General features: G+C 46.0%; 2 protein-coding genes and 1 pseudogene across 14 annotated transcripts; 2 read left to right on the top strand and 1 right to left on the bottom strand.

Annotated features, from left to right (window-relative positions):
• Window positions 1-26,045: 26,045 nt before the first annotated feature.
• On the bottom strand, window positions 26,046-35,996 carry FTSJ1 (FtsJ RNA 2'-O-methyltransferase 1). Of its 8 annotated transcripts, none has more exons than XM_070784926.1 (13): window positions 35,732-35,996; window positions 33,768-33,939; window positions 33,450-33,519; window positions 33,260-33,350; window positions 32,845-32,923; window positions 31,404-31,456; window positions 31,265-31,318; window positions 31,076-31,178; window positions 30,890-30,973; window positions 30,109-30,212; window positions 29,811-30,008; window positions 29,566-29,607; window positions 26,046-27,941 (listed from the first exon to the last, which is right to left on the bottom strand). In XM_070784926.1, exons 2-12 carry the CDS (start codon window positions 33,844-33,846, stop codon window positions 29,575-29,577), a joined length of 948 nt encoding a protein of 315 aa, XP_070641027.1. In that variant the 5' UTR covers window positions 33,847-33,939; window positions 35,732-35,996; the 3' UTR covers window positions 26,046-27,941; window positions 29,566-29,574. The 8 variants fall into 8 exon arrangements, with proteins under 8 accessions (XP_070641027.1, XP_070641029.1, XP_070641026.1 ...); XM_070784928.1 differs by having other exon boundaries at window positions 29,811-29,942; window positions 30,109-30,206; window positions 33,781-33,925; XM_070784925.1 differs by having other exon boundaries at window positions 33,768-33,925; window positions 35,732-35,995.
• A 6,685-nt stretch (window positions 35,997-42,681) lies between these two features.
• Window positions 42,682-51,894, top strand: SLC38A5 (solute carrier family 38 member 5). 6 transcript variants are annotated; one of them, XM_070783506.1, is made up of 16 exons: window positions 42,682-42,783; window positions 44,214-44,267; window positions 44,355-44,424; window positions 44,781-44,896; window positions 44,989-45,062; window positions 45,686-45,778; window positions 45,905-45,983; window positions 47,782-47,864; window positions 48,160-48,218; window positions 48,320-48,457; window positions 48,668-48,747; window positions 49,403-49,503; window positions 49,754-49,869; window positions 50,668-50,812; window positions 50,906-51,009; window positions 51,482-51,894. In XM_070783506.1, the coding sequence occupies exons 2-16, from the start codon at window positions 44,215-44,217 to the stop codon at window positions 51,581-51,583; spliced, it is 1,413 nt and encodes a 470-aa protein (XP_070639607.1). In that variant the 5' UTR covers window positions 42,682-42,783; window position 44,214; the 3' UTR covers window positions 51,584-51,894. The 6 variants fall into 6 exon arrangements, with proteins under 6 accessions (XP_070639607.1, XP_070639610.1, XP_070639606.1 ...); XM_070783509.1 differs by having other exon boundaries at window positions 42,687-42,783; window positions 44,778-44,896; XM_070783505.1 differs by lacking the exon at window positions 42,682-42,783 and adding an exon at window positions 43,773-43,867.
• Window positions 51,895-62,222: 10,328 nt separating this feature from the next.
• On the top strand, window positions 62,223-63,919 carry LOC109556109 (transcription factor Spi-C pseudogene; annotated as a pseudogene).
• The last annotated feature ends 7,077 nt before the right edge of the window (window positions 63,920-70,996 follow it).

Below are 70,996 nucleotides of genomic sequence, written 5' to 3'. Positions count from 1 at the left end.
TTGTAAATCCATACACACATCTATCTTTCTCCTTATATATTCAAATCCTTGAAAACCTGACATCTACAATACCAATCCAACACACCAGAGTGTTCATCCGAGCCTTTCCCTTTTCTGTTTGTAACTCTCTTCTCTAATAGTAAGAACCCTGATTCTCATTAGCCACAAGAATTTTACTTATTTGCTCAGCCCTAAAATACACATTCAGTAGTTTCAGATTTACTAACCTGATTCACTGTGGAAGAGAAGTCTACCAACTAGAGGTCAGTATTTTCTTATAGTCCTTTTTTGTCTGTAGCCTGATGGATACCTGTTCAAGAGTTGCTTGAGTCTGGGACTTCCCTGGTGGTCCAGTGATTAGGACTCTGCACTGTCACTGCAGAGGGCATGGGAGATCCCCTGAAGAAGGAAATGGCAACTCACTCCAGTATTCTTGCCCAGACAATTCCATGGACAGAGGAGCCTGGTGGGCTACAGTCCACAGGGTCGCAAAGAGACAGACATGACTGAGTGACTAACATTTTTCACTTTCACTTTGGGGAACTAAGATGTTAAAAAAAATTACTTGGGTTTGTTCTTCCTGGTCCCCTTCAGTGAAGCTGTGTTTGAAATGTGATTAAGGTTCACTTGTTTCTGTCTGTTTTAGGATTTTCCCCTACCCTGGTTAACTTCATTTATTTTTTAAAGTATGTGAAATATTAACATGGTTTCAAAAGTCAGAACTATATCAACAAGTGTGTTGTGACAACAAGAAGTGTCATTTCTCTGTCCCATTCCTTCCAGCTGGCTCCCACCCACCCCTCTAGGCAACCAGTTTCAATGCTTGATGAAACACTCGCCTCTGTGTATTTCTTTTTGGTAAAGGTAAGCAAGTCTACATGTGTTTTCTTATATCATCTTCTTATTACACAAAGGGTTGCATACTATAGATCCTTTTGGGTACTTTGCTTTTTTCCCACTTAACGGTATGTCCTAGAAATCACTCCTCATCCATCCATAACTTTCTTCCTCTATCTTTTTGCAGCTACCTAGGACTGCGTTGTGTGACTATACCACAGTTTGTTCAACCAGTCTATGTATAGGAAATCATACTGTTGCCTGCTGCTGCTAAGTCGCTTCAGTCGTGTCCGACTCTGTGCGACCCCACAGATGGCAGCCCACCAGGCTCCCCTGTCCCTGGGATTCTCCAGGCAAGAACACTGGAGTGGGTTGCCATTTCCTTCTCTAATGCATGAAAGTGAAAAGTGAAAGTGAAGTCGCTCAGTCGTGCCCGACTCTTAGTGACCCCATGGACTACAGCCTACCAGGCTACTCTGTCCGTGGTATTTTCCAGGCAAGAGTACTGGAGTGGGGTGCCATTGCCTTCTCCGTACTATTGCCAGGATTTTGCAATTATCAATCATGCTGCTGTGAATAGCCTTGTGCATATATATTTTCACATTGTTGGAAGTGTATCTTTAGGGCCAAATGCTGGAAGTGGGATTGCTAGGGTGAAAGAGAAACATGTGTGCATTTTTGTTAGATGTCATGTTCCCCTGCACTGGGGTTGTAAAAAGGTTGTTTAAAAAGCATGAAGAAGAAAAGCTGCTATTCACAAGAGAAACCAAATCATCTTTATTGCAGCCATTCAATAGTTCATATTGGTTTTAAGATCTGAGGGATTTAATTACCCAAAGACTGATTTTAACAGTCATTGAATTTCGCTGATATTGTCAGGGCCTCTGCAGGTGGGTGCACCCTCCCCAACACAACCTGATGCTGCTATAGAAGCTTCTTTCACTGGTGGCTCAGATGGTAAAGAATCTGCCTGTAATGCAGGAGACCCGGGTTTGCTCCCTGGGTCAGGAAGATCCCCTGAAGAAGGGAATGGTTACCCACTCCAGTATTATCAGGAGAATTCCGTGGTGGGATGAACCTGGTTGGCTAAGGTTCATGGAGTCGCAAAGAGTCGGACATGACTAAGTGACTAACATTTTCACTTTGGGCTTACCTTATGGCTCAGCTGGTAAAGAATTTGCCTGCAATGTGTTCGATCCCTGGGTTGGGAAGATTCCCTGGAGAAGGGAAAAGGCTACCCACTCCAGTATTCTGGTCTGGAGAATTCCAAGGACTGTATAGTCGATGGAGCTGCAAAGTCGGACACGACTGAGCTACTTTCACTTTCACTTCAATTTCATTTTCCAGAGGCAGCAACTGAGGTCACACATGACAAGTCACAGGTGTGGCCATCTTGAAAGGTGATTTAAAACCTGTCTGGGCTCTAGGTGATTTAAAAAAATTATTTGTTTATTGGTTACACCATGCAGCATGTGGAATCTTAGTTCTTTGACTAGGGATCGAACCTGTGCCCCCATACTTTGGAAGGTGGAGTCTCAACCACTGGACCTCCAGGGAAGACCCCTAGGCGATTTTAGAGATTATTTATTTCTTTGTAAGATCCAAGATCTTCTAGAAAATCTAATTAAAGCCCTCTCCTTAGGAACACATTGAGAAAGAGAAAAGCAGCCCCCCACACCCAGGAGCTGGCCTCACACTCACAACCAGAACCTGGTGTCCTCCTATTGAATGTGAACAGTTTTGTAGCATATCTGCCTTAGACAAGGCCACTCTGCAGCTGCCCTAGATCAGGACACAAACAAGACCATGTCATAATCACATCTGAACACAGTCAGAGCATGTGCATTGTCCAAGTCATAAAAATTACCAAGTGATTCCCTAACCTGGTTAATATGCTGTTCTTTACCAAATACAACTCATTTTAGTCTTCCCTCTTTCAAGATAAGATTTAATGATACCCAATCATAGAATAACTCCACCTCCAATCCAGAGCAAAACTCTGCTTCCTTAAACCCTCCTCCAAGTCACCTAACAGCAGCCCAAATCCTAGAAGAAATCTTCTCTAGCACCCTCTTACTTAGACACCCCACAGTGTGAGCTGTCTTTTGTTGCAAGGAGCAATCAACTTGTTCAAGCACAGGTGTGGGGTCCTTTGAATGAAGGGCTTTGACTGTACTTAGAGATTTCACAGCAAATTCAAGGACTCTTTGGAACCTCTAGTCCACGGACTCTTAATTAAATGGCCTTGTGGCTAGAGTATTGGTCACGTCATTAAATAGTTGGAGAACGTGAGGTCTAGACAGATGAACGGACTTCCTCAAGCACTCCTCTGAGCTGGTAGCTGGGTGGCAACTGGAAACCATGGTGGCTGGGCCCAGGAAGAGATATATGTCCAGCAGATATGGGACCTGTCCCCAAGGCCCATTCCAGCCCAGCCAGACCCCAAGAGGAGGTCAACAGCGCCGCCTGCCCCCAGCACAGGCCACAGAACTCGCAGCAGCACTCTCACATGATTGTGTCTGAAGGATGGCTTCTTGCCCTCCCTTATCCAGCTTTCTCTCTGCATATTGGAACAGTAAGATCCCAGGTTGAGGTGAGGGATAAAGGAACTCCCACCCCTGGAATTCCCTCGAGGAATTTCAGGCAGTGAGGTATCAGCCCAAAGGGTTTCATCCTCCCTGGTCCAGCTGCTCTGAGTTGCAGAGCCTGGTCCCTCACAGTCACCGGAAGCATACCTTATTCCCATCTGTTTCCCTTCTCATACCTCCCTGCCTTTGCCCATGCCATGCCCTCTGCCTGGAATGCTGTTCCTCTACTTGTCATCCTTGAGCTCTCCTGATTTCCCTTCAAGATCCAGCTTGCTATCACCTGTGAGGTGTCGGGGTAATCGTTCCCACCTCCTGCCTTTGGCACTCCCACACCCTGGGCAGACACTCCCTTCATAAGCCTTATCACACAGGAGTGCCTGTCTCCCCACTAGGCAGGGCCTGCACATCTGTTCTCTCTGGGGCCCCCAGTGCCTGGGCTGGGCTGCGCTGCGGTTCCGGGGGGTGTCCAGCAAGGACTGACTACAGGACTCTATCGAGCAGCCAACTAGTGTGGGTGAAGGAGAGAGGTGCTGCGGGCCTCTGTCTGCCCAGAGTGTGCTTGGGATAGGGCTGCCAAGAGGACCTTCTGGATTTATGGGGGTACTGAGGCTCCCTTTCCAGTCATATTGCCCTCTGCTTCCTGCTCCACTCCACCTGCCGGCTGCTGCCTCTGTTCCTTCCAGAGTCCATGTAGGCTTCTCCATAGCTCCTGGCACCCCAGGGCCTCCTAGCACACTGTCCCCTACCCCAGGTCCCCCTGGTGCCCCAAGATCTGAAAGCGCTGATCTCATGTCGAGCTGTTCAAGCTGTGGGCTTATGCTAATTAGGGCTTCCCTTCTGGCTCAGCTGGTAAAGAATCCGCCTGCAATGCAGGAGACCCTGGTTCGATTCCTGGGTTGGGAAGATCTGCTGGAGAAGGGATAGGCTACCCACTCTGGTATTCTTGGGCTTCCTTAGTGGCTCAGCTGGTAAAGAATCCGCCTGCAACGAGGGAGACCTGGGTTTGATCCCTGGGTTGGGAAGATTCCCTGGAGAAGGGAATGGCTACCCACTCCAATATTCTGGCCTGGAGAATTCCATGGACTGTATAGTCCATGGGGTTGCAAAGAGTTGGACATGACTGAGTGACTTTCACTTTCACTTTGTGCTAACTGAGCCTGACACCTGGAAGGCTGCAGCATGGGTGTCTGTCAAGCCATTGAGCCCTATCCCCTGCCAGGGATATCATTTCTATGGCACATCCTCGACTGTTCTCCCTGTGAAAGACAATGCCATCCCACAGAGTCAACAGAGACCAGTGCTCCTGACAAGGGGCCTAGGATGGTTTCTTAGATAAAGATTCAGCTACACTCAGGAAGTTTCAGAAGCTTATTCTCGCCAGGAAATTTTTATTTAGAACCCCAGCTAGCAGTGGCCTCCACCTCCTGGTTAGAGACACCCAGTGCTCCCCTCCCTCCTCTTCCCTTGGTGATGTGGCCAGGCATCCTTCAAGACCCTCAGCCCTGCAGAGCTGGGTACACTGCGGTGCACATGCCCAATGCCCTCAACCACACTGGGTCCCTCACACGTCCCCAGAGCATGTGGCATGAGTCAGAATTCATGATGGCATCTGCATACCAACCAGCCATCTATGCATCCATCCATCCATCTGTCCATCCATCTCAGAGACAGTTCCCACAAAGGCATCCTTTCTGAAATTTAGAGTCTTTTTTCCCTTTGAATTGGAGGCTGGACTTGACATGTATGTCTCCTTGGGACCTGAAACAATAGCGGGCTGGTCACCCAAAGGTCTCTAGCCACATCCTCTGGGTTCTGGCTCTTGCTCAAATGTCACCCCTGGCTTCCTAGGGCCAGGAATGAAAGGTTTCTGCTCCTCTTTCCAGAGTCACCTTCTGCCTCGGCCCTTCATCCACCTGACTCTTCTACCACAGTCATCTCTCTTACATCTCCCAGAATTCACCCATGCTGTTCCCACTTCCAGGAATGCCCTTCCTTCTTCTCTCTCTTGAGGCCTCCACAGCACTGATCACAGAGTCATGCATTAAGATATGCCCATGACTGTCTCTCCAGCTAGACTGGGGGCTGCTTAAAAGCAAGGGGGTGGACATGATTCATCTCTGTGCTCCCAGTGCATATGGTATGGACTGGATCCATAATAGTCTCCAGTTATGTGGGTGGGTGGATGGATAAGTGGGTGAATGAATGAGTGGGTAGGTGGGTCACCGATGGGTGGATGAATGGGCGTAAGGCTAGGTGAGTGGTTGGGTGACGGGTGAGTATATGGATGGATGGAAGAGTGGGTGATGACTGTCCTAGTGTTTTGACCTGCCCTATATGCTTTCTGGAGCCTCCCCTCTGACCCTCCCACACAGAACTTATCTGTAATCATCTGGAAGAGCAGACCTCCATCTTTAGAAGGTTTTTTCCTCAGCATTCCCTGATAGCTCAGTTGGTAAAGAGTCCACCTGCAATGCAGGAGACCCCGGTTCGATTCCTGGGTTGTGAAGATCTGCTGGAGAAGGGATAGGCTACCTACTCTAGTATTCTTGGGCTTCCTTAGGGGCTCAGCTGGTAAAGAATTTGCCTGCAATGCAGGAGACATGGGTTCGATCCCTGGGTTGGGAAGATCCCCTGGAGAAGGGAACAGCTACCCACTCCAGTATTCTGGCCTGGAAAATTCCATGGACTGTATGGTCCATGGGGTCACAAAGAGTTGGACATGACTCAGAGACTTTCACTTCCTCAGCATTAGAAATTAGTGCTTGATGAATACACATCAACCTGATAGCTTTGGAACAGAACTGAAGTGACAGGTTGACAGCTGGGCAGACAGAGCCCTCAGAGGAAGGGAACAGAAGTGCCTGGGAGGGCCATCTGCCTTGCATGGAGACCTAAGATAGGAAAGAAATTTCTTTTTCCTCTTGCACTGCCTTGGGGCTTCTAGAGCCACTGTGTACTTGGAAGTCTCCCCAGAGATCTCCCCTTCCTATTTCCACACTGCCCTAAATTCCACCACTGGATCAAGTCATTTCCAGTGAAGCTTTGCCTCTGCCATAAACATTCTCGCTGCTTCTTGAAGACATTGACATTTTATTTTTAATTTTTTATTTTAATATTATTTTTTGGCCACACTTGTGTGGGTTGTGGGATCTTAGTTCCCCAACTGGGGATCAAACCCGCATCCTTTGTGGTGAAAGCATGGAGTCCTAAGCACTGGACTGCCAGGGAAGTCCGGACATTGACATTTTAGTATAAAATACCTTTTAATCGGAGAAAGAAAAGGCAACTCAGTCCAGTATTCTTACCTGGGAAATCCCATGGACAGAGGAGCCTGGTGGGCTATGGTCTATCGCATCACAAGAGTGTCAGACAAGACTGAACAGCTAAAACAACAACCTTTTATTCTGTCACAAGAGGCAGAATTTCTGATGGCTGAGAGGGACGAGGTAAGTTTACTGTGTAAGCCTGAGGCCCTCCAAACAGTGAGCAGAGAGGGGACTAAGTCTGCCAGTGATTTTATTTAAGAATTCAGTCATGGCCAATTGTAGTAGGCAGGCATTCCTTTTGTCAACTCAGCAGCCTTCCCCTCTTCTATTAAACACTACCCTCCATTTTCTTTTTGACAAAACACCTCACTCCACCACATGTTTAGTTCTAATGGGGCTAATAACCCCCAACCCTGCCCAGAGCTCCAAAAGTGGACCTGTGACTAGCTTGGCTGTTCAGAGAAATCTGTCATCCTGATGACAGGGTCAGGAATGAGCATGTGACCCAAGCTAGGCAACATGACCTAAAGCTGTGACTACAGGGGAAAAGACTTCTCTTTCCCCCTTGGGGCTCCTAGCTATTCAGGTGGAGGTGAGGTAGTGACTTCGGGAGTGGCCGGCTGAGAGTAAAGCTGTCAAAGAAGAAGCAGAGCCTGCTCCTGGTGAGAGGAGGAGTCCTTAGATGTGGGGTACAGGCCCCACACTAGCTCTGCCCAGGCCAGGTCTCTTCAGTTATCCAAGTAAGTCCCTTTTCCTTCAGCTGCTTTGACTTGGCTTTCTGTCACTTACAACCCACAGATCTCTGAAGAATACATCCACCTTCCTGCCCTCGCCTGCCCCAGTGAGATTCTCTGCTCATTTTCAAGATGGATGCTTGAGGTCAGAGCATGCCACAGCCAGGATTCAGGTCCAAGAACTGGCCACTGTGTCCATCCCCCCAGCCCCTACAAGTTCCCCAGGCAGGCCTCAGGAGTGACCTGGACCAAAATCTCCTCCACATGAGACTTGAGCACCTGGGCACCTGGGCTCTTGGCCAGTTCTGTCTCTTAGCCTGTTGGGCAACTTTTTTGTTGTGGAGGGATGTGCCTTACCCCCTCTGGTCTGCAGTGCTTTATCTCCAAAAGCAGGGCCTGGGGTGAGGGAGAGCTTCAGCTCCTGGCTGTTATGCTCTCAGAGACCATCTATTCTTCTCTAAAAGGTGGCTACAAAGGTCCTCAGCAATTCTCAGCTCCAAAGTGCCCATTGTGCAGATGGAGAAACCAAGGCTCTAAGAGGTAACTTCTCCCAGGGTACCCCACAATCACCTGATGGGAATACATCTTTCTTTGTGCTCCTTTCCCCTTTGTCCTCTGGGCCCTATGATCCCCTGGTGGCAGCCAGGGGAGTGCCAGAGACTGCAAGCCAGACATGTCTTCACAGGACAAGGATCTGACTCACCGATCCATCATGCAGGGAGCACTTGCTGGGTGTCTTAGCCCTGGATGGAGCAGCTGGGTCCTGCTAGGAAGGGGGCCCAAGCATCCTTTGTAAGATGTCTGCCATTGTAAGTTCTGCAAAGCAGACAGATTTAATGACTGGCAGCTGACATTTATTGAGTGCTTGCTCTGTGCTGGACTATTTAGAGAGCTTCTCATCCATTATCTTGGTTAATCTGCTCCAAACCACTGTAAGGCAGGAACCATATTACCTGGGTTTCATTGATAAGGCAGCTGAGGCTCAGTAGTTGAAATAATCTGCCTAAGAATAAAGCCATTCCTACTGGTGTCAACAGCCCAGCAGCCCAGAATGGCAATGGGGCATTCGAACATCTTCATGTCCTGAATGAGCCCACCTCGACGGCCACTGTCTGAGCTGGGAATGGGAAGCTTGCTGTGTCTTAGATCTGAATCAGAGCACAGCACTGAAGGTGGTATCAATGGGGGTGGGTCCTCTCACCCCAGAGGGTCATTCCACATCCTCAGGGTAGGGGAGTATCACTGCAACCTCCCCAGCCCCCGCTATTCCACACCCTGTGTGAACTACATCCCCTCCCTCCAGGACCAGGGCAGAACCCATGATGGCCTGGATTCAGCTCTGTCTCCACACTTCAGCCCTTGACGTTCATTTTACATGAGTCCCTTCCCCTCCCACCTCGGTGACCTCATCTATACTAGGAGCTGGTAGATGCAGTTTAAGGGAAATTTCCATAATGGTAATACCATGACTCATACATAAAGAGTGAACACATGTCAAAGATTTTACTTAGGGCTTTTATTAACGAGAGAACGGGTAAGATGTTACAATCAGCTCAAAGCAGAATCTGCAGAATAGACATATATAGATAAATTTGCCAATCGATATGCTAGGATATTTGGAATCATCCTTTCTACAGGGCAGAAATCAGTTGTATTTTGAAAGGACAAAATTCACTTGCATGTTTAATAATGGGACTCTGCAGGTCTGTGTATGTTAACTCCTGTCTCTTTAGAGTTTCAAAATGGTGCTGTCAGGGACAAGGGTGCTGCCCCTATGGATCAGATAAGCCATAAAGGCCACCTAGACACACCATTGTTCCATGGAAACAACACCTAAGAATAGTTCTGCACCTTTAAAAGCCTTTCACATTTTTTCCTGAAAATGTATAGGGCTGAACTAGACATTGGCTGAGACTTTTTCCAGCTCAGAGGCATTCCTGGGTTGAGGCAAGCCCAGCCCCTGGGGTTATATCTGCTTTCTGACTCATCTATCCCTCCACTTGTTTGCTTTCAAGATCTGGATGCTGAGGGGTGCCACTAGCTCACATAGGGCATTTCTGGTCCCACTTTCCTCCTTGGCCAGGTGTCTCCGGTTAGGGCACAGCCTGCTCGGCTGAATGAAGGAAGGCGCGATTTCCCAGCTTCAGCTTTGTCCCAAGTAACAAGGGTGGAGAATAGCAAAACGGTCATGAATTCCGCTCGCCTGGCTCTGCCAAAACCTGGATTCCTAGAGAAAGCACCTTTCTTGGTTTCTCTTATAATCCCCAGCCAAGTGGAGGGGAAGGGAAGCAGCATGTCCATCCCCTACACAGATGCCATATGTGTGCCCCCAAAGAGACATGTGCACGAACACCAAGATCCAAGCTCGGGAGCATATCTGAACACTTGAGTATGTGCTGTGCCTGGGCCCCTAGGGGTACACGTACAGACATTCCCTGACTCAGGCCCACATCCACACATGAAACCATGCACACACATGTGCATGGGCCCCCAGAGTTGCACAGGCACAGATAATGACGCCCAGGACCATGGGCACACCTGTAGCCACACACACACACACACACACACACACACATGCATGCATAATCATACAGGGCCTGTGGACCAATATGCCCCTGTGCATACACACATTCATGGGTGCCTGGAGGTCCATGTGCACAGACACCAGAGTCCAGGCTCCTGTGCACTTGTGTGTCCATCCACACATTCATGTGCATTCATGAGTCCCCCAGGGCACATGAGCATAGCCAGCCATGCCCAGATCAATGGAAATATCTGCATCCATGCCCACATACACGCCCAGCTCAGGCTCTCAGGGGTATGTGTGTCCTGACACCCAGGATCAGCCCCATGTATACACTTGGTCAATCACACTGGCAAATACCAAGCACCTGGGGTATATGAACACAGACACTAGACACACAAGCCTGGGCCAATGGGCTCCCCTGCACCTGTATACTTACAAACAGCCACGTGTGTGCACCCTGGGGTATACACATACACACAGACAAAGAAACACTCAGGCTTGTACCTGTGGCAGTAGGGGTTTGAAATCAGACTCTCAGGCATAAGCACATCCTCGCCCATGTACACATTTGCTTTTCACAAGCATCCTGGGCAGGGTACAGGCCCCTGTGTCCCTACTGGGCTCATGTGTACCCTAGCACCTCCATGAAAATGCACACTCGCACCCGTGAAATGTACATGCACACCTACACCTAAACCAGCAAATCCTGAGTGCACCACATACCACTTATGCGTACATGTGTGAGCACTGTAAATGTGCACTCCAAGGCATAGGCACACCTGGCACATTTACATATAACTTCATATATGCTGGAATGCACACGTGTGCACACACACCGCCATGAAGGCACGTGCACCCAATTACCCACGGAAGCTTTCATTCACCACCTCCTGTCTGGCAGGTAATTACTTTCAGCTCCTGCGTCTGGCAGAACTTTCTCATGAGATGAGGGCTGTGACTGATGATCCACCTCAGCTTTCACCAGCTCCTGCCTTCTAGAGGGATTCAGACATTTGTCCCTAACCTCGGGCTGCCACCAAGCCTGAGATAACACCATTACAGCTACTCTCCCATACCACAGCACCAGTGGATCTAAACTGCATATGTATTCCCTGGGAGAACAGCCTGGAATGAACCAGGTGCGGGTGGGGCTTTAGAAGGAAACATACAGCAGTTCTAAAAGCTCCCCAAATAATTCTTACCCATCTTGCATTGTGTCTGTGGGTGTCTTGTGGATTCAGTTCAGTTCAGTCGCTCAGTTGTGTCTGATTCTTTGTGACCCCATGGACTGTCCATCACCAACTCCCGGAGCTCACTCAAACTCATGTCCATTGAGTCAGTGATGCCATCCAACCATCTCATCCTCTGTCATCCCCTCCCCCTCCTGCCTACAATCTTTCCCAGCATCAGGGTCTTTTCCAAGGAATCAGTTTTCTGCATCAAGTGGCCAAAGTACTGGAGTTTCAGCTTCAGTCCTTCCAATGAATATTCAGGACTGATTTCCTTTAGGATTGAATGGTTTGATCTCCTTGCAGCCCAAGCGACTATCAAGAGTTTTCTCCAACACCACAGTTCAAAAACATCAATTTCTCGGTACTCAGCTTTCTTTATAGTCCAACTCTCACATCCATGCATGACTACTGGAAAAACCATAGCTTTGACTAGACAGAGCTTTGTTGGCAAAGTAATGTCTCTGCTTTCGAATATGCTGTCTAGGTTGGTCATAACTTTCCTTCCAAGGAGCAAGCGTCTTTTAATTTCATGGCTGCTGTCACCATCTGCAGTGATTTTGGAGCCCCCCAAAAATAAAGTCTGACACTGTTTCCCCATCTATTTGCCATGAAGTGATGGGACCAGATGCCATGATCTTAGTTTTCTGAATGTTGAGCTTTGCCTCTTCACACCGAGAGATGAACTCCCCAGGTTGGCAGGTGCCCAATATGCTACTGGAGAAGAGTGGAGAAATAACTCCAGAAAGAATAAAGAGACAGAGCCAAAGCAAAAACAACGCCCAGTTGTGGATGTGACTGGTGATGGAAGTAAAGTCCAATGCTGTAAAGAACAATATTGCATAGGCACCTGGAATGTTAGGTCCATGAATCAAGGTAAATTGGAAGTGGTCAAACAGGAGATGGTAAGAGTGAACATTGACATTTTAGGAATTAGTGAACTAAAATGGACTGGAATGGGCGAATTTAATTCAGATGACCATTATATCTACTACTGTGAGCAAGAATCCCTTAGAAGAAACGGAGTAGCCCTCATAGTCTTGCGGATACAGCCCCCAGAATCTGATCCATGGGAGTGCTGCAGATTTCAGCCTGCATTTCTCTGGGCTACCCCTCTCTTCTCTGAGCTTCAGAGTTCCCTTCAACTAGACAAGGAAGATGGGCCAAATTTTCCTTCTTTTATTTGAAATGCCTGCTGCCCTCCCCAATGACCAAAATGTGTCTCCTGGAGTCAAATCTGAAACTGAGAGGCAATATATTAGTTTGCTCAGTGTATTAGGGCTGCCATAACAAAATACCACAGAGAGGGTGGCTTAAACAATAGAAACTATTTCCTCAAAGTTCTAGAGGCTGGAAGTCCAAGATCAGGGTGCCATCTGAGTTGGTTTCTTGTGAGGCATCTCTTCCTGATTTGTAGATGGCCACCTCCTCACCGTATCCTCACATGGTCCTTCCTCTGTGCACATGCACATGGAAAGAACTCGCTGGTGTCTCTTCCTGTTCTTATAAGGCCCCCAGTCCTACTGGATTATGATCAACCCTTTTGACCTCATTTTAAAATGACTTTCTTAAAGGCCCCGTCTTCAGAAATAGTCACACAGGGGATGAAGGCTTCAACATATGAATTTGTGTGTCTGTTAGTTGCTCAGTTGTGTCCAACTCTTTGCGACCCCATGGACTGTAGACCATCAGGCTCCTCTCTCCATGGAGTTCTCCAGGTAAGAATACTGGAGTAGGTTGCCATTCCCTTCTCCAGGGGATCTTCCTGACCCAGGGATTGAACCCAGGTTTCCTGCACTGCAGGCAGATTCTTTACCAGCTGAGCCACCAGGGAAGCCCTAAGAATTTGTGGGATGACACAATTCAGGTCCTAACAGTCAACAAAGTGCTACGTTGAGGTGCAGCAGGATGGCTACAGCTCCTTCTTTTCCTCTGATGTGTTCCTGAGATGTGTCTGTGCATAAACCAGATGGAGAGGAGGAGTACCAACAGGCATGATCACAGCCCTTCTTGTAGACGTAGAATTCTTTATTGCTTGTGAAGTAGTGCACTTAAAAAAAGTCACATTTACTGAGGTATATTTATTTACATACAGTAAAATGTCTCCTTTGTACCATACCAGTTCTCTGAGACTTGATAAACAAAAGCTAATTGGTTAATTGCCACTAGTAGGAAAGAAATTCTCTCACTCAAAATAGTTCTTTATGTGGCCATGCTGAAGTCAGCCTCTCCCTCCACTCCGAACCACCACCTGGTGACCGCTGATCTGTCTGCTATTACCAGGCATTCCACTTTCTGTGTGCTCAGTCGTGTCTGACTCTTGGTGACCCTATGGACTGTAGCCCGCCGGGCTCTTCTGTCCATGGAATTTTCCAGGCAAGAATACTGGAGTAGGTTGCCATTTCCTCCTGCAGGGGATCTTCAGATCTCAGGGACTGAACCCACATGTCAGGCATTGCAGGCAGATTCTTTACCACTGAGCCACCAGGGAAGCCCTATAATTTTGCTTTTTACAGAATGCTATATAGGCAGAATTAGACATTATGTAGTCTTGTTATCCAGGCTTCTTTCACTCAGCCTAGTGCATTTGAGGGTCATCTATGTTGGATGCATCAGTAGTTTGCTATTCATTGCTGAGTAGTAAGTAAGGATGTATCAGCTTCTTTATTCGCCAGTGATTGAAAGACATTTGGGTTGTTTCCAGGTTGGAGTGATTGCGAATAAAGTTGTTATGGATATTTGCATATAGGTTTTTGTATAAATATTAGTTTTCATTTTTTTGTACAAACATAACTTTTCATTTTTTCTTAGATAAATACCTATGAGTGGGATTGCTGGGTTGTGTAGTAGGTGTATATTTCACTTTATAAGAAACTGCCAAACTGCTTTCCGAAGTGACTTAACCATTTAACATTCCCACTAGCACCAAGGGAGAGTTTCAGTCTCACTGACAGTATAGTCAGTCTTTTTAAGTTTTGCCTTTCTATTAAATGTGTATATCTCACTGTGGTTTTAATTTGCATTTCTCTAGTGATTAATGTGGAGAAGGCGATGGCACCCCACTCAAGTACTCTTGCCTGGAAAATCCCATGGGAGGAGCCTGGTAGGCTGTAGTCCATGGGGTTGCGTAGAGTCAGACACGACTGAGCGACTTCACTTTCACTTTTCACTTTCATGCATTGGAGAAGGAAATGGCAACCCACTCCAGTGTTCTTACCTGGAGAATCCCAGGGACCGAGGAGCCTGATGGACTGCCGTCTATGGGGTCGCACAGAGTTGGACACGACTGAAGCAACTTAGCAGCAGCAGCAGCTGTGATTAATGATGTTGAGTGTTTTTTCACATGTTTATTTGCCATCTGTATATCCTCTTTGGTGCAGTGTCTGTTCAAATCTTTTGCCCATTTTGAAACTGGGTTGTTGGTTTTCTTATTATTGAATTGTGGAAATTCTTTATATATTCTGCATACTGCTCCTTTGTCAGATGACTCATTTTGAAAATATTTTCTCCAAGTCTATGGCTCATCCTTTTACTTTAAAAAAAGAATTATAATTTATTGGAGTATTGTTGATTTACGATGTCATGTTAGTTTCAGGTGTACAGCAAAGTGGATCTGTTATACATATACATATATCCACTCTTAAAGAATATTTATTTGGCTGGACTGGATCATTGTTGTGGCACATGTCATCTCTGATCTTAAAATAATTTTATGTATTTATTTTTGGCTGTGCTGTATCTTCATTGCTGGGTGGTCTATCCTCTAGTTGTGGTGTGCTGGCTTCTTATTGTGGTGGCTTTTCTTATGGAGCATGTGCTCTAGGGTGTGCATGGGCTTCAGTAGTTGTGGCGCCTGGTCTCTAGAGCACAGGCTCAGTAGTTGTGGTGCATGGGCTTAGTTGCTCCATGGCATGTGGGATCTTCCCAGATCAGGGAACAAACCCATGTCTCCTGAACTGGCAGGCAGATTCTTTACCACTGAGCCACCAGGGAAGCCCGGGAGATCTCTGATCTTTATTGCAGCATGCAGATCTTTAGTTGCAGAATGTGAACTCTTGGTTTTGGCATGTGGCATCTAGTTCTCTGATGAGGGTCAAACCCAGGCCCCCTGCATTAAGACGTTGGAGACTTAGCTACTGGACCACCAGAGAAATCTCTATAGCCACTCTTTTTTAGATTCTTTTTCCATATGCTAAGTCACTTCAGTCGTGTCCGACTCTGTGTGACCCCATAGATGGCAGCCCACCAGACTCCCCCGTCCCTGGGATTCTCCAGGCAAGAACACTGGAGTGGGTTGCCATTTCCTTCTCCAATGCATGAAAGTGAAAAGTGAAAGTGAAGTCACTCAGTCGTGTCCGACCCTCAGTGACCCCATGGGCTGCAGCCTTCCAGGCTCCTCCATCCATGGGATTTTCCAGGCAAGAGTACTGGAGTGGGGTGTCATTGCCTTCTCCTCTTTTTCCATGTAGGCCATTACAAAATATTGAGTAGAGTTATCTGTGCTATACAGAGGTATAAATAAGTTATCTATTTTATATATGTGTGTGTTCAGTTGCTCATTCATGTTCAGCTCTTTGTGGCTCCGTGGACTGTAGCCCACAAGGCTCCTCTGTCCATGGAATTCCCCAGGCAAGAATACTGGAGTGAGCTGCCATTTCCTACTCCAGGGGATCTTCCCAATTCAGGAATCAAACATGTGTCTCTTGCATCTCCTGCATTGGCAGGTGGATTCTTTACCACTAGCATCACCTGGGAAGTGATTTTATATGTAGTATGTGCATATGTCATTCCCAATGTCCCAGTTTATCCCCCCACCCCATCTCCTCATAGCTCAGCTGGTAAAGAATCCACCTGCAATGCAGGAGACCCCGGTTAGATTCCTGGGTTGGAAAGATCTGCTGGAGAAGGGATAGGCTTCCTTGGTGGCTCGGATAGTAAAGAATCCACCTGCAATGTGGGAGACCTGGGTTTGATGCGTGGGTTGGGAAGATCCCCTGGAGAAGGGAAAGGCTACCCACTCCAGTGTTCTGGCCTGGAGAATTCCATGGACAGAGGAGCCTGGCAGCCTACAGTCCATGGCGTCTCAAAGAGTCGGACATGACTGAGCAACTTTCACTTCACTTATCTCCTGGTAATCATAAGTTTGTTTTCTATAGCCATGACTCTACTTCTGTTTTGTAAATAAGTTCATTTGTACCCTCTCTTCTTTTTTAGATTCTACATATAAATGATATCATATGGTATTTGTCCTTCTGTGTCTGACTTAATTCACTCAGTATGATAATATCTAGGTCTATCCACGTTGCTGCAAATGGCATTATTTTGTTCTTTCTAATTGCTAACTAATATTCCATTGTATATATGTACCACATCTTCTTTATCCATTTCTCTGTTGGTGGACATTTAGGTTGCTTCCATGTCCTGGATATCGTAAACAGAGCTGCAATTAAAATTGGAGTGCATGTATCTTTCTGAATTATGATTTTCTCTGGGTATATGCCCAGGGGTGGGATTTCTGGGTCATATGGTAGTTCTATTTTTAGTTTTTAAAGGAACCTCCACACTGTTTTCCATAGTTGCTATATCAATTTACATTCCCCCAACAGTGTAGGAGAGTTTTCTTTTCTCCACACCCTAGCCAGCAATTATTGTTTGCAGATTTTTTTTAAAACTTAAAAAAATCCCACATTTATTTATTTATTTTTGGCTGCCCTGGGTCTTCGTGTGGGCTTTCTCTAGTTACGGCGAGCAGGGGCTGCTCTTTAGTTGCAGTCCATAGGCTTCTTCTCATTGGGGTGGCTTTCCTTCTTGCAGAGCATGGGCTCTAGGTCATGTGGCCTTCATAGTTGTGGTGCATGGGCTTAGCTACCCTGCTGCACATGGAATCTTCCTGGAACAGGGATCAAACCTGTGTCCCCTGCATTGGCAGGTGGATTCTTACCCATTAGACCACCAGGGAAGTCCTGTAGATTTTTTGAGGATGGCCATTCTGACCGGTGTGAGGTGATACCTCATTGTAGTTTTGATTTGCATTTCTCTAATAATTAGTGATATTGAGCATCTTTTCATGTGTTTTTTGGCCATCTGTGTATCTTCTTTGGAGAAATGTCTATTTAGATCTTCTGCACATTTTTTTGATTGGGTTTTGTTTTTATATTTAGCTGCATGAGCTGTTTGTATATTTTGGAGATTAATCCTTTGTTGGTTGCTTCATTTGCAAATATTTTCTCCCATTCTGAGGGTTGTCTTTTGTTTTGTTTATAGTTTCCTTTGCTGTGTAAAAGCTTTTAAGTTTAATTAGATCCCACTTGTTTATTTTTATTTTCATTACTCTAGGACATGGATCAAAAAAGATCTTGCTATGATTTATGTCAAAGATTGTTCTGTGTATGTTTTACTGCAAGAGTTTTATAATGTCTTGTCTTATATTTAGGTCTAACTCATTTTGAGGTTTTTTTTTTTGTGTGTGTGTATGCTATTAGGGAGTGTTATAATTTCATTCTTTTACATGTAGCTGCCCAGTTTTCCCAGCACCACTTATTGAAGTCATGCTTTCACTTTTGCATTATTTTATACCTATTATTTTATTTATTTGTTGTTGTTGTTCAGTCACTAAATTGTGTCTGACTCTGTGACCCCATGGACAGCAGCATGCCAGGTTTCCCTGTCTTTCACTATCTCCTGGAGTTTGCTCAAACCCATGTCCATTGAGTCAGTGATGCTATCTAACCATCTCATCCTCTACTGCCCCCTTCTCCTCCTGCCCTCAATCTTTCCTAGCACAGGGTCTTTTCTGAGTCAGCTGTTCATATCAAGTGGCTAAAGTATTGGAGCTTCAGCTTCAGCATCAGTCCTTTCTTTCATTTATACTTTCAACAAATATTCATTAAATATGCCAGACACTGCTCTAGGTTACCAAAAACACAGGAAACCCAGCAAGCATAAACACCTGTCTTTAGCGACCTCCCATACTCAGTATTATTCAATAGGTAATGAAAAATACTATATTAACATGTTGGGTATGCTATTTGTTTCCTGCCCCAATCCATTCTCCTACCTTCCCTGTCTTGCCCTGTGTCCCTGTGACTTCATCAGCCATGCCCTGCCCCAACTGGCTTCTAGTTGGGTTGGCCAATGAGAGACCTTGATATAGGTGGCTGGAGAATGCAAGGACAGAGAAAGCTGGGTGTTCATTGGCTGGGGCTGAGTTCCAGCTCTTCCTTTCTGGGTTTCAGGAAGATTGTTCCCTTTCCTGCCCATTCAGGCCTAGGAATGGTGGCAGAACCCCTCTGATGCCAGTACCTGGATAAGCTGGCAACCTTATGGGCTTACTGAACCCTCTCTGCACCTCTGTAATGGTCCTCTCATTTAGGTCTCTTCAAAGTTCCGCCTGTGTGTGCTTTGTGTGTCCTCACCTGCACTGCAGGGCTCTGGCTGACTCAACAAGTAAATATGTAATGTACTAGGAAGTTCTATGAAGAAAAACCAAGAAGGATGCACGGATATAGGGGCACTATTTTGGATAGTCAGGGAAGGTTTCCTGAGGAGATGATCTTTAAGCAGAGATAAGAAAGCAAAAGGACAGCCATATAACTGTGAGCGATGCACATGTCTTGGGAAGAGAGTTCAAGCAGAGGCGAAACAGCAGGCATCAAAGGCCCTAAAGTGGGAATAATGCTTTGGGGTGTTTGAGGAACTATCAAGGAGGCTGATGTTGATGGAGAGAACAGGTGAGTAGAGACACTGGAGAGATTAGCAGGACAAGAATTATTATACTAATCTGCCAAAGGTGGAAACCCAGGGCCCAGGGAAAGGGGAGGGGCTGGCCTGAGGTCTCACCGTGAGGTCATTTTCCACTCAATCCCCATGGCTTCTCCTCAGTATATCCTGTGTTTCTGGTGCACAGGAGAAGGGCTGCCATATGCCCCAGAGAGAATGTATTGCCTCCTGGGGAGGCCTGTCAGGTGGCCATGGTCCTGGCCCCTGGGGCCCCCACCCTCCATGGCCCAGCCCGATCTCTGATCTGAACTAAGGACTTCAGCCTGTCCTCACAGTAGCCAGAGGATCCTGTTACAGCCCAAGGCAGCCCACAGCCCTCCTCTGCTCAGACCCCTGTTCCACTTCTTTCAGAGAAAAAGCCAAAGTCCTCCCCGTGGCCAAGGATGCCCTACAGGACCAGGCTCCATCACCTCTTGGACTTCACCTCCTGTCACTCACCCACTTGCTCACTCTACTCCAGCTCTACTGGTCTCCTTACTGTACCTCAAATATGCCAGGTATGCTCCTGCCTCAGGGCCTTTGCACAGGCTTTCCCCTTTTATCTAGATCACTATTCCTGTACGTGTAACCCTTCCTGGGGTCACACTGACTTGTGTATGGACCCTCCCAGGGTTGCATAGCCTGGAGTGTGGACAGTCTTGGGATCAAACAGATGAGGATATAGACATTCATGTGGTCGCTAGATTCGGGTGCCAGCAATCCTGGAGTCACACTGATTGGGATGTGGACCTCCTGGGGTCACATACTTGGATGTGAGGGCTCTAGGTGGTCACAGTGCCTGCAATGTGAACATGACTGAGGTCATGCAGGATGGGGCGTGACCACTCCTGAAGTTCCCAGGCTGGGATGTGTTCTCCTAGAGTCCTTCAAGATTGGTGTGTGGACACTTCTGGAATCACATGGACTATCATGGTACCCAGGTACTTCCTGGTTTCACCCAGGCTCAACTGTAGACACCCTCGAAGTCACCTTCTGGGATATGGACACTCCTGGGCTCACAGAGACTGGGACTAAGGACATGACTGAGGACACATTCACTGGGGGGCCACTGCAGTCAAATGCTTGTGGTGCGGCCACTACTGAAGTATCATATGCTCTGCTGGCAACACCTCTGTAGTCACGCTGTTTGCAGTGTGGTCTGTGCTGGGATCACACCAACTAAAGCAGGGCTGCCTCTCAGGACAGACAGACGGGGGTGGACACAGGTGTGGTAACACCAAATTTGGTGTGGGCATTCCTCTAATTGGGCTTCCCTGGTGGGTCATTCTGGTAAAGAATCTGCCTGCAATGCGGGAGACCTGGGTTCAATCCCTGGGTTGGGAAGATCCCTTGGAGGGCATGGCAACTCACTCCAGTATTTTTGCCCGGAGGATCCCCATGGTCAGAGGAGCCTGGCTACATGTCCATGGGCTACAGTCCATGGGGTCACAAAGAGTCAGAAACAACTGAGCGACTAAACACAGCACAAACACACATTCCTCTAATCACACTGAATGGGGGACCAGTGTCCCTGTGGTCACAGACACTGGAGCATGTAGACGCCTTTGTCACACAGATGGGGGGTTATCCCCCCCTAGGTCACCCAGACTGGAGAGGAGACCGGCCAGCAGTCACAGGCACGGGAGTTTCATACTCCTGTGGTCACACTGACAGGAACACATTCTATTGAGGCCACAGACAGACACTGGGGGGTTTGAACAACCCCGGGGTCACATACACTTGAGACTGGTTGCTTCTGTCACAAAAACAGGTGTGGACACTCCTGGGCCGTGGAGGCTGCAGTGTGGTCACCTCTGTGATCACACAGTGTGAGATGCACACACTCATGGTGCCACTCAGACTGCACTGCAAAAACTTCCAAGATCACACACACTAAGCTTTTGCCACTTCTGGACTCTGACTGTGGGCTGAACACTGCTGGGGGTCACAAAGGCTTGGCTGTGGATGTTCCTGTAGTCAAACATTGGGATGTGGATGCAGCCAGGGTAAAACCCACTGGCTCCATCTGGGGTCACAGAAACAAGGGGAGGATGTGTTTGTGGTCACACATACTAGCATGTGGACACCCCTTTGTTCACACTGTTTGGGATGTGGACACACATGGCTTCATGCAGACTGGAGTTCAGCTACTCCTAGGGTGACATGGACAATGTAGTGAATGAGCTTGGGGCAAGAGAAATTGAGGTGGAGACACTCCTTGTTCCCACACTGGGTGGAAAGTTCTGGAATTGCAGGCTTGGGAGTGACACCCCAATGGTCACAGATCCTGGGGCACGGAGACTTCATTGATCTCACAGTCAAGGGTGTACCATCCTGGAGACATTCAGACTGGGTGGTGGCCACTCGTGGTCACACAGAAAGTTGATCATCTTGGGGTCATGCATATTATTATGTGTACACTTTTGGAGAAACACAGGCTGACTGTGGGTGCTCCTGCGGTTACATACCCTGTGGTGTAGATATTCCTGGCATTTCAGTCTGAGGAATGATCACTCCTAGGGAACACTGCTTTTTCATACTGCTCATGGTGTTTTCAACAGTTAGAACCTTACATGGAACAGCTGACTGGTTCAAAATTGGGAAAAGGGTAAGACAATGTTGTATATTGCCACCCTTTTTTATCTAATTTATATTCAGAGTATATGATGTGAAATGCCAGGCAGGATGAAGTTCAAGCTGGAATCAAGATTGCTGGGAGAAATATCAACAATCTCAGATATGAAGATGATACCACTTTAATGGCAGAAAGCAAAGAGGAACTAAAGAGCCTCTTGATGAAGTTGAAAGAGGAGTGAAAAAGCTGACTTAAAATTCAACATTCAAAAAAACTAAGACCATGGCACCTGGTCCCATCACTTCATGGCAAATAGAAGGGGAAAAAGTAGAAGCAGTGACAGATTTTATTTTCTTGGGCCCCCAAATCACTGCAGACCGTGACTGCCGTCATGTAATTAAAAGACAGCTTGCTCCTTGGAAGAAAAGCTATGACAAACCTAGACAGTGTATTAAAAAGCAGGGACATCACTTTGCTGACAAAGGTCCTTCTAGTCAGAGCTATGGTTTTTGAAGTAGTCATGTATGGATGGTGAGAGTTGGACCATAAAGAAGGCTGAGTGCTGAAGAATTGATGCCTTTGAGCTCTGGTGCTGGAGAAGATTCCTGAGAGTCCCTTGGATAGCAAGGAGATCAAACCAGTCAATCCTAAAGGAAATCAGTCCTGAACATTCATTGAAGGACTGATGCTGAAGCTGAAGCAATATTTTGGCCACCTGATGTGAAGAGCTGACTCCTTGGAAAAGACCCTGATGCTGGGAAAGATTGAAGGCAGGAGAAGGGGACAACAGAGGATGAGATGGTTATAGATAGCATCACTGACTTGATGGATATGAATTTGAGCAAACTCTGGGACATAGTGAAGGACAGGGAGGCTCGGCGTGCTGCAGTCCATGGGGTCGCAGAGTCGGACACGACAGAGTGACTGAACAGCAGCAAGGGGATACTGACTGGGAGGTGAAAAGTCAACAGTGAGAGACCTGGGGTGTGAACGCTGCTGTAATGCAGACTAGGGGTGTGCTTCCCTCAGGACACACATTGGTGTTACCGAAAGGAGAGTGTGTGTGTGTGTGTGTGGGGGGGTCTGGCTGCTCACTGCTCAATAGCCAGTGAACAGGACAGGTTGGTGGAAAGGAAACTATGTTTTATTTCAGATGTCAGCAACTGAGGTGGGGAGGAGGGTGGCAGACATCTGTGCAAAGGCAGACTTCCACCCCCTGACAATCAGGGGATGAAGATATAAAAGGGAGAGCTTTTATAGACAGAGTGGGGGGCAGTTACAAGCAGAAACAGTACAGTCATCTTCAACTGGTCATCAGTGTCCTGACTAGCATCACCTTGGTTGTTTCAGGTACAGTTCATCTATAGTTCCAGAGTGAAATTTTTCCCTTCTTTGCAGTCAATTCTCAGAACTGTGGCAGCTCATGTTCTGGGTACAGTCTGGTCATCATGTGGTTGACTTCTCCACCTGGGGTTTTGGTATCTATAAGACAGCTCACAGGATATGGTGAATATTATCTATAGCCCTTGAGAAAGAACTAAAGGTCCTTGACTATGCTTAATGACTACATTATTTAGTCTCCTTTGACTGTTTTTGTTTCAGTATTTCTCACTTCTCTGATTAAATTTTTTGACTGTAGTTTTCCACAGGCAAAAGGCAGGCAGAGGACTTGGTGGGGGGGGGGGTGGCAAGGGACATATGGTCCTGCTCCATTTTATTGGGGTCTAGAGACTCTTGGCATCACACACAGGGGGTGACAAAGGCAGAAATACAGCCATTGATGAAGTCACCCAGATTGAAACATGGGCACTGCCGCTGACTGACATACTTGGCAGTGGACACCCCTGTTGTAAAACACTAGAGTTTTCACAGCTCTGTGGTCAGAAGTTTTAGGATATGCACACTTAGGGGGTCACAGACTATGTTTTGAATACTCCAGGTGACACACGGACTGAAGTGTATACCCTCCTGTGGTGACATGGACTACACTCTAGACACTTTGGGGGATGACAGTGATCGTGGTGTGGTAACCCCTGGGGTTACAGTAACAGGGGAATGGGCACCCATTGTTATTACACAGTCTAGGCAGTTGACAAATCTGAGATCAAACTGAACAGAATGTGTACACTTTGGTGGTAATACAGGTTGTGTTGTGGAAAGCCTGGGATCACAAAGAGTGGAGAATAAACATTACTGTCATCACAGACTGGGGTGGAAACACTCTAGGAGTCACTCAGACTAATGTTAAGTACTCCACTGGGGACACACAGTCTGGGGTATATGTACCTCTGTGGACAAACTGACTTTAGTGGGGAAAATGCTGGGGTCACACAGAGGGGTGTGGACACTCCTGAAGTCACAAGACTAGGGCCAGACAGGTGGAGAGTGGGCACTCTGGAGAGGTCAGAGACCAGGCCTAGGCCAGATGGGCCCCTCCTAGGCTGTACCCTTGGGGGTGTGGACACTGCTGGCTTGCACAGACTGGGGATTAAGACACTGCTCCCATCAGAGAGACTTTTGGTGCATACTTAAGATGTAATATAGATGGGATGGACATAACTAGGGACACAGCCTGAGGTGAGTATGCTCACAGGTTCCCAAAGGCTGTTGTGTTTTTGATCCTCGAAATGGAGACAAGGACACTCCTGGGATTATACAAATGGGACTGTCTGTACTCCCTGGCTCTTGCTGATTGTATGTAGATGCTGCCTGAATATACATGGTGACGGGGGTGGATATTCTTATGTCACACCACCTTTTGTGTGGATACTTCTGTTTTACATTCCTGGAGTCACACAGACTTGGGTGTGGACATTCCTGTGGTCATACTGATATGAATGAGAAGACTCCTGCATTAACGAGCTGTGGTGTGGGCGCCCTGGGGTTGGAATTGGTATGGCCACTCCCAGGTTCACAAAGTCAGGTACAAACACCTGGGGTTACAGACTGAGATGTCAGTAGTCCTGAGCTCAGTGGATGGGAGTGTGCACAGAGAATGGTGATTTTCTAAAGATATGTGAGTGAGCTGCAGAAACCAGACCTGCCTACGTAGCTGTCAGCTCCTGTTTGCTAAAATGTAAATTCAGGACTGCACTCATGACAAACTTTCCGACATGCCTTTAAGAAAGGGTTTCTTAACATAAAAAAGAAAAATTTGTTCTGGGGAGTTCCCTGGCGGCCTAGTGGTTAGGATTCTGGGCTTTCACTGCTATGGTGCAGGTTCAATCCCTGACTGAGGAACTGAGATCCCCATAAACCATGCGACACAGCACCCCCTCCCCAAAAAAACTTTGTTCTAGGGAATCCTATGGCGTCTGATCTGATCAAGTCTGTGAACTCCTTCATAGAATGTTTTTAAAAGCATGCGTGTGCATACACACACACACTCTCTCAATTATTATGGATACCAAGTAAAACAGTATGGTGGTTCCTTAAAAATTTAAACAAAACTTAACATATAATCCAGCTATCCCTGGATCCCAAATATATACTTTTGGGTCTGTATCCAAAAGAGATGAAGTCACTACTCAAAGAGATATCTGCACCCCCATGTCCCTGTAGTATTACTGACAACACCAAAAATATGGAAACAACCTAGGTGTCTTGTCAACAGACAAATGGATAAAGAAGATTTGGCATATGCATATGACAGAGTATTATTCAGCCATAAAAAAAAAGGTGGTGGTGGTGGTGGTTTAGTCACTCAGTCGTGTTTGACTCTTGTGACCCCATGGACTGTAGCCCACCAGGCCCCTCTGTACATAGGATTTTCCAGGCAAGAATACTGGAGTAGATTACCATTTCCTTCTCCAGGGGATCTTCCCAACCCAGGAATTGAACCCAGGTCTCCTGCATTGCAGGCAGATTCTTTACTGACTGAGCTATGAGGGAAGTCCATTTGTGACTACATGGATGGACCTCAAGAGCATTATGCTAAATGAAGTCAGAAAACACAAATACTAAATATGGAATCTAAAAATGGGGGAAGGTGGTAAAAAGGTACAGCTTCCAGTTATAAGTTCTGGGATGTAATAGTGCATAGTGACTATACTTATCAATACTATTTTGTATATTTGAAAGTTGCTTAGAGAGCAAATCTTTTTTAAATTAATTTACATTTGGCTGTGCTGGGTCTTTGTTGCTGCATATGGGCTTCCTCTAGTTGTGGCGAGTGGGGGCTTCTCTGTAGTTACGGAGCACAGGCTTCAGCAGTTGTGCATGGGCTTAGATGCTCCACTGCATGTAGACTCTTCCTGGACCAGGGATCAAACCCGTGTCCCCTGCATTGGCAGGCAGACTCTCAATCACTGGACCTCCAGGTAAGTCCAAGAGCAAATCTTAAAAGCTCATATCACAAGGAAAAAACTAACTATGTGATGTGATAGATGTTAACTAAACTTGTGGTAGTCATTTTGCAATATATATTAAGTCATTATGTTACATACTTTCAAATTACACATATTATATCAATATGTCAATTACAGTTCCAATAAAAGAAAAAGTATCATATTAAAATGAAACAACATTGAGGTGCTACAATAAATGAACTTTAATTAGTACATCAAATTATAAGACCTTATTCACTACAAACAAGGTAAAAAGACAACCCTTAGAATGGGAGAAAATAATAGCAAATTAAACAACTGACAAAGAATTAATTTCCAAAATATACAAGCAGCTCATACAACTCAAAATCAGAAAAACAAACAGCCCAATCAAAAAGTGGGGAAAAGACCTAAACAGACATTTCCCCAAAGAAGACATACAGATGGCTAACAAACACATGAAAAGATCCTCAACATCACTCATTATTAGAGAAATGCAAATCAAAACTATAATGAGATACCACCTCACACCAATCAGAATGGCCATCATCAAAAAGTCTACAAACAATAAATGCTGGAGAGGATGTGGAGAAAAGGGAACCCTCTTGCATTGCTGGTGGGAACATAAACTGATATAGCCACTATGGAAGATGGTTTGGAGATTCCTTAAAAAGCTAGGAATAAAACCACCATATGACCCAGCAATCCTACTCGTAAGCATGTACCCTGAGGAAACCAAAACTGAAAAAGACACGTGTACCCCCGATGTTCATTGCAGCACTATTTATAATAGCTAGAACATGGAAGCAACCTGGAAGTCCACTGACTGACGAATGGATAAAGAAGTTGTGGTACATATATACAATGGAATACTACTCAGCCATAAAAAGGAACACATTTGAGTCAGTTCTAATGAGGTGGACGAACCTAGAGCTGATTATACACACTGAAGGAAGTCAGAAAGAGGAAATATAAATATTGTGTACTGATGCATATATATGGAATCTAGAATGATGGTACTGATGAATTAATTTTCAGGGCAGCAATGGAGAAACATATGTAGAGAACAGACCTAAGGAAATGGCTGGGGAGGAGGGGAGGGAGAGGGTGAGATGTATGGAAACTTACAATAATACCATATGTAAAATAGATAGCCAATGGGAAATCGCTGCATGACTCAAACAGGGGCTCTGTGACAATCTAGAAGGGTGGGATGAGAAGCGAGTTGGGAGGGAGGGGACCTGGGTGTTCCTATGGCTGATTCTTGTTGATTTGCGACAGAAAACCACAAAATTCTGTAAAGAAATTATCCTTCAATTAAAAAAATATATTATGTATGAAACGAGTTGCCAGTCCAGGTTCGATGCATGATACTGGATGCTTGGGGCTGGTGCACTGGGACGACCCAGAGGGATGGTATGGGGAGCGAGGAGGGAGGAGGGTTTAGGATGGGGAACACATGTATACCTGTGGCAGATTCATTTCAATATTTGGCAAAACTAATACAATTTTGTAAAGTTTAAAAATAAAATAAAAGTTAAAAAAAATAAAAAAATAAATTAAAAAAGATTTTATCCAAAGTAGTGACCAATATTTTAAGATGCCCATGACAACTGTAATAAGTTGTAACAACATAAACAAGTAACTTTGATACGTACTGGTGGGCAAGTTGCAGGCACTGCTTCTACTACTGTAAAAGTAACTTTACAATACTGATTTGCTGCCAGCATTCAGATTCTGGAGGAAAGCTAAAATTTCAGTTAGTAAAACTGAACTGATTTCCCTCCATTAAGTTCACAAATACCCCTGACTTCTACCCAGGGTTAAGAAGCCCTGCTTTCAGGGTGAGTTCTGGACATATTCAGGACACAGGGCTGGGAAGATTTAGAGAAAGCAAGACCCTACTCAAGAATCCCCCCTACAGTGCAGACGGGCACGCCGGGATGTTTCTTTCCTTGTTGTGTTTGTGGCGGTTGCTGGAGGTTCCTCCTCAGAGCCTGTCAGGATGGGTTGACGAGGTATTTGAAAACAAGTTCATCAACTCAAGTTCTGGTTTTCCTGACAGCAAACAGCTTCCGAGTCCTTATCAGATTGCCAGCTAACTAAAAGGTCAAAGTAAAAGAAGTTTTAAACCAAAATATGTTTCCCACTGTCTTCTACTATACTCATTGTTTTCTCAGCTACATTTTTGTGCAGTTTTTTCCTCTACTTTCATTGTGAACCATAACTCACAGAAAATGCATAAAACATATAATGTTCATTCTTTTTGATATGTAGTTCTCCACTGTGAATAAACCAGGATTTAACGATCCATCCTACAGCTTATGGGTGTTTGGACTGTATTTAGTCTGGGGGGTACTATAAATGGGATGGTTAGGAACATTGAAGTACTCCTTTCTTGCTGGAACTAAATACACATGCAGCTTTAGCAGATAATTCCTAACAATTATCTAGCAGTTACACCATTATATGCTGCCCTTGGTATATACAAGGGTTCCAATGCTGCACGTCCTTTCAGATACTTAATATTGTTAATCTTTTTAGTTTTAGCTTGCATTTCTCTGAAGAGCAGCTTTTCATGTACTTACTGGGCATTCTCATATTTTCCTTATTGATTTATAGCAGCTTTTTAAATATCATGGATACTATACATGTACAGATTATAAATATCTTTTCCCACTGTGATCTGCCAGTTCATTTTTTTAAGGTGTCTTTTTTACTTATTTTAATGGTAAACTTGGTCTGAATAAACTGCAAAGCCATTGTCAGACGGGGATGTCCTCTAAAGTGGTGTCCTGAGGATGAGAAGCCCTCCAGCACTGATAGGTTTAGCCCAGACTGTTCCAGGCAAACCGGCTCCTCACTGCTCCCCCACCATTCCACCTCAGGGCCTTTGCATTTGCCATTTCCTCTCCCTAGAATGTTCTTACCCTAGATTAATACATGGATTCTCTCCCTCATCTCCTTCAGGTCTCTGCTCAAACATCACCTCAGTGAGACCTTCCACAATAACTGTCTTAAAAACTGCAAACTGCCAGACCCTAGAATTCTTGATCTTTTGTGTGCTATGTGCTAAGTCTCTTCATTTGTGTTATCACTTGTTATGACCCTATGGACTGTAGCCCACCAGGCTCCTCTGTCCATGGGATTCTCCAGGCAAGAATACTGGAGTGGGTTGCCATGACTTTCTCCAGGGGATCTTCCTGACCCAGGATCAAACCTGTGTCTCTTATGTCTTCTGTATCGGCAAGTGGGTTCTTTACCTCTAGCACCATCTGGGAAGCCCTTATCTCTTTACCTTGCTTTAAAATTTTTTCATATCCCAGGTTACTTTTACATATTATATACATATGGGTGGACACAGAGCAAGATAAATAGTACATGTATGTGTGAGTGGAAACTCCTGCATTTAGATTGTGAACTATTACCTCTTTCCTATACTAGAAGCTCTGAGGGTCAGGGTATCTGCCTGTTTTGTTCCCTGCTTCATCTTCAAATCTAGAGCAATGCCCAGCACACAGCATGTGTTCAATAAATGTTTACTGAGTACCTCAATGTGTAAAATCATTAAGGCAGTTCCTGACACATAACATCAGGAGTTTTAGTAAAGGTCTGCTGACTGAAATCTTACCAGTTGATGTAAAAATTTTAAAAAGTAGAATTTTACTCAGTTTTTTCTTAAAGATGCTGTTTACTCAAATTCTTAGATTAAAAAGGCAAATTTACCTTCATGTGTTAAGATGAGCAAGTCACTCCACTGTCTTCCACCTACCCAAGAAAAAGAAGAGAGACTCAGATATTTGGTTAAGCTTTTCTGCTCACTATACTTGGTTTTACCCATTGATTTTTATAGCTATTGGGAGTTAGGAAACAGAAGTTTGTCCCAGATACCACATGATTTGGGGTAGAAAGAAGCACATGAAGAGGGGGTCACTGTGGGCACTGAGGGCTCTGGGTCCATGTTTTCAGACCTCAGACGTCTGCAGGGTGTAGCGCTGTGGAGTGGCCAGGGACTGGGGCAACAAGTCCACTGTGCTCATGGGGCAGTCCTGGGGGCAGATCTCCTTGGCCAGCTGCCCCTTCTTCTTCAATGCGCAGGCCTCCTGGTAGGGCGGTGAGATGGGGGGCTGCGTGGGTGGAGTGTACTTGTATTCTGAACCATCCTCTAGCTGCAGGGACACACATTGGGAGGGTCCTCACACACATTGTGAGGACCTGGGAACAGAGGACAGCACCCCCCATCCAACCCACTGTTGACAGGGCACTTACGTCCAGTGGGTAACTGCGGTCTGAATCATAGGCGCTCAGGTCCCCACAGGTCACAAATGGCACAATGATGCGGGTGGGGCCATCCAACTGGTTGAAATCTGGATCTGACAAGCAGGGACAGATGAGACAAGACAGGGCCAGGGTGTCTGGGGTCAGCTGTGACTCAGGCTGCACCCCAGATGGGTACGGAGGCCTCCCTCACATATCCACCAGCTACTCTCTATACTCTTGCACCAGAAATCCTTCATTTGGTTCAGATCACCTCCTCAGGGAAGCCCTCCATGATCACTCATTCTAAAACAGCCCTCCCCAACCTGCTTTTCTCCCACTGCACTTATGGCCACCTGCCATACACTGCCTGGACTTTGTCTCACTCAAGCATGCTTGACACAAAAGCAGCCCTGTGCTTTTTCCCTCTGGGGCCAGGTTGAAGGCCCTCACAGGACAAAATTCCCACACAGAGGCGGGGTTTCTACCTGGGGGTGTGACTGAGTCTTCCTAGGCTAGAAACTCCTTAGGCAGGTGGAGTGTCCCTTGGGGTAGGACTCAGAACTTTCACCAGGTCTAAGAGTCATCACTAGGGAACTAAGCTGAAGATCCTCCTAGATCAAAATACCCCTACAGGGGTGGAATTTTCAGAGGGTGGGGCTGAAGATCCCTTTGGGACAGCATTCCCTTAAGGGGCAGGGTTTCAGCTGGGCGTGGGGCTAACGGCCCTCCTGGGACATAAAATTTCACTGGCAGACAAACTCTCCCCAGGGATGGGGCCCAGGGCTCTCACCATAAGAGTGGTCCAGCAGGGGTTTGGTCAGGTCCGGCAGGAAGCCCTCAGGGGGGTCGTAACCCTTACAGACAGCAAAGGCCTCTATGGGGAGAAGGTAGAGTGAGGGGCAACTGCTGCCTCCACTCCATGTGAGATGGGCCTCTGAGATTCAAAACCCCTGCCTGGCCCCTCTACCCCACTGACCAATGCTGGAGTTCCGGCTGCTTCTGGGCTTGGCACAGAGCACGCTGGAGAAGAAGACACGCAGCTGGCTATAGATCAGCGTCACATCCCGGCCTCGGAAGATCTGCAGGGTGGGGAGGCAGAGATGGAGGCATGAGGATGAACTTTGGGGACTCCTCTCTACCCCCTACCAGGTTCCCTGAGACTTACCTTAGCCACAAAGCAGCCCCCTGGCTTCAAGACGTGTGTAGCAATATTCAGAGCCTATGGGCAGGACAGATGGCTAAGGCTGAGATACAGCCAGCCAGGAGGGGGCCAAACTGAGGTAGGGACAGCCAGGGTTACTCACAGCTAGGAGGAGCTGGGCCTGCATATACTCATCAACATCGTGGAGGCCGGTTACTGTGGCAAGAGGAACAGCGTTAGGGGGCCATACAGTCTATCTTCCTGTCCCAAAGAGGTTAGAGCGCTAAAAACATTTACCAAGCTCTCTTACTACTAAGGTTCTGCATGCAAATGACTACATCTGCCAACTGGATGCATATTCTGAGCTCCTAACCCTAAGACACTCATTTTCAATCTCAAAACAATCTTAGGCACGAGTATTATTTCTTCTATCTCCAGTCCAGATTCAGATCAGAACGAACATCTCAGATGCAACACATCCAAAAATAAACTCTTTACCTTCTTGCTGGAACTTGCTCCTCCCATCATTTCCCCCATCTCACCTGATCCTTCCAGTTGTTCAAGCCAAAACCTTCAAGGTAGTTACCTTTGATACACACACACCCCTCCCAATCTCTTCTCACATCCACATTTAAGCCATTAGTAAACTTTCTCAACTCTTTCAAAAGATCTCCTCTACTCATCTCCACCACCATCGCCACTCACCTGGATGACTACAGCAGCCTCCCCTCCCCAGGTCTCAGCCCTCACACTGCTCACAGCAGCCAGAGGGATCCTGTCAAGACACACATCAGGCATGGCCCTCCTCTGCTCACAACCACCCCATGGCTTTCTCCATGCTCTTGTCTTAGTGAAGGAGCCAAAGTCACCACTGTGGCCCAGAAAGATCCACCTGAGGATCTGATTCCCACCACCTCACTGACCTTACCTCCTACCACTCTCACGCTTACTCTGATCCAGCCACAGTGATCTTGCTCTTCACCCTCCTACCTCAAGTCCTTTGTATGTGCCAATCACTTTACCTGGATTGCTCTTTATCCAGATGTGCCCTAGCCCACTCCCTTGGCTGCTTTAGGTCTTTATGCTAAAGGCAGTGAGGCCTTCTCCACTTTACTTAAAATTCCTCCAGGTATTCCCTCCCTCTCTCTCATTTTCATTATTTCCCCATGGTGCCTATCACCTTTTGACATGCTTTATAATTCAATCATTTGTTTCTTTTCTGTCTGCTCCCACTAGAACACCAGCTCTATGAGGTCAGAGAATAGTAGAATTTTATTCATGTTATCCTCCCAACATGTCTAACAGTGCCTGACACACAACAGATGCTCAGTAAATGTGCTGAATGGATGGATAGATGGCTGACTTAAAAAAAAAAGAAGTGAGTGGAATGGAACAGTTGCAGAGAGATGACAAAAGGGTGGATAAAACCAAAACAGTAGAAGACAGAGGCAGAGAACAGGAAACAGAGGTAGGGAGAAGTTGCCAGATGTGGGAACAGCTGACAGTGCAGGGGAGAGGCAATAAAAGAAGCCAACAGAGGTGGGACATACAGAGAGGAACATGCAAAGGACCCCCCGCCTGGCCTCCCAATCCCTGCTGTTTACCATCAGGAGCCCCGTCACACACTACTAGGTCCGCGGGGCAGCCTTCAAAATGCTGGATGATCTCTTTGGCAGTGGACAGCTATGGAAGAAAGGGATGATGAGTGGCCCCACAGCATCCCCACCACAGCCCTCTAAGCCCACCACGGCCCTGGCCCACAGCATCAGGTCAGCCAAATTCTCAGGCTTTGCCTGAGACTGGGCTCCATCTCTGGGAATATTTTTTTGCTGTCTCTCTGTGATGACAACTCACTGGCTCTGTTCCTCTTCTGTTATCCTCTCTTGGTTTCTCTCAGCTACTCTACCTGTCTGTCTTTCTTGGTCTCTTTGTCTTTTTCTTTCTTCCACTTGCTGCAAACCCCAGATTGGGAGGGCCTTTGTCCAGAATACACACCAACACCCCCAGCCATGCTCTCACCTGGGTGATATCCCCCTGGATCTGTAACACACCTGGTAGTGGAGCCATAGCCTGAAGGTCCACAGCCACCACGTGGCCAGACCCTTGGCCCCTGTGGACAACATGGTCTGTGTCAGCTCAGTTTTTACTCCTGGTCCACCCTCCAACCTAGTCTGCCCTCCCAGCCTCCCATCTGGGACTCCACACTCACCCAATCTTCTGACTCAGCACCTGGCTCCAGCTGCCTGGGGCCGCACACAAGTCAACTGCCCGCGTCACACCTGAGCACACACAGGAAGGTGCACTGGTCAGCTTCAGCCACCTCTCCAACCTGGGACCCTGCAAAGTTTACCCCTTTCCCCCAGGAAGCACCCATATCTACCTGCTGCCCAGATCCTTTTGAGTACCTGCCATCTTCCTGACTGCCCCACAGACCCTCCAAGTCAGCCCACCTACCACACAGAGCTCTGTAGACCTAGCCCACTTGTCTATTTCCTTCGCCCGCCCCATCCCCCAGTGAACTGCCCACCAAAAATGGGGACCTTGGAAGAGTTGGAATTCCTCATCAAGTTGTAGCAGCTTGAAGGCACTGCGGGCACGCCAGCCATTCTCCTTGGCTAGGCGGTAGTAGACATCTCTCTTGTCCTTTGACGTCCGTCCCATCTTCCACACTGTTTGCCCAGGGACCTGCCAACAGTAAGCTGATGCTGCCCCATATCAGTAAGTAGGTGAGTGGGCCATTACCTATCTCTGCAGGGCTGTGAGAACCACATGAACTAAACCAGGCTCATCTGATCTATGTGACAGTTCTCTCAACAGGTGGCGAGGTTGGAGCCCAGTCACTAACCCACTGAGCTCACCGAGCCTAGGATCCCATTACTGAGGTCTCAGGCTCCACCGCTCACCCTACAGATTCCACCATTAAGCCAACAGACCCCTCAAAGTCCCACAAACCCAACACTTATCACATAGATGATGTTACTGACCCTGTCCACCTCCCACTGCTGTCACTTACACTCCACATATTAAACCCTGCAAGTCTCACGATCAACCCTTCTCTGCCCACCTTAACCCCAATAACATCTCACCACCACCCCCAGCTCTCCTCACTACCCCTAGTCATAAAGCCCTACTAGGCCCCATTAATCCCCTGCTTTAACTCTATTACCCTCACACTAGCTCACTGCATTCCCCACCTCCTTAATCTCTCTCCCCTGAAATGATTAGGCCCCCAATTATTCCTTTTGTTGTTGTTTAGTCGCTAAGTCATGTCCGACTCTTTTGTAACCCCATGGACTGTAGCCCGCCAGGCTCCAATGTGCATGGGGTTTTCCAGGCAAGAATACTGGAGCGGGTAACCAATCCCTTCTCCAGCGGATCTTCCTGACCCAGGGATCGAACCCACATCTCCTGCATTGCAGGCAGATTCTTTACTACTGAGCCACTTGGGAAGCCCGATAATTCTTTTATCATCCCCCATTAATACCTGGAGGATCATGGTCTATTAGTTCCCCATTAAACTCTCATTTACTATGATTTATCAACCCCCTTTAGCTCGGCCCTCCAATTGATCCTTCACAGATCACTAGACCCTGTTAACTCTTCTTACCACATTCACCTTAATCCTTGATAATCATACATCTCCCCATACACACCATTCTCCCCTCACTGCCCACCTGTTTCCCCACCCAATAATCAATTTATGATCACACCCAACAGCTTACTTATTACCCTCTCTTTGCTCACTCTGTTCTCATTACTTCTTCAATGATCATGCCATCATCACAAACTAAAATCCTTTGATCACAATACCCCTTGATCTTCCCATTCTCTCTTCTTTGATCACTACTTCATTAGTTCCTTGATCATGACCCTCACCTCTTATTCCCTCCACAGCCTCACCATTATCCTTTGAATCACTATGCTCCATCACTCTTTATCAACCCCTTGAATGTCATAACTCCATTCGTCCCCCAGGGATCACACTGCTACTTGTCTCCCATTATCTTCCAGTTTCCCATTCTACCATCCCCTCATTAATGAACACATCCCCACTGGCCCCCATGAACACATCGACTAAAGCACACCTATTAGCCCCCACTGATTTCCCAATAACACTCCCACCAGACCTCTACTACACCCACGCAGCTCACCAAACCTCCACACCTACCCATTAACAGCCCTCTGACTACACCACTGGTCCCTCCTCATCATTACCTCAAAGCCCAAGTCCCCACTGGGACCAGGACCACAAGACCCCCTTCAAGGCAGCTCCGCCGGTATCTGGACCCCTGGGCCCCCGTCCCCCACCCCTAGCCCATCCCGCAGGAGCGGTCCTATTCTCCAAACAAACCTTGGGTCTGGAGCCTACCCAATGCCAGCTGCCCAAACCACACTGTTGCGAACTTCCCTCCTTCCCTCACTGGCAGGACAGTGCAGGCATGCCTCAACTGTTTGAGTCGGGACCCAAGTCCTCCGCGTCCCAGGGCCTACCTCCAACTTTGGGAGTGGGGAGAAAAGGAACCAAGGAGGCCGGTTCGTGAGCAGCACAAGCCTCGGCGAGAGCGCAAACCGGTGAGAAGTCGTAGGTTTTCAGTTTGGGTTCTTAGTTGCTCCAAAAGTCTGTCGCGCATGCCTAAGGGCCACCAGAGTGTGCCACGCCTGTCATCGTGGAATGCGGTGGCTCGCGCGAAGCCGGGACCGGACCTGAATTTACCACGTGAGTTCCGGCAACTCATGCCGACGTAGCGGGTCTGGCGAATTGCCGTTCCCAGCATGCAACGGGCTCTAGTAAAGCCGCCGAAGTCTCGCACGGAAAGGCTGAAATGTCGCGAGGCATGAGAACTGACTGTGCTCTTTTGTTATAAGCCGAAAAATCGCCTTTTTCTCCACTCCTCCCTTCTTGGACAACTGTATGTCTTGAGCCTGTGAACTACATTTCCCAAGATACTACGAGCACGCTGGCACCTACTTATTTTTCGCGTACCGTGAAGTGCAGTTACCTTTGGGGTGGTGAACTTGAGAGGAAGGAGAGTGCGTTAGTTAAGTGCGCGGGCGCGCGAAAGCTACTGGTCTGCGATTTCAAATCTCACTTCCGCTAATTGATAGCTCATTCTGATTGTTACCTTCTCAGAACTTCGGTTTCTCTGTCTGTAGAAAGGGGATAATAAATAATACAGACTCCACCTAGAGTTACTGGGAAGATTAAATAGGTGCAGCTCAGCACACTAATTCTTTGTAATTCTGTGTTCTTCAAACACTTTTAACTCGGACCTAGAAAAAAAAGACTGCGTCTGGACTCAGTGCACAAGCAAATATAGTAATGGAAACATTATAGCGTTTACCATGTGCCAGGCACTCTCTGAGTGCTTTCAGTGATATTCTGGTAAATGGTTAACAAGCATTTATTTAGGTGGAGAGGGAAAGGAAGCTCTGCTTTCTAACATTTGCCAGTTTCCATGGTTTACATACTATTATCTTGTCAGATTTCAGCTTACCAAGGTGTAGTCACGGAACACGGAATCTGGAAGAGGTGCAGTAGTGCACCATGTCTATTATCTCCATTGTACAAATAAAACAGGGATAAATGATCTCTCAGGAGCATAGAAATAATGAAATGTAGTAAAATAAGTGATGAATTTTGAGTATCACCTTTCAGAATTTAATTTAGTTGTAAGTTTATATAATTTCATGTTTAATAATGGCTGTTTCCCCCGTTTACAGATGAGGAAAAGGAGGATATGTATATATGAATATAATAGAGATGTAAACACATGCCATTTACTATGTATATGGTGACATAGAAATATATAGTGATGTCTAATTTTTACTGGTATATAAATTATATATTAGTAAACAATACAATAAATATACATATGCCATTATATGGAAATACAGAATATATTTTTGCATTTTGTATAGTATATGTACAATATATATATCATCTTATATAAATTTATATGCTGAGATATATATATATATATATATATATAAATCTGCTGTATTTATCTACTTACTAAAGTAACTGCACTTAAGTATAAATAAATAATGTTATGTTCAGTTCAGTTCAGTCGCTCAGTAGTGTCCGACTCTTCGCGACCCCATGAATCGAAGCACGCCAGGCCTCCCTGTCCATCACCAACTCCCGGAGTTCACTCAGACTCACGTCCATCGAGTCAGTGATGCCATCCAGCCATCTCATCCTCTGTCGTCCCCTTCTCCTCCTGCCCCCAATCCCTCCCAGCATCAGGGTCTTTTCCAATGAGTCAACTCTTCGCATGAGGTGGCCAAAGTACTGGAGTTTCAGCTTTAGCATCATTCCTTCCAAAGAAATCCCAGGGCTGATCTCCTTCAGAATGGACTGGTTGGATCTAATGTTATGTTAGGTGGTGATAAAAGCTATGAAGAATAATAAAGGATGAAAGGAATGGAGAGTAACAGGGGTTGAATTGCTATTTTAGTGTGGTCATCTAAGGCTTTCAGAGGAGGTGACATTTGAGCTGAGCCGGAATGAATATTTGGAGGAAGAGCATTCCAGGCAGAGGGAACGCCAAGTGCAAAGACCCTGAGGTGGGAATGAGCTTGGAGAGTATCCAAAGAACTGAACAACCAATTCATCATTCCTTAGAAATGTGAGCATTGCTAGGCAGGGATTTCTTTTGTTTTGTTTACTGTTGCCTCCCTGGCGCCTAGAATAGGGCTCGGCACACAGTTGGTATTCAATAGATGTTTGTTGAATTCACCCTTCTATTGCTTTGTTCCTTCACTTTTTCCCTAGTGGTGTGCTCTGCGTTTATGTGGGGCCCTGGGAGGAGGTGTAGACAGCCAGACACAGACCCTGGAGAGCCAGGGAGGAAGCCAGAGTTTGTCACTGGAGTTCAAGGGCATTGTGGGGGGCAGTGGGAACATGGCCCCCCTTCAGAGGTTAGCATGTGTGAGAAAGCAAGGGTTCAAGCCACCAGGCGCTGCTCAACAGAGAGGAGGAGGTGCCAGGCATTGGGGGCCCAGGTTCACCCTGTGGGACGCTTCCCACGTCCTGTTTTCTTGCCTCTCACAAAGAGGATGTTTAACTTTTTGCAAAGAAACTTGCTTCCTCCAGCAGGGCTGGGGGGATTGGGGGACAGGAGCCAAGCTCTGAACTCTCCAGGCTCTTCCCGGAGTGAGGTGTCCGCCTGCAACTCCCACCCAGCACCCCACTGAGTGTAAAGTTGTCCTCCCCTCAGCCTCCAGAAAGGTCAGAGAGGGGAGCTGCCAGGCTAGCCCTGTGCCGGAGGGCATCTTACCACGTGAGGGAAACGCGGGGCGGGGGGGGTGTCCAGGCTCAGCGGACCAGACACTGACTCAAGAAGTCTTGCTGTCCAGGGGCTGCTTTGAGGGACAGAAAAGTTGTCCATGGATAGCCTGCCTGAAAGGAGAGATTAGAATCCTAAATCCAGCTCAGTGGGGGACTGCTTTCACTGGATGAGAAGAGTTCATTAATTCCTTTCACAAAGATGTTATTGAGCAATTACTCTATGTCAAGCATTGTTCTTAGTGCTTTACCTGTACTAATTCCTTCAGTGTTCCCCATGGCCCTGAGTTAGGCAGTACTTAGCCCCGTGAGAAGGCAATGGCAACCCACTCCAGTACTCTTGCCTGGAAAATCCCATAGGAGGAGCCTGGTAGGCCACAGTCCATGGGGTCGCTTAGAGTCGGACACGACTGAGCAGCTTCACTTTCACTTTTCACTTTCATGCATTGGAGAAGGAAATGGCAACCCACTCCAGTGTTCTTGCCTGGAGAATCCCAGGGACGGTGGAGCCTGGTGGGCTGCTGTCCTTGGGGTCGCACAGAGTCGGATACGACTGAAGTGACTTAGCAGCAGCAGCAGCAGCCCCGTGGGAAGCTTGACAGTGAGATTTTGAGACTTGCTCCTGGCCACTCAGCTCCTAAGTGGCAGAGCTGTGAAAACTCAAGCTATTAACTGCTTTGCTCCATGGTTCCCTCCCCTGAAGGCTGCTGTGTAGTGATTTAATGAAAAGCCGGGGTTCTGCTTAGAAGAACTGACAAGAACTTAAACCAACTTTTAATAGATTCGATAGCAATCCCAAATGTCACATGAGGGTCTGCTTTACTGAACCAACGAAAGCCTTAAATGACCCCTAGAAAGGGCCCTAATTTGATGAACGAATACCGCGTTCTTATCCCTGGCACAGCCTCGAGGCCTCAGTAAAGCATAAAGACATCTGTTCCTTCTAAAGCAGCCTGCTTCTGCAGCCAGATTTCACTTTCCCTTTGTTTTTCCTCCTACCAGCATATGTAGAACACCTGCTATTTGCAGTGCCCTGAAACTTAGCTGAGCGATGGGGTGTAGAGCTGGATGAGGGCTTGCTCCTCCCCTAGAAGAGTTCACTAGGCAGAAATGAAAATAATAATGATGATGATATGACACTTGATAAGAAACATTTATCGACCTCCTGACATGTACCCGGGTGGCCCTGTGCTGGGCAATGTTTAAAGGCCTGGGTGGCCCTGGAAGGGGAGGACAATGATCAGAGTAGGAAGCTGCTGCTGGGTGGTAATGGGTGAGGGCATCTGTTTTTTGTCCTAGTTTCACCAGTTCTTTGGATGGGATACTTCAAACTTTTCTTGAAATCTAGACACCGGCCTAGCCAGTCCCCATCCCCCCGCCCCCTAGTCATTTGGGCCAAGGTCTCAGCTGACAGGTGTCTCTTTCCCTGGCTGGCCTGGGGCACAGGTGTGTAATGGCTCTTGGGGAGAAGAGGAGACTAGAGACACAGTAGGCCCGGACAGACGGGAGTAGTGTGTGTGTGCACATGCACGCATGCATGTGTGTGAATACCTGAGGGTATCTCAGCTGCCTATACATGGTCCCAGCCACAAACACATGTATGTGAGCTCCACATGTGTCTTAGTATGTTACTTGCCTGGTTGTGTCTTGTGTCCACGGTTGCCTATCCAACTTGTATTTCCTTTTTGGCAACTAACTGTTGGTCCCGTCTGCTTGTGCAGTCATCTCTATGGGGCTGTGTGTGTGTTCTCTGAGTGCTTCTGTGTCTCCTTTGTAATGCTCATGGGTGAGAAGTCTGTCTCTTCTCTGTGTGTCTGTCTCTGATGTCTGTGTGTCTTTCTTCTCTATCACCATGTTTGTGTCTCTACTTGTGAGTGGCTGTAGATGTGTATGCCCTATGTGTGCTTAGTCAATCAGTCGTGTCCAACTCTTTGCAACCCCATGGACTGTAGCTCGTCAGGCTCCTCTGTCCATGAGGATTCTCCAGGCAAGAATACTGGATTGTGTGTCCTAAGGGTATTTCCTTTGGTGCAAGCAAATGCTCCTTTGTTTCTTCTTCAAAAAGTTTTAGGTGTATTTTCTGGATTTCCTCTTTGTAATGATAGTAAATGTACTTTCTGCATCCCTGTTTCTTCCGTTTGTGTGCCTATATGTGTGTTCTCTGTGCACATCTTCCCTGACTTAATTTGTGTAAATAGTTGTGTATACACAGCTGTGTCCACCTGTTTTCCTGAGTGCAGTTGTGCATGTATCTGTGACTACGGCTTCTCTGTCTCTACAATCGTGTCTGGCTGTGCGTACCTCTCTCTGTGACCACAGCTGTATGTGGTCACAGTTCATACACAAGTTCACATGCACAGAAGTATCACTATAGAGGCTGAACCTGAATGTTGGCCTCCAGGGTCGTCTGAACCTGCAATCATGTGTGTGGGAGATGCTGGGATTGTGTATAATGTTGTTGGTTGTGTGGAATTGTATTTGTCTGTGTGCTCTGGCTCTGTGTGTGGCTGTGAGTCTGTGTGTGATTTGCCCATTGGTTCTCTTTCAAGTGGCCACGAGTCTGTGGGTGACGATGATATCTGTGAGTCTGCAGTAGCAGTAAAGCAGTGAGAGCCTATTCCTGTATCTGTCTGTTATCTCCGTGTGCAGCACTGAGGCTGTGGATGACGATACTTATAAGACTAAGTCCCTCTGCACAGCTGTCCCATCGCCTTGGCTCTCCATGTGCAGTCTGTGTGTGTTCGAATCAGTCAGCCTGTATTCTCTGTATGTGGCTGTGAGTCTACACAGGAGTTTGTGTACCTCTGTGGGTGGTGGTGAGTCTGCCTCCATCTCTAAGCCCCTGGATGGGGCTGTGATCCCTGAGTGTTCGAGAGTCCCTCTCCTGCTAAGGGGAAGGAAACGCCCCATCCCTCACCCTCCTCCCACTGCCAGTGGGGTGGAAGCCTCCAGGCTAGCTTTGAAGCCCTAGCCAGCCCCTGGCCTTTCCGGGAATTCTGTGCTCCCTGTGGGGGGCGGGCAGGTGGGTGGAGGGGCCAGGACAGAGGCTTCTTGTCCACCTGGGCCTCAAGCAGCCCAGTCAAGTGGGGCCCGGACCCCATGTATACGCTCCTGACTTCCTGCAGGAGACACATGCTTCGCCTGAAACAGACATGCTTGTCACATGCCCGAATGGAGTCAACACACAGACCCCTATTTAAGAGAGACAGACAGACAGTGGGGCTCCTCAGTTAGGGCATGGACAGGCTCCACCCAACGCCTAGGCTGGGGTCCAGGAATTCAGGGCGTGCCCAATTTACAGACAGCGTGTATCCACACTCTCCACCCAACTACAAATTCCCTCCTTGCCTCCCTCTGGGGACCCCCCCCAAGATCTAGGGTCCTTTCTCCATTGGGCTGTCTGTCTGAGGTCAGCCTATGGTGGCCTGGCTGTGTCTCTCCCTGCACCTGTCCCACTGCTGTCCTCACATCTGTCTGTTCTTCTGCCTGAATCTGACTTTCTCTGCCTGTTGCCACCTGCCCCCATCTGTGTCTCTCAGCCTCAGCCACTTGCTCTGTCCCTTTGGGCCAGTGTGTCTGTTCCTAATCTATGTTTGTGGATGTGTCTGGCTGTGTCCACCTGTCCATCTGCATTTGTCCAGGAGCTTGCATGCGCCTCTCCCTGCCCACCGTTTCTGAGTCTTTCTCCCCTTACTGCCCAGCTGCCTATCACTCCCTCACACTCCCCGTGTCTTTCTATCCCTTCCTGTTTTCTGTCCTTGTGCTATTTCTTCTGCCTGCTCGTCTCTATTTGAGATCATTTCTCTTCCTATCTCTGTCTCTCCTCCTGCCATCCATTCCATTCTGCCGTGTGTCTGACCTGAGTCAGTTCCCTCTGTCTGTCTTTTCCTCTCTCTAGATGTAGGTCTGTTCCTTTGATCTTTCAGTCCATCTCCACCGCCTGCCCGGGAAACCTCTGTTTACTTCAACGAGGGTTCAGATGAAGGGAGGCAACCCCTCTCTTTCCCCCACCCAGAACAAGAAGAGGGAAACTGAATTAAACTTAAAACTCTACAGGGAAAAAAAAAAAACAACAAACCGCGGGGCAGATGGAGCACTGGCAGTGCTGATTAGCCACCGACAAAACCCGAGGTGTTGATTGGTCAGAGGGCAGGCGAAGGCAGGGTCTGGCTGAGTGGGAGCCCTGCCGCCCGGTGGCGGGGTCCCAGAGCCCCAGTTCTGAGTTGCCGCTTCAAGAGCTGAGAGGAGCAGGGAGGTGAGGAGGGGGTGCTGGCCATCGAGGGGGCTCCTGAGATGCCAAGGCACGAACAGGGGTCCCGGGAGGGGGCTCAAGGGTTCCCTGAAGATTTTTTTAGTCCTAGTGAGGAATTAAATGGGAGGGGGGTCCTTTTGGTACCCAGATCCCAGGAAATGAATCCAGGAGTGGGTGGGAGTCTTGAAATGGTGCTCACACTTGACGATGGGGCTCCTTGAGAGCCTTCCCTGACCCACGGAGGGGATTCAGGGCTTGGGTAGGGGGTTTCCTGGAGGCAGTTTTAGTGATGATGGGGACCTTGAATGGGGTTTTCTGAGATACGGCATTCCCAGGAAGTGAGTTCAGGGCTGGGGGTTTCTTTAGAGACACTCTGTCCAGAAAAGGGGGACTCCAAGCTTGCATGGGGATTGCAGAGACACCCCACCCCAGGAAGTACATCAGGCACTGGGAGTGGGCTTTTGATGACTGTCTGAGGGACCTCTTCTCCTCATGAGGGGAAATTAGGGCTCAGGCGAGGTTCCTGAGACACCGCAAGTCCAGAAACAATCTCAAGCCTGGAAGTGTCTCTAAAGTGACTTCTACTAAAATAGGGGTATATAAGACTTGACAAAGGTCCTGGAGAATACCTCTGTAGTCCCTAGGAGGGGAATTAAATGGGAATCCCGGGGTCACTTCTATCCCTGGAAAGGGGTTCAGTTTGGAGAATTGCCTTTGGCCTCTATCGAGGATATTCAGAGTTGTGGCAGAGAGCAATTTGCCGTGTCCTGTCCCCGGCGGGGCTGGGGTCGCCGAGCCTGCCCCCCACCCCATCCCCAGCCCCTTCAACAGGTTGCATCAGCTCTTGCTCAGGCTGGCGGCCCAGGCGGGGAGGAGGGGGGTAGGGGGCGTTAGGAGGGGTGGGGCAGTCGGGTCGACACGTGTCCCTGTAAGGAGTGAGAGGCCTAACCACACGGTGAGGGTGGAGGGAAGGGGGAGGTGCTCAGGGGACCGGGGAAGGAGAGAAACCGAGAGTAAGAGAGAGTGAGTCTGGGGTCTGAGAGGAGAGGCTGTCCCCACTCCAGATGGCCATCTCGTCTGCTGAGGGGTCAGTATCTCTCATTCTGTCTCTGTCCCTACCCCTTTATCTCTAGTTGCCTTCTTTTTTTTCCGTGTCTCAATGAGTAAACTGTTGGCGTCTCTCCCTCTCTGATTCCCTTCTGTCTCTCTCCCTTCTCTTTCTCCCTCGGCCTCTCCCTCTTGTCTCCAATCCTCTCCACTTTCCTTCCTGTCTCTCTCATCCCTCTGTCCCTGTTCCCCTCGCCTCATCTGTGTTTCTGTTTCTGTATCTGTCCATTGCCATCAGAGCCTCAGTCCCCTTCATCTAGGTCGCCCCACTTTGTAAGCCACCCTGCTCCATAACTGACCACCCCACCCCATTTCTCTGCCCACAGGATGGAACTGCAGGATCCAAAGATGAACGGAGCCCTCCCTGGGAATGCTGTGGAGTGAGTCGGGGGCCCAATGGGTCAAGGTCAGAGGTCCGAATTACCTTCTCATCACCTCCTTAATTTCTCTGCCTATTCTACCTGCAGGCAGGAGCATGAGGGCTTCCTGCCCAGCCATAGTCCTTCTCCTGGGAGGAAACCGGCCCAGTTCATGGATGTGAGTGACCCCACAGGACCCATCCCAGTTGTATCTTGCCCAGCTCAGCCTCTCCCCTACTGCTCCTTCTTCCCCGGCTCTTCCCTTCTGCTGTTTTGCCTCTGGTCTCTGCCCCACACTCCCCTGTTCCTCTCTACTTCCAGCTGCTCCCCTCTAGAATCTCCCTTCCTTGCTCTCCCTTTCCCAGCTTCTTCCCATATTCAAATTATTTTCCTTCTGATGGCCCTTCCTGGGTTTCTCCCTGCCCCCATCACTTCTTCCCTAGCCTTTCCCAAGGCCCCAGCACTGGTCTCCGTCCCTAGTCTCCTTACCTGGTCCCCTCCCCATGTTCCCTGGGCCTTGCCCCTTACCAGCAGTTCGAGGGGAAGACATCGTTTGGAATGTCAGTGTTCAACCTCAGCAACGCCATCATGGGCAGCGGCATCCTGGGGCTGGCCTATGCCATGGCCCACACGGGGATCCTCCTCTTCCTGTGAGTCCTAGGCAGTCTGGGGTGGGGGCTGGGTGTTGTGGGGCCAGCCGGGAGGCCTGGAGGCCAAGTCCGAGCAGTGCCATCTGCCATAGGGCTTTGTTGCTGTGCATCGCTCTTCTGTCTTCGTACTCCATCCATCTCCTGCTGACCTGTGCTGGTGTTGTAGGTGAGACCCAGAGCTCACCTAGACCTTGGCCTCCAGACCCAAGACCGGCCCCTCAGAACTTGGATCCAGAACCCCAGACACCACACTCAAGTCTCTGGGCTCCAGACCCCAGACTGTACCCTGGGTCTCATACTTTATCTGGGCTCCCAGATTCCCAAGCCCCAATCCTCAGCCCTCAGTCTGACCATCAAAGCCTGTTGCTCAGACCCTCCCTACTCCCAGACCACTCCACTCCACCCTCGGTCTCCAGCTTACTTAGCAAGGAAGCCAGCCCCACAACCCAAGACTACCCTCCCCCAGCTCCCAAGCTGCCACAGCCCCAGATCTCAGACTTCATTCCTACCATGGCTTCAGTGGAGTGAAGCCATGGTAGGACCCCCAGGACCCCCACTACCTACATCTGGCCCCCAACCTTCTCCCTGGCCACAGATCCTACCTGCCAGACTCCAATCCCAAGCCCAATCCTAACTGCCTAACCCTCACCTTCAGCTCCGAGCAATGAGACCCAATCAGCCCAAGCCCCAGCTCCCTAGCTCCCAGGCTCTGGCCCTGGGAGGTTCTCCCACCCCTGGCCTGGCCTCCTGGACCCACAACCTGTCCCTTTCTGGTCCCCTCCCCTCCAGGCATCCGAGCCTATGAACAGCTGGGACAGAGGGCGCTGGGGCCTGCGGGGAAAGTAGTGGTGGCGGCGGTCATCTGTCTGCACAATGTTGGGGGTGAGCACTCTGAGAGGTGGGGGTCAGCTTGGGGGAAGAGGGTGGGCTGAGGTGGGCTTCCCCAGGCTGGGGTGGGAGGGAGATGAGGGGAATGCTTCTGCTTACACCTGCCCCCACCTGCACCAGCCATGTCCAGTTACCTGTTCATCATCAAATCCGAACTTCCCCTGGTTATCGCCACTTTCCTGGACATGGACCCTGAGGGGTGAGTGTGCAACACCCCTTGGCTCTGACCCACAGGCCACTGATTCTGCCTGTGGGGTCTGGCTGCTAGCTTCAACTCTATGTCCGGCTGACTCCCAGGTCTTCTATTTTTGAGGCTGTTGGGCAGGCCAGTTTGGGCAGACTGCGATTCCTGTGTACTGTGATGCTAGCAGTATGTGTGATTGCTCTGGCTAGTGGAGTCCAGTAACACCACATGTTGATTTTTGTGACTGTTCTGGCTGACTCCATGTGTCCAGTGTACTCTCATGTTGACCCTGTGGCTACGCCTATCCAGTAGACCTAAATCCTGTCCATGGGTTTGATTCTGTGACTCTTGCACTGGCAGATTCTCTGGCCATCTGTATGCTAGCTGACTACAGCTGTGTCCTGTGTGCTGTGACTCCAGCCATGTGTGTTTGACATTTGCTTACTCCGACTTTCTCTGGCCGGTGCATTCTGTTTGATTCTGGGTCCATTAGGCCTGGCTGAATCTGTCTAGGTATAAGTGTATGGTCACTGACTCCAGCAGAGTACGTGCACGTGTTTGTGCAGTGTACCATGGCACCAGCTATGTATACATGTGCCTGCTCAGTCACTCAGTCGTGTTGGACTCTGTGACCTCGTGGACTGTAGCTTATTCGGGCTCTTCTGTTTGTGGAATTTTCCAGGCGAGAATACTGGAGTGGGTTGCTGTTTCCTACTCCAATGTATAAATGATTTGTGTTTAACTCTCTGTGTTTAACGTGGTTACCATTGTTCTGGCAAATTCTTTCTGGCTGTTTGTGTGTGAGCCTCAACTGTGACTATATATGTTTTCTGTATTATGGTTCCAACCATGTATGTTTGCCTGTTCTGAGTATATATCCAGCCAATTGTGTGTTTAATTCTGCATCTGTCTGATGGCTGAATCTTTTCAGTTGTTTGTTTATGATAGCTGATTCTGGGTATCCTCTTAGATCTTTGGTTTGATCCTGAAGCCATTCAGGTAGCTAACAGTCTATGTGACTAGATGTGTCTCATTATTATAATTAGCTCCCACTGCATATATGACCAGTGGTGCTTTGTTGGTTTGTAACTGTGTGTCTAGTAGGAAGAGAATATGTGAATGCCCAGAACATATTAAGCACTATTTAATAAAATTCTTTGAGGAAATGAACAATTGTTCAGCCAATTCTGTATTAACAGACTATCCTGCCTGGACACCTCCCTCCAATATCTGTACAGATCTCTCTCTTTCTTTGAGCTTGGTTCCAACAGCATGGGCAGCTGGCTAATTCTGTCTCAGTTTCCATCTTTGACTCTGGCCAAATCGGCTCAACTACTTTCAAGTGCTCAACAAACCTTGAGTTGTTCAAACAATCACACATATGTGTTTCTGACTTTTTGTCGAGTCTGCAGATCATCAAGAGATCATCAGACTGTTGTTCTACCTGTTAGACATACCAGGGTCATGATTCACTCTGTGTCTGGCACCTTGTGTTGGACACTGTGAATCTGGCTGTTGTGGGCTGTTGTTTGCCCATCTGACTGTATGTCCACTTGAGGTCTGATGACACAGTTTGTCCAGCTATGTGTGTGTTCCCAGCTATATCCCTCTGACAGTGTGTGGCTGATAGTCTGATAATCTGTCTGGCTGTTTCTGTCATTCCTGTTGTGCCATTTGTCCCTGTAACCACCTGTAGGGGTCAGCTCATCTCTCCTGACTGTGTGCAGAAACCTGTCTGGCTGTCTTCTATGAGTGTCTGCTTGACAGTTTTCTTTGGTAGGCAGTTAGTCATTATGTTTGCCTGTCTCCTTAGGGACTGGTTCTTGAAGGGAAACCTCCTTATCATCATTGTCAGTGTTTTAATCATCCTGCCACTGGCCCTCATGAGACACTTGGGTAAGAGGCTTCCTGCCTTGGTCATTTGGATGATGGAGTTAGAGAAGGGGAGCCAGATTCAAAGAATCTCAATTTTCAAGGGCTGTGGAATACCAGGGGAGAGCTTGTTTCATGTGGGTTTTAACAGATGAATAGGAGTTTGTCAAGTGTTGGGGGGCTGGTCCAGGTGGAAGTTTGTGCAAAGTGTGGCAAAATTGGGGTGAAGGGGCCTTGAATTTAAGGTGAGACTAGGGGGTTGATATTTGCTTGGGGGGGTTCCCTTGATTTCTGAGACTCTGTATATTGCCCCTTGCAGGCTACCTGGGGTATACCAGTGGTCTCTCTCTGACCTGTATGCTGTTTTTCCTCATTTCGGTGAGTCTGAGGGAGAAGGACATGCAAAAGTACAGAAAAGGTTTGGGGCATTGGGACATAGCCTTCCCCATGACCTCACTTCCCCACCCTCCCTCCTCCAGGTCATCTATAAGAAGTTCCAGCTTGGCTGCACTGTAGGCCACAATGGAACAGCAGTGGAGAGCAAGAGCTCCCCAAGCCTTCCCATCCATGGGCTCAACACAAGCTGTGAGGCCCAGATGTTCACAGCTGACTCACAGGTTGGTGTGCTGGCATATGTCTATGCCTTGCACTGTACGCAGGTCCTCTGGTTTTGTCCCACACTGCACTCTGCTCAGAGTGGAGCCAGGTATTGGACATCAGGGGCTTCCATGCGTCTGATGTGGAAGGCAATGGTGGAGCTGGGGGGGTGGGGAGGAGAAGATGGAGCCCTTATACTCTAATCTCTTGTACTTGGACCATTCCCCCAGATGTTCTACACAGTGCCCATTATGGCTTTTGCCTTTGTCTGCCACCCTGAAGTGCTGCCCATCTACACAGAACTCTGCCGGTGAGTGGGCAGGCAAGTGGGCATGGGTGATAGGGCAGCAGGTGGGGTGATAGTCATAATGCCTATCATGGTCCTGGTACTGTACAGCTCGATTGTGGCCAGATTGTGCCAAGGAAGGGGTTTGAGGTGGCCAGGAGGGCTTGGGGGATGCAACACAGTGACTGTTCACTAATTGGGGCTTAAGTATTCTACCCTTTTAACATCCAGTATAAGTGTGAATGGACAAATGGAGAGGCTGAGATCAGATGAAGGGGTGGCATATGTGGATGGGATGGGGGAGATGGGGAAGGTCAGATGGAGAGGGATATGGATGTGCAAAGGAAGGGCAGGGATGATATGATGATGGGAGGAATGTATGAATGATCAATCAGGGGGACAGTGTGGATAATCAGAATGGAGGGAGAGGCTGTGACAGTCAAATGAAAAAGAGAGACAGAGATGGTCAAAGAGATAGGCAGAGTTGGTTATATGGGGTTAGAGGGATGGATAGAGAAGGGAGGCGTGGCTAATACAGGGGAGGCAGAGATGGGCATCTCAGCGTGTACTAGCTGAACATCAGCTCTGGGAAGACTCTAGAGGATGGGGGCTGGTTTGGAGGGGCCTGGACCAAGTCCACGGGTCTGGACATGACAGTTCTATGACCTCTATACCTCAGGCCCTCCAAGCGCAGAATGCAGGCTGTGGCCAACGTGTCCATTGGGGCCATGTTCTGCATGTATGGGCTCACGGCGACCTTTGGATACCTCACCTTCTACAGTGAGTGCGGCTGGGGCCAGGGCTGGGTAGAGAGCTAGGGTGGGGACTGGGTAGATTACTAAGCAGGAGCCTCAGCACTTTCCCTGCATGCTTTCAGACCCCTCGGTTTCCAAAGGGACTATACACACCCTGCATGGAGATTTTGTCACTGTCTGTGTGTGCGTGTGTATGTGTGTGCACACATATATGTTTCTGGGACACTGGTCCTGGTGCTTCAATCACATCCCATCTCCTGTGTCCCATGTCCCAGGCAGCGTGGAGGCGGAGATGCTGCACATGTACAGCCAGCATGACCTGCTCATCCTCTGTGTGCGTCTAGCGGTGCTGCTCGCTGTGACTCTCACGGTGCCAGTTGTGCTGTTCCCTGTATGTTGGGGGCAAGAGTGGGCCTACAGGGTGGAGGGGCATGGATGGATGGGTAGAGCGTTAGGCAGGAATGTTTGGATGGAGGGTGGAGGTAGGAGTGGATGGATGGATGGATAGAGGAGGCTGGGATGGACAGACAGGGAAGATAGAGTTGTCAGATGGACAGAGAAGGCTAAAATAGATGGTCAGACACAAGGGGGACATGGATGGCAGAGTATAAAGAATCAGAAGAACAGGGTTGTCATTTCGAGGGAGAAGGCACAGATGTCTGACTAGACAGAAGAGGGAAGCAGGAATAGACAGAGGGTAGAGGCATAGGTAGATGGATATTCAAGATGAAGAAACAGGGATGGACAGATAAAGGATGGAGACAGAAGTAGTGAGGTGTAGGAGGGACAAGGCTCCCTGATGGAGAGGTTGGCTGAGCAGACAGAGGAGGGAGATGGAAGTCATCAGATGAGGAGAGAGGGGCAGGGACCTCAGGGTGGAAGGACATGTGGGTGGTCAGGAAGGATGAGGCAGACATAGTTGGATAGAGGAGGACAAGATTTCAGACAGTGAGTGGAAGCATAGATGGATGATCACCCAGAAGGGTCACAGACTGTCAAGCAGAAGGGATGCAGGATGCTCATGTAGAAGGTGGAGGCACAGATGGATGGTCAGACAGAATGGAGGTAGAGTCAGATGGAGGAGAAATCAGGGGTCTCAGACTATGGGTGGTGTTAGAGACAGATAAATACATAGAAGGGGAGGCAGTGCTTGAGCCCTGACCCTCATCCTACTGTACTCTGGTCACAGATCCGCCGGGCTCTGCAGCAGCTACTTTTTCCAAGCAAGGCCTTCAGCTGGCCACGCCATGTGGCCATAGCACTGATCCTGCTTGTCTTGGTCAATGTTCTTGTCATCTGTGTGCCAACCATCCGGGATATCTTTGGGGTTATCGGTCTGTATCCCCAGCCCTAGTCCCAGACCCCACATAATATGGGCCTTGTACCCCAATCTTACATTGCTTCTTTCCTTCCTGGTTGTCCTTCAGGGTCTACCTCAGCCCCCAGCCTCATTTTCATCCTTCCCAGCATCTTCTACCTCCGCATTGTGCCCTCTGAGGTGGAGCCCCTCTACTCCTGGCCCAAGATCCAGGTGAGCATTCCAGGGGAGGGCTGGGGAAAGAGGGAGCATTCTGAAGAGGGAGCATTCAAAGATGGCTAAAGGTTGAAGGAACATTTTCAAGAGGGGGCTTGGAGCAGAGAGGGCAGATGGTCTAGAAGAATGAAGAAGATTGTCATAGGAAGAGGCTGAGCAGACAGAGCACAAGAAGAGTTTGAGAAGACAGCAAGCACTTAAGAAGGGGCTGGCGTGGAGGAAGCATTCTTCAGACAGATGGAAGGAGCACTATTAGGAGAAGTTTGGAACATTTTCAAGGAAGATGGGGGAGAGTACTCCCTGAAGAATTTTAGGAAGACGGAAGGAGGAGTCACAGGAAGGGGTTGGTTTTAAAGGAGAGAGAGCAGAAAAGGAGGATCAGGAATGAATGCAGCACTCCCTGGAGGGGATGGAGGAGCTTGGGTGTAGGTACACACCCAGCCCCATCTTTTCTCCCTCTCACCCACAGGCTCTGTGTTTTGGTGTCTTGGGGGTCCTCTTCATGGCGATCAGCCTAGGTTTCATGTTTGCCAACTGGGCCACAGGCCAGAGCCATGTATCTGGACACTGACCAAGCCCTGCTTCACCTGGGCCCCAGTGTGCATCCACCCGTGCACGTGGAGGGAGATGGACTGCTCTCCCGGTTCCCATCAACATAGCCACAGGCTGAAGAGTGGTTCACTCCCTTCTTCCTCAGGGGATGCCAAGCTCAGATCATGACTCTAACCCCAACCCCAACCCTACAGGAGGAGGAGGAGGAGGCTAGGCCCTTAGGGAACCCCTGCCCAGTCCAGTCTTTTCTGCCTCCTCCTTGTAGAAGCTGTTTGTCAGGATCACCGTTGAGCTAAAGGGGAAGAATAAAGATGCTAAATTGCAACTCTATCATCAGTATTTCATTTCTTTCCGGCACTTCTTAGGGGAGCCTTCCCAGGTTCACATTGGTAAACGACAGGAGGACTGTAGCGGCTCTTATCTGTTCACCCACTTCTCTGCCCTTCAGTAGCTGGCTACAAAACTCACATAGATCCCTTCACTGGCTCACTCAGGAAACATCTCCCAGAGCCTACTGGCAACCAGGTGCTGTTCTAGGGTGCTGGGGGTATAGCAGCAGATCGAGCAGACAATAATCCCTGAAGTTGAACAAAAAATCCCTGAAGTTACACAAGAAAGGGCAAAATATGACCTGCCAGCCAAATTCAGCCCACTGACTTTTTGTTTATCCCCAAGCTAATAATAATGGTTTACACATTTCTAAGTGATTGGAAAAAAAATCAAAAGAAGAATTTGTGACAGTTGAAAATTAACATGAAATTCAAACCTCAGTGTCTTCAAATAAAGCTTCATTGAAACTGTCACACTCCTGGTACAGGCCACCAAAACAAACAAACAAACAATACAGTCACGCTTGCTCATTTACACACTGATGATGGCTCTTTAGTGTTACAACAGCAGAGATGAGGAGTTACAAGGGAGACCACAGAGCTCACAAAGCCTAAGCTATTTATTATCTGGCCCTTTTCAGGAAAAAATTGCTAAATCTCTGATCTAGCTGAAGAGAGGAAAACAGATAAAGAGGAGCACTATGAGGAAAATGAGTGTAATGCTGGGATTGGTGGGGGGGCGGGCAATCAGGGAGACCTTATAGAGGAAAGGAAAAGGAGCTGGGTCCTTGATTGACTAGAAGGAGCAAGTCAAGTTTCAGGTAGAGGAAGCAGCCAGTGCAGAGGCCCTGAGGTAGGAGCAAGCATGGCAGGTCCAAGGAGGAACCAGGGTGGCCATTTTGCTCTCCCATCAACCAATGACACCACAGTCTTGCCAGCAGACTGTTAGGAGACATAGACATTTACCTCACTAATAAGTGAAAAATTCACATGTGTTTCTTTCAGTTTAATTCAGTCACTCAATCACGTCTGACTCTTTGCGACTCCATGGACTGCAGCATATCAGGCTTCTCTGTCCATCACCAACATGCAGAACTTACTCAAACTCACGTGCATCAAGTGGGTGATTCCATCCAACCATCTTGTCCTCTGTCATCCCCTTCTCCTCCAGCCTTCAGTCTTTCCCAGCATCAGGGTCTTTTCCAGTGAGTCAGCTCTTTGCATCAGGTGGCCAAAGTACTGGAATTTGAGCTTCAGCATCAGTCCTTCCAATGAATATTCAGGACTGATTTCCTTTAGGATTGACTGATTGGATCTCCTTGGAGTCCAAGTGACACTCAAGAGTCTTCTCTAACACCACAGTTCAAAAGCATCAATTCTTAGGCGCTCAGCTTTCTTTATGGTCCAACTCTCACATCCATACATGACTACTGGAAAAACCATAGCTTTGACTAGACAGACCTTTGTCAGCAAAGTAATGTCTCTGCTTTTTAATATGCTGTACAGGTTGGTCATAGCTTACCTTCCAAGGAGCAAGTGTCTTTTAATTTCATGGCTGCAATCACCATATGCAGTGATTTCGGAGCCCAAATAAACAAAGTCTGTCACTGTTTACATTGTTTCCCCATCTATTTGCCATGAAGTGATGGGACCAGATACCATGATCTTAGTTTTCTGAATGTTGAGTTTTAAGCCAGCTTTTTTATTCTCCTCTTTCACTTTCATCAAGAGGCTCTTTAGTTCTTCTTCACTTTCTGCCATAAGGGTGGTGTCATCTGCATATCTGAGGTTATTGATATTTCTCTCGGCAATCTTGATTACAGCTTGTGCTTCATCCAGCCAGGCATTTCGCATTCTGTACTCTGCATATAAGTTCAATAAGCAAGGTGACAATATACAGCCTTGATGTACTCCTTTCCCAATTGGGAACCAGTCTGTTGTTCCATGTCCGGTTCTAACTGTTGCTTCCTGACCTGCATACAGACTTCTCAAGAGGAAGGTCAGGTGGTCTGGTATTCCCATCTGTTAAGAATTTTCCAGTTTGTTGTGATCCACACAGTCAAAGGCTTTAGCATAGTAAATAAAGCAGAAATAGATGTTTTTCTGGAACTCTCTTGCTTTTTCAATGATCCAGCAGATGTTGGCAATTTGATCTCTGGTTCCTCTGCCTTTTCTAAATCCAGCTTGAACATCTGGAAGTTCGTGGTTCATGTATTGTTGAAGCCTGGCTTGGAGAATTTTGAGCATTACTTTGATAGCATGTGAGATGAGTGCAATTGTGCAGTAGGTTGATCATTCCTTGGCATTGCTTTTCTTTGGGATTGGAATGAAAACTGACCTTTTCCAGTCCTGTGGCCACTGCTGAGTTTTCCAAATTTGCTGGCGTATTGAGTGTAGCACTTTCACAGCATCTTTTAGGATGTGAAATAGCTCAACTGGGATTCCATCACCTCCACTAGCTTTGTTCGTAGTGATGCTTTCTAAAGCCCACTTGACTTCTCATTCCAGGGTGTCTGGCTCTAGGTGAGTGATCACACCATCATGGTTATGTGTGTCATGAAGATCTTTTTTGTATAGTTCTTCTGTGTATTCTTGCCACATCTTCTTAATATCTTCTGCTTCTGTTAGGTCCATACCATTTTTGTCTTTTATTGTGCCCATCTTTGCATGAAATGTTCCCTTGGTATCTCTAATTTTCTTGAAGAGCTCTCTAATCTTTCCCATTCTATTGTTTTCCTTATTTTTTTGCATTGATCACTGAGGAAGGTTTTCTTATCCTTCCTTGCTATTCTTTGGAACTCTGCATTCAAATGAGTATATCTTTCCTTTTCTCCTTTGCCTTTTGCTTTATGAAAGATTTCACTTTATGTGTTTATTTATGAAAAAAGTTTTCAGATGTTTAAGAGACATTCATTTGTCTTCTCAGATAATTTTTCTACATCTAAAAGCCACTGCTGCTGCTGCTGCTAAGTCGCTTCAGTTGTGTCTGACTCTGTGCGACCCCATAGACGGCAGCCCACCAGGCCCCCCGCCCCCACCCCCGTCCCTGGGATTCTCCAGGCAAGAACACTGGAGTGGGTTGCCATTTCCTTCTCCAATGCATGAAAGTGAAAAGTGAAAGTGAAAAGTGAAAGTGAAGTTGCTCGGTCATGTACGACTCTTCGTGACCCCATGGACTGCAGCCTACCAGGCTCCTCCGTCCGTGGGATTTTCCAAGCAAGAGTACTGGAGTGGGGTGCCATTGCCTTCTCCACTATAAGCCACTACAGTTTTATAATCTTTTCTCTCCTCTCTATGTTTGGAAATGGGGCAGTTGACTAGAGTTGATTACTTCTGTATACTCCTTGTTTCACTGTTCCTTCCTTCCTGCCACTAAAGTTAAGCTCAACAAGCTTGCTTTTTAATAATAAACTAACTTTAAATCCCAGTGCCTGGCCCTAAAAAATGTTCATCTTCATGTTGAACCTTAAGATCATCCTCTCAATAAGCACTCTTGCAGAGTGAAACTTAAAAATTTTGATGAAGTCTAATTTATCTATTTTTTAGTGGGTTGCACTTTCAGTGTCATGTTTATGAACTCTTCAGCATGCCCAGTTTTAAATTTTTATGTTTTACATTTAAATCTATGACCCATTTGAATTACTTTTTGTGTTAGGTATGAGATTTAGGGGGCTTCCCAGGTAGGGCTAGTGGTAAAGAACCCACCTGACAGTGCAGGAGACATAAGAGACATGGGTTCAATCCCTGGGTCGGGAAGATCCCCTGGAGGAAGGCTTGGCAACCCACTCCAGTATTCTTGCCTGGAGAATCCTACAGACAGAGGAGCCTGGCAGGCTACAGTCCATGGGGTCGCACAAAGTCAGACATGACTGAAGCAACTTAGCACACACATGAGGTTTAGTTCAATGTTCTTTTGGGGGAGCCTATGGATATCCAGTTGCTTCAGCAAAATTTCTTAAGACAATACTTCTTCCACTGAATCACTTTTGTAATTTTGTAGAAAAATAAAAAATAAGTGTGCGACTATTTCTGGGTTTTCTATTTTGTTCTGTTGATCTACATGTTTATTTTCTACCCAACATTACATTTTTGACTTCTTCAAATTTGGTTGAGTGATTCCTCCCATGTTGGAGGGAGGAACATTTTCCAAGTTGTTTTTAGCTATTCTAGTTCTTTTGCCTTTCCATATAAATTTTAGAATAATCTTGTCTATATCTATAATATTTCTTGAATTTTTATAAGAATTGCATCAATCTGAACATCAAAGTGTGGATATACTTTTGTATATACTTTTGTGGATATCAAGTGTTTGATATCTGTATATCAAACCTTTACTATGTTGAGTCTTCTCTGGATCTTTTCCTCAATGGTTTGTAGTGCTCAGTATATAAGTTTTATACATGTATTATTAAATTTATACCTAATTGTTTCATTTTCTTTGCAGCAATTGTAAATGGTATTATGTTTTTGGGGCTTCCCTTGTGGCACAGTGGTAAAGAATTCACCTGCAATACACGAGACTCGGGTTCAATCCCTGACTTGGGAAGATCCCCTGGAGAAGGGCATGGCTACCCACTCCAGTATTCTTGCCTGAGAAATACCATGGACAGAGGAGCCTGGTGGGCTACAGTTTATGGGGTCTCAAAGTGTTGGACACAACTTAGTGACTAAAGAACAAATTATGTTTTAAATTTAAGTCTTCATTGCTCACCATTCCCACTATTAATATCAATATTAGTCAATATTGAACTAGACATCATGCCCATTGCAACAAGAGGGGTAAGTATTTTAAAATGATGGTAATCATGTTATTTTTTCAGATGATGAGGTTATCTACTTAGGAGAACCAAGAAAATCAACAAAGTATTAGAATTAGAAAAAGAATTCAGTAAGTTGTCATGGACACAAAATAAATATCCAAAAATCAATTTGTATTCCTACCTCTCAGAAATAATCAGATAGAAATTACAATGGGGAAAAATATTCTGCTTACAACAACCACAAAATGGTAAAAAAAAAAAAAAAACTCACTAAGAATAAACTGAATCAGAAATATTCTTCTTTCTAAATTCCATATCATATAAGAAACAAATCTTTCTAAATTCCATATCATATAAGAAACAAATCACCAGTCCAGGTTTGATGCAGGATACAAGGATGCTTGGGTCTGGTACACTGGGATGACCCAGAGGGATGGTATGGGGAGGGAGGTGGGGGGGGGTTCAGGTTGGGGAACACGTGTACACCTGTGGCAGATTCATGTTGATGTATGGCAAAACCAATACAATATTGTAAAGTAAAAAAAAAAAATAATAATAATAAAAGGAAAAAAAAAGAAATATTCATGACTATAGTAACAGCACTATAAAACTGAACTCAAGGACAGAAAAGAAAATGGGAATAAATTTACAGAAATATTCTATTTCTGAATGAGAAGATTCTTTATTGTACAGATGTCATTTCTGATATCTATTTTATACACTTTCTATTTACTGCAAGTTTCTACTTAATGCAATTTTTAAACAAAATCCATGTGAGATTTTCTTTGGATTATGACTTACTTTTTGAATTATGTCAGACTGATTCTAAAGTTTGCTGGTGGAAAACCAGGTGGCAACAGAATAAATTTATGAGAATAGCCAAGAATTATTTTTAGTTTTCCAGAATTATTCGAAATTTAGACAAGTTTGAAACACTTTTATTTATTATTTTATTTATTTATTTTTTTTTACTTTACAATATTGTGTTGGTTTTGCCATACATCAACATGAGAAAATACTCAGATATACAGGCCTGAATTCTTTTTTTAATTGGAATATAATTGACATATAGCATTATATCAGTTTCAGGTGTACAACATAATGATTTAATGTTTGTATATATTGTGAAATGATTACCACAATAAGTCAACATTCATCATCACACATAGTTACAATTTTTTTCTTGTGATGAAAACTTTTAAGATCAATTCTCTTAGCAACTCTCAAATATACAATATGTATTTTAGCTATAGTCACCATGCTGTATATTACACCATCAGGATTTATCTATTTTATAACTAAGATTTTTTTAAAAACTAAAGAATAGTAGAGTGTTCTTGCCTTAGCAAATGTTGTCCAGTTCAGTTCAGTCGCTCAGTCGTGTCCGACTCTTTGCGACCCCATGAATCACAGCACGCCAGGCCTCCCTGTCCATCACCAACTCCCAGAGTTCACTCAAACTCATGTCCATAGAGTCGGTGATGCCATCCAGCCATCTCATCCTCTGTCGTCCCCTACTTCTCCTGCCCCCAATCTCTCCCAGCATCAGAGCCTTTTCCAATGAGTCAACTCTCTGCATCAGGTGGCCAAAGTATTGAAGTTTCAGCTTCAGCATCAGTCCTTCCAATGAACACCTAGGACTGATCTCCTTTAGGATGGACTGGCAGGATCTCCTTGCAGTCCAAGGGACTCTCAAGAGTCTTCTCCAACACCACAGTTCAAAAGCATCAATTCTTCGGCGCTCAGCTTTCTTCACAGTTCAACTTTCACATCCATACATGACCACTGGAAAAACCATAGCCTTGACTAGACGGACCTTTGTTGGCAAAGTAATGTCTCTGCTTTTGAATATGCTATCTAGGTTGGTCATAACTTTCCTTCCAAGGAATAAGCGTCTTTTAATTTCATGGCTGCAATCACCATCTGCAGTGATTTTGGAGCCCCCCAAAATAAAGTGTAACACTGTTTCCACTGTTTCCCCATCTATTTCCCATGAAGTGATGGGACCAGATGCCATGATCTTCGTTTTCTGAATGTTGAGCTTTAAAAGCCAACCTTTTCACTCTCCTCTTTCACTTTCATCAAGAGGCTTTTTAATTCCTCTTCACTTTCTGCCATAAGGGTGGTGTCATCTGCATATCTGAGGTTATTGATATTTCTCCCGGCTATCTTGATTCCAGCTTGTGCTTCTTCCAGGGATCAAGACCATCCCCATGGAAAAGAAATGCAAAAAACCAAAATGGCTGTCTGAGGAGGCCTTACAAATAGCTGTGAAAAGAGGAGAAGCAAAAAGCAAAGGAGAAAAGGAAAGATATAAGCATCTGAATACAGAGTTCTGAAGAATAGCAAGGTGAGATAAGAAAGCCTTCCTCAGTGATCAGTGCAAAGAAATACAGGAAAACAACAGAATGGGAAAGACTAGAGATCTCTTCAAGAAAATTAGAGATACCAAGGGAACATTTCATGCAAAGATGGGCTCCATAAAGGACAGAAATGGTATGGACCTAACAGAAGCAGAAGATATTAAGAAGACGTGGCAAGAATACACAGAAGAACTGTACAAAAGAGATCTTCATGACCCAGATAATCATGATGGTGTGATCACTCACCTAGAGCCAGACATCCTGGAATGTGAAGTCAAGTGGGCCTTAGAAAGCATCACTTCGAACAAAGCTAGTGGAGGTGATGGAATTCCAGTTGAGCTATTTCAAATCCTGAAAGATATGTTGTGAAAGTGCTGCACTCAATATGCCAGCAAATTTGGAAAACTCAGCAGTGGCCACAGGACTGGAAAAGGTCAGTTTTCATTCCAACCCCAAAGAAAGGCAATGCCAAAGAATGCTCTAACTACTGCACAATTGCACTCATCTCACACGCTAGTAAAGTAATGCTCAAAATTCTCCAAGCCAGGCTTCAGCAATACGTGAACCGTGAACTTCCTGATGTTCAAGCTGGTTTTAGAAAAGGCAGAGGAACCAGAGATCAAATTGCCAACATCTGCTGGATCATTGAAAAAGCAAGAGAGTTCCAGAAAAACATCTATTTCTGCTTTATTGACTATGCCAAAGCTTTTGACTGTGTGGATCACAATATACTGTGGAAAATTCTAAAAGAGATGGGAATACCAGACCACCTGACCTGCCTCTTGAGAAACCTATACACAGGTCAGGAAGCAACAGTTAGAACAAATGTTGAGATGTACTTTAAAATCAGTAAGGGGCCTGGAACAATGTGTTAGGCAGAATAAGTGCCCCATCTGCTAGGGTGTCCATATCCTTAGGCCCAGAACCTGGGAATTAAAATTGCAGGTGGAATTAAGTTTGCTAAACTTTAAAATAGATTGTCCTGGATTATCTGGGTGGGTCCAAGGTAATCACAAGGGCCTTTACAAGTGGAAGGTGGAACCAGGAGTCAGAGAAAGAGATATGGTGACAGAACCAGGGTCAGAGAGATATTATGTGTTGGCTTTGTGGATGATGGAAAGGGGACCATGAGCCAAGGAATGAGGGCAACCTCTAGAAGCTGGAAAGGACAAGACAGTGGTTTTTCTTCTGGAGCCCCACGAAAAGAACACATCCCTGGGAATACCTTGATTTTAGCCCAGTGAGACTCATTTTGGATTTCTGATGAATAGAGGTATAAGAGAATAATTTTGTGTTAAGCCACTAAGTATGTGGTAATTTGTTATAACAGCAAGAGAAATCTAATATCCAGAGAAATAATTAGTGAAACAAGCTGATCAATATACAAAACTTTTGCATGCATTTCCAAACGTGGGCAAAAGATAGATTGTATATGTTTTTTAAAATTAGAGGTTTAAATATGAAAATTTAAAGTTGTAAAAAACTAGAAGAAAATTTTGGAAAATATTATGATAAATCTTCAGGTGACATAGCATTTCTTGTCATTACACCAATGCTAAGAGGAATAAATCTGACATATTTAAGATGTAAAATTAAAGTGCTACCTAAGTCAAATGACACCATAGACAACGATTTGAAAAGCAAATTTGAGGGGAAATGTTGAAACATATTTTGGGTGGTGGGTAGTGATTTAGTTGTTAAGTCATGTTCGACTCTTGGAACCAACTGAGCCACCAGGGAAGCCTGAAACATGTTGTAGGAGAGGGAAAAAAATCTTTTCCTTCTACCATTCTATGTTCTTGGCTGGGGCTCTGTAACAAGACAGATTAATAAGAGAAAAACAAGTGCAATTTTATTAATATGTGTAAATCATATACAGATGGGAGAAACTCAGAGATGAGTAACTCAAAGGGATGGTTAGAGCTTGGATTCACATGGGAACCTGGCCTAAAACAAAGGAAAGAGGAGTTTGGGGCTACTGGATGAGAGGAAAGGTATTGGAAAGTGACAAGGCAAGTATGGTAAACAAGGATAAGATTTGTTATGCAGATTTAAGTCAGTGCTTTCTCTGTGGATAAGAATTTCTAATGATTTAGTCATCCTTCTCTTCTTAGCTCAGAGAGAGGATGACATTCTTACAAATGGAGATTTCCTTTATAAATGTAAATTTCCCATACAAAAGAATAACTTCTACTCTCTCTCTAGAACTTCCCTAGTGTCTGTTGTTTCTCAAAATGATCAGCTTAAAGTAATCTATGCCAAAGAGGCATATTTTGGGGTGGCACATTCTATTCTCCTACAATATGCAACAAATTAAAAATAACTGTCCTTAATAGATAACAAAGCTTTAGAAAATCAATAAGAGAAGCTGGAGCAAACCAATGGAAAAAATGTGTTTGGGCAATGACATTACTTCACAGTATACCACAAAGAGATTAAGAAGTAGAAAGTATGAAAGGAAAAAAGATAAAGCTAATGGAGAATAGATGCTGAAAGTTTCAACATTCATCTAATAGGAGTTCCAGACATAGAGAATAGAAAAGCTGGAAAGGAAGGCAGGCAATACATGAAGAAATAATGTTCTAGAATTTTCTGAGCTGAGAGGAGAAACTTCAAACTGAAAAGAAACATTAAGTTCTGAGCATGATTCAAACACACATACATGCATATGTGTGCACACACACATATGTGAAATAAAAATTTTAAGTTAAAAATAAAGTCCCAAAAGGGGAAAATTCTGAAAGTTTCCAGAGAGAAAACTGAGAGAATATGATGATGTTTTTCAAAGAGCTGATGAGAAATAACTTTGAACTTAGATTTCTAGATCCAGCCAAAATAATCCAGATGAGAACAAAAACATTTCAGAAAATTTATCAGACACCCTTTCTGAAAGGATGATTTGGGTATGTGATTCAGCAAGAAGGAAAATACATGAATTTAAGAGGAAGAAGGGGGTTCCAATGAAGCAATGGTGAGGGGGGAAACAGTAAAATTTACTGAAAAAAATCTAAAATAAGTTTGATTGTAAATTTAAAAAATTACAGTCTTGAAATACAATTCAGCTAATATCAACATGTAAGATGAGGGGAGGGACAGGAAAGAAGATAAAAGTTCTTGTGTTGTTTAAAGGGATGGGTATGGGAGAGTGTTGCAGACCTGTGCTTCAGAGGGGAAAGTTGTTTCCACCTGGAGCACTTGTAAATATTGGATTGGCCTCTGATGGACAGAATTGTCATGTTTTTAATGAAGCATGGCTTGTGCTGAACAAGACAAGCTGGGTCAAGCATTTGAAGATTCTTTTGAAGTACTGAGGCAGCATTCAACTGGAGACTTTCAGTACTCCTCAGATTACAAAAATTACCTGGCTTTTATCAACCACCGTTCTCATATCAGAGGAAATTCCAACAGCTATAGTTTGCAGCCTGCAGAGGAACCCATCTATAATTGGAGAACAGTAACAAACAGTGCTACGGACCTCTATTTTGAAGGAAATATTCATCAATCTCTGCAGAACATCCCCAAAAACCAGCTGGTACAACCTGCTCTTCTCCAGCAAAAGGGAGGAAAAGGCAGGAAGAAGCTCTGACTGTTTGAATACCTTCATGAATCCCTATGTAATCCAGAGATGGCATCTTGTATTCAGTGGATAGATCAAACCAAAGGCATCTTTCAGTTTGTATCAAAAAACAAAGAAAAACTTGCCCAACTCTGGGGAAAAAGAAAAGGCAACCAGAAGACCATGACTTATCAGAAAATGGCCAGAGCACTGAGGAATTATGGAAGAACTGGGGAAATCATCAAAATCCGGAGAAAGCTAACTTACCAGTTCAGTGAGGCCGTTCTCCAAAGACTGTCTGCACCTTATTTCTTGGAAAAAGAGATCTTCTATTCACAGTATGTTCAACCTGATCAAGGATATCTCAGTTTAAATAACTGGAATGCAAATTATAATTATACATATGCCAATTACCATGAGCTAAGTCACCCTGATTGCTAAATACACTCTTACATTTCATAATTTTCTGACATCAGAAGTCTCTACAAGTTTTAGGATTTTTCTCTAAAAGCAAATACTGAAAAAAACACTTCATGATTGTTATCTTCTATGACATAGCATATAATCTATACTAACTTGGGGAGAAATTTTGCCAGTGAACAGCTCTTTAGAATGATTGTCCCATTTGAAAGTATAGACTAAATGTCCTTCCTCTTACTAGTAACTATGCAATTATTTCTTTCTAGATTAATAAAGCCAGTGGAGACCGTTTGATTTGCATATTGATTAAACATTATTTTCTTGTCACTCAGACCAAAAAAAAAAAAAAATCACTTTAGCATATATCCAATAACTTTAGCAACAGAACAAAAACTGATTGCCTGTGATAGTGTTCCTGCTAAACTATATTCAGGGCTTTAAAAATTTCAGTGGCTAAAACTAGAACTACTATATGATCCAGCAATTCCACTCCTGGGTATATATCCAAAGAAAATGAAAACACTAATTCAAAAAGATACAAAAATTTTTTTTTGGCTGCACTGTGTGGCTTGTCAGATATCAGTTTCCCAACCAGGCCTTTGCAGTGACAATGCCAGATCCTAACCACTAGACTACCAGGGAACTCCCATAGTGACATTATTTACAATAGCCAAGATATGGAAGCAACCTTCTAGCCAACAGGTGAATAAAGGAGATGTGGTATACACACACATAGAATATTACTTTGCCACAAAAGTGAAATCTTGCCATTTGCAACATGGATGGACCTAGAGGATATTAAGCTTACTGCAATAAGTCAGACAGAGAAAGACAAATAATATATGTTACCATTTATATGTAGAATCTAAAAATTGAAACAAATGAAAATAATGAAATAGAAACAGACTTAAAGATATAGAGAACAAACTAGTTACCAATAGGGGGAGGGCTGGGGGGAGGGGAGCAAGATAGGCATAGAGGATTAAGAGGTACAGACTACTAAATATAAAATAAAAAAGATACAAGAATGTAATGTACAACACAGGGAATGTAGCCAACATTTTATAATAGCTTTGAATAGAGTATAACCTAGAAAAATATTGAATCACTATGTAGTACATCTGAAACTAATATAATATTGTAAATCGACTATATTTCTATAAAATAAATAAAGATTTAAAAAATAAAAAAAAATAAAATAAAGGGATGGGTATGAAAACATTTACCTCAGATTGGGACTTGAACCCACGTGGCTGGGACTCAAACCCAGTCAAAACCCTGTTTGGGACTCGAACCCAGCCAAAATCCATAGTACCTGATTTCAGGACCTAATGTAGCTCAGGTTCTTGATGTCTCACTGCAGAAAGAATTCAGGGAGAGACAAAGTGATAGATAAGAAGTGGATTTATTCAGATACAGAGAGAAGCACACTCCACAGGCAGCGTGTAGGCCATCACAGAGGGTGAGTGTGGCCCCGAAATTTGGAGAGGTTAGTTTTTATAGGCTGGGTAATTTCACATGTGAAAGAGTGGGAGGATTATTCTAAATATTTTTGGGAGGGGGCAGAAATTTCCAGGATTTGGGCCACAGCCCACTCCCTGGTTTTTTAACAGTGCCTTGGAACCGTCGACATTCTAGGAATCAGCGAACTAAAATGGACTGGAATGGGTGAATTTAACTCAGACGACAATTATATCTACTACTGTGAGCAGGAATCCCTTAGAAGAAATGGAGTAGCCATCATAGTTAACAAGAGTCCAAAATGCAGTACTTGGATGCAATCTCAAAAAAGACAGAACGATCTCTGTTTATTTCCAAGGCAAAGCATTCAATATCACAGTAATCCAAGTCTGTGCCCTGACCAGTAATGCTGAAGAAGCTGAAGTTGAATGATTCTATGAAGACCTACAACACCTTCAGGAACTAACACCCCCAAAATATATCTTTTTCTTTATAAGGGACTGGAATGCAAAAGTAGGAAGTCAAGAAACACCTGGAGTGACAGGCAAATTTGGCCTTGGAGTATAGAATGAAGCAGGGCAAAGGCTAATAGAGTTTTGCCAAGAGAATGCACTGGTCATAGTAAACACAGTCTTCCAACAACACAAGAGAAGACTCTACACATGGACATCACCAGATGGCCAACACTGAAATCAGACTGATTATATTCTTTGCAGCCAAAGATGGAGAAGTTCTATACAGTCAGCAAAAACAAAACCGAGAGCTGACTGTGGTTCAAATCAAGAACTCCTTATTGCCAAATTCAGACTTAAATTGAAGAAAGTAGGGAAAACCACTAGACCATTCAGGTATGACCTAAATCAAATCCCTAACAATTTTACAGTGGAAGTGAGAAATAGATTCAAGGAACTAGATCTGATAGACAGAGTGCCTGAAAAACTATGGATGGAGGTTCATGACATTGTACAGGAGCCAGGGAGCAAGACCATTCCCAAGAAAAAGAAATGCAAAAAAGCAAAATGGCTGTCTGAGGAGGCCTTACAAATAGCTGTGAAAAGAGAAGAAGCAAAAAGCAAACGAGAAAAGGAAAGATATAAGCATCTGAATGCAGCGTTCCAAAGAATAGCAAGGAGAGATAAGAAAGCCTTCCTCAGTAATCAGTGCAAAGAAATACAGGAAAACAACAGAATGGGAAAGACTAGAGATCTCTTCAAGAAAATTAGAGATACCAAGGGAACATTTCATGCAAAGATGGGCTCCATAAAGAACAGAAATGGTATGGACCTAACAGAAGCGGAGGTGGCAAGAATACACAGAAGAACTATACAAAAGAGATCTTCACGACCCAGATAATCATGATGGTGTGATCACTCACCTAGAGCCAGACATCCTGGAATGTGAAGTCAAGTGGGCCTTAGGATGCATCACTTCGAACAAAGCTAGTGGAGGTGATGGAATTCCAGTTGAGCTATTTCAAATCCTGAAAGATGATGCTGTGAAAGTGCTGCACTCAATATGCCAGCAAATTTGGAAAACTCAGCAGTGGCCACGGGACTGGAAAAGGTCAGTTTTCATTCTAATCCCAAAGAAAGGCAATGCCAAGGAATGATCAACCTACTTCACAATTGCATTCATCTCACACACTAGCAAAGTAATGCTCAAAATTCTCCAAGCCAGGCTTCAGCAATACATGAACCATGAAATTCTAGATGTTCAAGCTGGTTTTAGAAAAGGCAGAGGAACCAGAGATCAAATTGCCAACATCCGCTGGATCATTGAAAAAGCAAGAGAATGCCAGAAGAACATCTACTGCTTTTTTTTACTATGCCAAAGCCTTTGACTGTGTGGATCACAATAAACTGTGGAAAATTCTTACAGATGGGAATACCAGACCACCTGACCTTCCTCTTAAGAAGTCTGTATGCAGGTCAGGAAGCAACAGTTAGAACTGGACATGGAACAACAGACTGGTTCCAAATAGGAAAAGGAATACGTCAAGGCTGTATATTGTCACCCTGCTTATTTAACTTATATGCAGAGTACATCATGAGAAACGCTGGGCTGGATGAAGAACAAGCTGGAATCAAGATTGCCAGGAGAAATATCAATAACCTCAGATATGCAGATGACATCACCCTTATGGCAGAAAGTGAAGAAGAACTAAAGAGCCTTTTGATGAAAGTGAAAGAGAAGAGTGAAAATGTTGGCTTAAAGCTCAACATTCAGAAAACTAAGATCATGGCATCTGGTCCCATCACTTCATGGCAAATAGATGGGGAAACAGTGGAAACAGTAGCTGACTTTATCTTTTGGGGGGCTCCAAAATCACTGCAGATGGTGACTGCAGCCATGAAATTAAAAGACGCTTACTCCTTGGAAGGAAAGCTATGACCAACCTAGACAACATATTAGACAGCAGAGACATTACTTTGCCAACAAAGGTCCATGTAGTCAAGGCTATGGTTTTTTCAGTAGTCATGTATGGATGTGAGAGTTGGAGTATCAACAAAGCTGAGCTCTGAAGAATTGATGCTTTTGAACTGTGGTGCTGGAGAAGACTCTTAAGAGCCCCTTGGACTGCAAGGAGATCAAGCTAAAGGAAATCAGTCCAAATGTTCATTGGAAGGACTGATGCTGAAGCTGAAACTCCAATATTTTGGCCACCTGATTCGAAGAACTAACTCCTTGGAAAAGACCCTGATGCTGGGAAAGATTAAAGTCAGGAAGAGAAGAGGACGCCAGAGGATGAGATGGTTGGATGGCATCACTGACTCGATGGATATGAGTTTGAGCAAGTTCTGGGAGCTGGTGATGGGCAGGGAGGCCTGGTGTGCTGCAGTCCATGGGGTCACAAAGAGTCGGACATGACTGAGCGACTGAACTGAACTGTACACTCCACTCCAACACCTCACAGATTAACTGGTATCAATCACTTTTGCAGATCAGGTGAAACTCTAAGAATTGCTTATTGAAGAAAGTGAAAAATCTGCCCAACCTTCTTATAATACCGACGCATCCATGCGTGCTAAGTCGCTTCAGTCGTGTCCAACGCTTTGTGACCCCATGGACTGTAGCCCACCAGGCTCCTCTGTCCATGGGATTCTCCAGGCAAGAATACTGGAGTGGGTTGCCATGCCCTCCTCCAGGGGATCTTCCCGACTCAGGGATCGAACCCGAGTCTCTTATGTCTCCTGCATTGGCAGGCAGGTTCTTTACCACGAGTGCCACTTGGGAAGCCCATAATACTCACAACAGGCCACAGATGCAATCTTGATACATTCTACCACCACTGCCATCAGCCCTGGCAAAATGTAGAATCCAAGGGACATTCTCTGAACACAATATAATAAAATGAAAACAACTTTTTCTCTAGGAACTTTAAAAAACACCCTTAAAGACTGTCTGAAGATGGCTGTTTGAACAAACTTGTGTACTTCCCCACTGCACCACTGAAGTGATGGAAAGGTTTCATTAATTCCTGGAAAAGAAGAAAGGGTGCCATCCAGGAACCAGGAATTGTGAAGGATTTCTAAAAAAAGAAAGCAGTGCACATAAGGTTTACAAGGGTGAAGAGAACCAGAAGCCCAGAGGAGCAGGTGGAAGCAACTAAGAAAGTAAGAGTGTATCCAGAGAAACCCCAGGTGGAGGGTAAATACATAGAAAGAGCAAGAACTTCCCCCAGAACTACAGGGCTAGTTGCATCATCAACACCCTTACATGGGTAGACAGCACTCTACTGACTTCTAATAATGGTGAACTCCCTACTTGCTACCTGGGAAGGGCCTGAGGTTAAGTGTGGGGAATTCTGAGAAGGAAGCAAATTAGAGCCTGAGGCACCTTCAGCCTCCACAGTAATAATGAAAGACAGAAACACATTTGTAGAGAGGGGATCACTTCCAGTCTGTGTGCTCCATGGCCAATCACCCCAAAGCAAACAGGATCCTCAGGTGTCCTACCCACTTACGGAGAGTCTGAACGGGTGATACCTCAATCCATGCATTTTGTGAATACCACATGCAGATAAAACTGTAAAACACATAAAACGTTGATCAAAGCAACATTATCCTATGCCAAGCGTTGAAAAACTGTCCCTACAAGAACATGTGTCTCCCTAAAGGAGAATAAGTCAATTTACTAAACCAAGAGAATAAAGTGAACTGGACTCAATCCACAGCAATATTATGAAGATGGTATAGTTTTCTCATTGTCTCCCAGTCTCCTTTCTGCCTTTGTCCCCTATCCAATACCTTCCTGATTTCTAAAGTCTAGTGTTTCATCAAAAGTAGAAATATGTTTACCATGGTTCCCATATAATTTCTTCTACAGTGTAGTTGGTTGGCTGATTTTCAAGGCAAAAGGTGTCTGCCCCTAGCAGTGTACCCCAAGCCCTCTGTCTCTAATGGAAGGGTAAATCTGTCCCCTTTAGCAGTTCCTTCAGATGTGAACTGGATAGCAGGGTCTGGCCACTCCCCTGAGTCTCAGGCCCCCTACCAACCATGTAGGCTCTTTTGAGAGAGACTATAATAGATAATAAAGCTAGCAAAAATGGACAAAATGTGGATACCATAAATTATAAAACTTTATAGAAGACTTAAGACCTTAAAAATGGAGACAAAGCCCAGGTTCTCAGATAGGAAGGCTCAACTACATAAAGATGTCATTAACCCCCAAATTGATCTATGAATTAACTGAAATTCCAGTCAGAATCCCAACAGGGACCCCTTTTTTTTTCTAATCATGGAACTTGACCAGTAGATTCTAAAATGTACCCAGGAGTTCAAAGGACCTAAAGAAGTACAAAGAGGAAGCACTTGCCTTCTGAACAGTCAATCCTATTGTGGAGCTATTGTCCATGACACGGGATGGTGCTGGCACAGGGATTAGCAGATTGATCCTGGGACAGAAAAGAAAGCAGAGAAGCAGAACCACACACGAATACCCTTGACATTAAGCTGAGGTGGCCCTCAGAGCAGGGGGAACAAGAAGACTCATTCATCATCAACTTTCTCCCTTAAGAGGATGACAGGAACCCGTCTCTCACCTTGTCAGCCTTTCTCATAGAGCTTTGTACACAGTCAAGGCTTAATAGGAGCCTGATGATAAATTGAGTGAGAAGAATTGTACTATTTGCCTACCCTCGCTGAGAGATTGCCTCTGTCTAATGCCTGAAATCTCTCCATTTAAACAACATTCCTTTAGCTAAGGGTTTCAACCTTGGCACCATTGACATTTGAGGGGGGGTTGGATTATTTTTCTTGGGGGGCACTGTTCTCTGCATTGTAAGTTGTTTAGCAGCATCCTTGATCTCTGTCCACTAGATGCCTATCCCCCTATCAAGTCATGACAGCCAAAAATGTTTCCAGACATTGTTGAGTGTCCCCTAAGGGGACAAGATCCACACCTGCCCTCTCCCATTGAGAACCACTGGATTAGGCAGTTCTCCCACACCATACTCTCTTTTGTGATGTCATACCCTCCTTGTAGTTGACTTTAGAATGTTCACAAATATCCTATGCTTCCATAGGACTGCACACTTTCACCCCTTTGAGGGTCAGAGTTGGCCGTTGGCCATTTGATGAGCTGGTTCATGCTTAGTCACTCCCTTTTCTCTCTGCTGGGCCACCCATGGGGCTACTCTGTGTCCTTGAGATCTGGCATGAGTGTGTTGATAATGTGCAGAAGAGCCCCAGTCTACCTGCAGTGGGCGTGCAGCATCCGTGAGAAATAAACTCTGATTGTCTGTCATTTGTTTATAACCCAATCTACCCTGAGCTGGCATCTCCCTCCACCTGTTGTGAAATAGAAAAAAATGTATATTGGCCTCTGCCCTGGGTTCCTGGAACAGAGCTCCAAAACCAGTGTAATTTCCTACGTGGTAAGAGCACTAACAGCATCTTTTGTTCTAATGAGGCAACTCTGTGTAGGGTCCTTGTCACCAGAAAGACCAAGCTATGATTACAGGCTTGGAATTTTCAGCTCCAACCCCCATCCTCCAGAGAAGGGAGAGGGCTGGAAAAGGAGTTAATATTTGATCATGCCTACGTGAGGAAGCTTCCATAAAATCCCATTAGCGTGGAGTTCCAGGAGCTTCCGTGTGGGTAAACACATCCATGCTGAGAGAGTGGGCACCCCCATGTCACAGAGATACAAGCTGTTGTGCCCTGAATCCTTCCAGAACTTACCCCAGGTTTCTCTATATCTGGCTGTTCATCTGTGTCCTTTATCACGTCCTTTTATTATATAATAAACCAGTCAATGTAGGTAAGTGCTTCCCTGAGTTCTGTGACCTATTATAGCAAATGACTGAATGTGAGAAGGGGGTCATAGGAACCTCTGATTTATAGCTGGTTGGTCAGAAGTACAGGTGACAACCTGGGACTATGAACTGGCATCTGAGGTGGAAGGGACAGTCTTGTGGGACTGATCTCTTAACTTGTCTGCACAAACTCCTGTTAGTGTCAAGATTGAATGGAATTGTAGGACACCCAGCTGATGACGCCGAGAATTTCTTTGGTGTGAGGAAAAAACCCACACATCCCAGAA

This window comes from Bos indicus, chromosome X, assembly GCF_029378745.1.
Source record: "Bos indicus isolate NIAB-ARS_2022 breed Sahiwal x Tharparkar chromosome X, NIAB-ARS_B.indTharparkar_mat_pri_1.0, whole genome shotgun sequence".
NCBI classification, from domain to species: domain Eukaryota; kingdom Metazoa; phylum Chordata; class Mammalia; order Artiodactyla; family Bovidae; genus Bos; species Bos indicus.
This window is presented reverse-complemented; position numbering and strand designations above follow the sequence as displayed.

Bases quoted from the DNA above. Each gene is read 5' to 3' on its own strand.
- FTSJ1 (XM_070784923.1), bottom strand. From the start codon at position 33,901: ATGGGACGGACGTCAAAGGACAAGAGAGATGTCTACTACCGCCTAGCC. The intron at 30,009-30,108 runs GTAAGTGCCCTG...GTGTCCCTGCAG, and splicing joins ACCGCAGTTACCCACTGGAC to CTAGAGGATGGTTCAGAATA. The intron at 29,608-29,810 runs GTCTGAAAACAT...TTTCTTGGGTAG, and splicing joins ACACCCTGCAGACGTCTGAG to GTGGAAGACAGTGGAGTGAC.
- SLC38A5 (XM_070783504.1), top strand. From the start codon at position 43,845: ATGGCCATCTCGTCTGCTGAGGG. The intron at 44,268-44,354 runs GTGAGTCGGGGG...TTCTACCTGCAG, and splicing joins CTCCCTGGGAATGCTGTGGA to GCAGGAGCATGAGGGCTTCC. The intron at 45,779-45,904 runs GTGAGCACTCTG...CACCTGCACCAG, and splicing joins CTGTCTGCACAATGTTGGGG to CCATGTCCAGTTACCTGTTC.